Raw genomic sequence first — 58,053 nt, forward strand, 5'->3', positions numbered from 1 at the left:
TCTAAATGGCCACCATGGTCACCACCCATCTTCAGGAGTTTGCCCCCTCACATATATTAATGTGCCACAAACAGGACTTTAATATCACCAACCATTCCCATTTTATTACGGTGTATCCATATAAATGGCCCACCCTGTAGATCAAGTGTCACAGCCTGGGTCAGTGGAAGGACAGATCAGGAGGCCACACATGATATATTTTTTTTTCAAAAGTTAAACATAGTAAAGCTAAAATAACCATAAAGATCGATGAATTCAGTAGTGTATGTAGTGTCTGACTCTCTCCAGGCTCCCCAAATGAGGAAGCACCGAGAGACCTCACAGTGTCACACAAGCTAGTCAGTAATTTATAAGTAATTTATTCATCAGCACCTGCGATGATCAAATAATGTTTGTGATGCTGAAAAGTAGCATTCTGCATAATGTGCATGTGTACTTACTCAGTACAGCTGATGCATTATTAAGCTATTTAAGCAGGGTTACTGTATAACTTTTTACTGAGTAAAAGACTTCATTTTAATGTTTTTCCCAATTTAAAATGAAATTATGCAAAGATAAACTCCTGTGTAGCAGTGAGCTGTAAAAGTCATCCCCCCAACGAAAAGGGAAAAGAAGGGGTAAAGGGAAAAAAGGAAAAAGAGGGAAAAAGGGAAATCAGGTTCTGCCATCAGTTATTTTCCACCACTTGGAGGAACCTGTGTATGTGTACAAAGCGAGAGAGGGAGAGCGAGCGAGAGCGGGTGGGCGGGCTCTGGCGCAGCTCCATCCCACCTCGAAAATACCAACCAGGTGCTGCAGCTTCTTCCTCCTCTGCTGCCCGCTGGCCTCCCACATGCTTGTGGACGTGAGTCGCTTCAACGCTGCTTTGACGGAAGCCTGCGGCAGTGAGCAGCTGCTATGTGCTTCCACTGATTGACACACCGCCGTGGTGGATTCCGCTCGGACGGACGGACAATAGGCAGCCCGGTGCAGCAGCAGCTTCTCGTTCTTAGCCGGGGAGCTTTTCCAGCATTCCTGTCCGGGAATTCTGAACTCACCGCGGCTCCAGATGGCCGGACACGGCTGGGAAGACTGGTTCGAGAGGGAAGAATTTATCGGACAAATCAGCGATATCCGAGTGCAGAACCTGCAAGGTAGGAACATCTCCGCTACTGTAGTTTGAGTCCACAGAACAGTGCGGATGGCCTGGCCACGCATGCACCAGCAGAGTGCACAGTGCCCAGGAACTCAGTTGCGTAGAAGATCGTTTTATTCTGATGTGGGGAACTTTTCTTTTGTTGTATTTGGCTGCTTTCACTTGCAGCACGAAGGTTCCAAACTTTCCAAACGGAGCTCACAAACGCTTTGTTCCACACTGTGCGCCCAGGAGCCTCACAGACTCAGTGACCCGGTGATCTGCTGTGTGGAGGCTTTTATTTACTGAAGTGCACTTTCAGTGTACTCGACGTATGCGGTCCCTGATAGGTATACTCTTTTCAAGACTAGTACACTAAAGATTATTTTAAAAAGGGAATGATCATAGAGCTGCAGTAATTAGTTATTCTATTGTTGGTCTACTTATTTGAATTATTTGTCTATTATTTGAATCCAACATAGAATCACTGAAGTGGTCACACAGTAACCCCCCCCCCCCCCCCCCTCTCTCTCTCTCTCTCTCTCTCTCTCTCTCTCTCTCTCTCTCTCTCTCTCTCTCTCTCTCTCTGTGTGTGTGTGTGTTCATTTTCTAAAACCATCCAATCCCAGTAGTTGATTAGACCAGGTTCACTTCCAGAGAAAAAATAACTTCCACTAAATCAGAGTGCACTAGTGTGGACACTTGTATGTCATCACTGGGTAAAGTACTGCTGTTGCTGTCTGAATGACTTTTGTATTGGCCTATAATGCTCCTGCAGAAATGTGGGGAGGCATCCGGATATGAACCTGCAGCTCAGGTTGAGGCGTCCTGACTTCCTCAGTATGTATTAGAGCCAGCTTTTCAAGCAAACATCTATGTGTTCTTGTCTAATAAGTTATAACGCTTCTTTAATTGGAGTGTGCTTAAAAGCCAGTATTAAAATGTGAGTTGTCTTAAGATTGTTTTTCATGTCACACATAAAGCAAAAAAAGTAACATAACAGTTTTCATAATTTCCCTAAATACTCCTCAGAGAAAGCAATCTTGTGGTTTTTATTATAAGAAGGGGGGCATGAATGTGTGAGCTAACATGTTGTGGATTGATTCTTACAGACAGCTCTTCTGCATGTGTAGGTGCATTACATTCTATTTTTCACTCCTGTGGGTGTAAGAATGGCTCTCTCTGCCTCTTCTCCAGAAGCAGAGCACATGTGAAAAAGCAAAGCCTGCTGTGGATTTTAAGTAATTTAACACCACTGTTGAACAGTGAAAACATCTTTAGATGTTTAATTCCACTGCAGTCACTGAAAATCTCTTATTTAGCTGCCAATCGACCTGAATAAGAGCCAAACATGTTAAATGAAACCAGGTTATGCAACATGATCAGAAAGGTGTGTTTTGTTATTTTGACACACACATCTATGTTCGGTCATTCTCAACCACCTGCGGCGTTTCCCATTTTGACCTCGGGACTTCCAGACCATACTCTGTATGGATGTTCCTGTACACTATGCCGGCCACTTGGTTAATGTGTTCCATGTATGCCTTGCCTGCTAGCATCTTGCACCCTGCTGTTATGTGCTGGATTGTCTCTGGGGCATCTTTACACAGCCTGCACCTGGGCCTTACCTGGTGTTGTAGACCCCAGCCTCTATTGATCTTGTACTTGGAGCTTGTTCTTGTGCTGCTATGATTAGTGCCTAGGTCTTTCAGTTCAGGTTTGTTCAGCCACTGGTAGGATTTCTGGATATCAGCCACTTCCTCTATCTGCCGGTAGTACATACCGTTCAGGGGCCTGTTCCTCCTCTTCTTTCTCTGGTTTCTGCTGCCTGAGGTATTTACTCAGGTATACTCAGGTTTTTGTAAGGAAAGAAAACAGACACAGAATATTATTGCACAGCATACTAGCAAATCCACCAAGAAATCATGAAAGAAAAAGAAAATGAAGGCACAGGTATGAATCTTACTGGAATGTTGTGAGAGGATTCAAAATGATTTAATCATGTGCATCATGGTTTGGTACAATCTAGACTCAAAGCGACGGAGGGAGTGTAGTCATGTGTCTGGCTCATAAACCCAAGCCCTGCTGTCTCTACGGGAGCATGTGCTCTAATGAGAAGCCCGCACATTCTCAGCCATTCATTCCTATATGGTTTTAAACAAAGCTTTTCCCATGAACATGGACATGTCAATTCCACCTTCTTAAAATGCGCCAGTTTCACGCTTTTGTCCCTCTTCTCTGCACGAAAGCTCGATGAGCAGCTATCACTTTAAAACAATGGCCTGGAGGTTGTTACATAACACAAAATGAGAGGGAGAACGAGAGAGAGCAGCTCTCTGTGCATAACAATATTGAACGTTCCCACACATCCCACACAGCTTTCTGTCCTACCTCACTGGGATGTAGGTTTCTTTCTGAGTACAGTTAACATTGCTGGTTTGCATTCAAGTAACACATTACTAAAGAATTACTTTCTGCTAGTTTATACCATAAACACGGGATGATTCTAAACTTGATTATGATGTGCTGAATCCTTGTGAAAAATTCATTTGCTATGAGTGTGATTTCATTTAAATGTACAGGACTGTCTACAGAGCTGTATTCACATTCCTTTACATTTATCCCACGATGACCAGAGTTTATTTTTCAGGTTGTTTCCACTCATATCATGGGTCAGAACACTTCTAATCTTTGCACAGTTGTCACAGGTGTTCCTTTTTGATAACAGCACGAGTCCCACTATATGTTCTCTATTTGACCCTTTCCTTCAAACACATGCTGAACTATATCCTCATGGCTTTTTCTGTGGTCTGCTTGATGTCAGGAAATTATTTTGGGGGAAAAGTAAGTATCAATCTCTGTCAAAGAAAGTTGGCAAGTCTAAGAAAGCATAAAGGATGAGTTCTCGAAAATGTATTTGATTGCTGTCTCCTGATGCTCTAGACTAGCCTCAGTTACTCCTTCTGAAGTTCTTGAGTAGAGTTTTGGTGACACTTCTCTCAGAGCTGTGGTCATCACTGTTGCTTCTGCACTTTTTCCCTGATAGATTTTTTTCCTTCCAGTCAACTTTACTTAAATATGCTTTGATAAAGCATTCTGTAAACAGCAATGACCTTCTTTTGGCTTTCCTTGTTCATGGAAGGTGCCGATAGTCATCATCTGGACAACTGTCAACTTTGCAGCCTTCCCCATTATTGCCATCATCTGTACTGAGGTAGAGAGAGGTGCACAGTATTTATACAGTTTAAACAGAAATGTACTGGAACTTAATAAACGTGGATAATAATAATAATAATAACAATAATTAATATTAATAAAAATAATGAAGAAAAATAAAGAATAGTGGTTTTGTGATTTTCACGAGAGATAGATATAATCTATTAATATAAGATATAATCACAAAAGTTAAACAAAGATATATTACATAAGAAATGTTGGTATATTGCTATTCATGTGTAATGAATATTAAACGTACATCAGAACTCAATTTTTTTTAATTAAATGGTGGAAAAAACGAATATTGAACAATACTCAGATTTCTAAATGCATCATTGTATTTCTTATTGAGGCGTACCATTTTAATGTGTCCCAAGACATTATAGACCAGGGGTGAGAACTCCAGGCCTCGAGGGCAGGTGTCCTGCAGGTTTTAGATATCACCGTGAGTCCACACACCTGAATCACATGATTAGTTCATTAGCAGGCCTCTGGAGAACTTCAAGACATGTTGAGGAGGTCATTTAGCCATTTGAATCAGCTGTGTTGGATCAAGGACACATCTAAAACCTGCAGGACACCGGCCCTCGAGGCCTGGAGTTCCCCACCCCCCCTATAGACCCTCATATTGTCTGTGTACTCAGGTCCATGGGATCCTGTACTGATCCTCGTTGTTTTCAAGAGAACTGACTGGTCAGTAGGCTGTGATTTTTATACACGAAATGATTATACCCAAGCATAGCCTACAAGCGTAAGCAGATTGGGTGTGCAATAAAAGATATTATAATGTACCACAGTCGGAAAGCAACCCTGTTCATAACACTGAGAGTTAAACATGAAATTACCATGATAACCACCAATGTTGATTCATAGTACAGGCCTGTGATCTGTGCATTACTATTTACAGTCAGACTAGAACTGCATATAAATTTAAATGTTTTCTTTTGTCTGATAGTGTTTGACTTTGGACAGTTTAAACGTTTGTCTTTTGCTCTGCAGGAAACCAAAACCTGGTTTACCTCAAAGTCACATAATACTACTCAGACTACTAACAGCAACCAGAGAGCTTCCAGTACCGGCAGCTTTTCCTTCAGTGAGTCTGCATGCTCAGAATCAATTTAACATGGTTACACACTTTTAAAATCTAATCTGGGTTTGCACATGCTTTGGTAACCCTGAAAAAAACAAACAAACAAACAACAACAACAACCAAGCAAACGTGGGGTTCACCCACGCCAGACGTGCTGCTGCGCAGCCCTCCAAGATCCTGACTGTGCGTCACTGGAAGTGGACGAAGTGTGCGACTGCTGATGTTTATTGCTTGACAAGTGGGTCAGAATGCAGCAGGAAGCAATAACAGAGTTCACTGGGAACAGGAGAACTGTGGAAAAAAACAACAACAACAAAAACTTCAGAGATCAAAAAATAAAGCATCAAAAGCACAGTCAGTAACTGCAGTGACTCTTTTCATTGTTTTTAACACTTCAGCTCTTTGTATGTTAGAACCTTGCTCTCTTCCGTGGTCGGCTCAGGGACCAACAACAACACAAGCAGAGCGGCCCAGACACCAGTTGTAGCACATACTTTGTGCATTGCCTCTATGTGAGAACAGAGCTCACTGCAGGCAGACGGACAGGGACACACTCTCACTGCTCGACCATAAGACCGGCTCGAGTCTCCATACACTCACTGCTTGAGGATCCTGGAGGTGAACAAAGGTCTCGTCTTTTGAGTTCATTCTTGTTTGCATTTCCTGCGGGCAAGGCATGTATAGACTTCAGATTTCGCCTTGATACAGTAAAAAAGCTTTCACTGCACAAACACTCTCTAGCCTGAAACTTATAGAGTAATAGACTCCTCCTTTGTGTGTGCACATTGGACACACAGCATAACAACCAGTCAACTTTAAAGCTTGTGCTGTATTCACATACAAGCTTCTCCCTGAGCCAACAATGGGAAAATCTTTGTAATTAACAAAGTGCACATCATTTCATTACACTGCTCTAACACTTGTGTATACAGCCTTGCATCCATTTTGTAAATGTACTATTTTATGTACTACATTCCACAAACACATAAGAATCTCCAGAAAAATAGGCCTGCTGACTGAAATATACATTTGAAAACATCCAAAGGGCAATTCAGTTAAGTTCAACTCAAAGACACACAGTGAAACAGAACAGAGAGCAGCAAAAGACAGAAGATTAGCTGTAGTTCAGGAGGCTGAGCAGGGCATCTACTGAGTGAAAGGTTGGTGGTTCAATCCCTAACTGCTTCAGTCTATAATCTAATATATAACCTTGGGCAAGTTGCTCTCCGATACATTCATCTGAGTGTGAGCGTTAAAGTATTTCAATATAGAAACAAAGGGCTCGTATGAATGGGTCAATTATGTCATGCTGTATAAAGTGCTTGGAGGCTCAGGTAAAGTAGAACAGTGCTATATAAGAACCAGTCGATTTACCATTGACTTTACACTGAGCTGAAATGAAATCCTAGCACATAAGTCAGGAAATGAAATTTGATCATTGTGCTTTTGCCCAAGAAAGTCTATAAATGGATTTTTGGATATTTATTACAGGTCAATAGAGTTCAAGTTCGAGTAATCCTCTCTGTTGTGTTGAACAGAATCTTTTAAAGATTATTAAAGAGCACTGGCTTGGTAAAGCGAAAGTGGAAAGGTGCAGGGATCTTTTGCTCTAAAAGGCAAAACAGGATGCAAATCTGTGAGGTTGCATAACTTTGAAGAAAAAATCTTTCCTGCTTTCATGAAAACTCCACGGTGGTTGTATATCATTCATGTTAAGAAGGTTTCTTCAATTCAGAGGATAGCAAAGTATCACAGTATATCTTTACACATTACCAAGAGCTGTGCGTGGCTGGACAGTTGGCTGCAATAAGAACAGACAGATCAGAATATTGTGACTTTATCAGATTTCTCAGAGCTACTGCACTGTAATCCTGATTGTGTGTTTGTTGTAAAGATTCTTGTTTCATTTGCCCCTTTCCTCACGCTCCCTCGCCTCACCAGGACCACTTTGCTTCCTCTTTTACTTTCTCACCACTGATTGGCTCTGGAGTTTGTTCCTTAATGGAACTCACCTGGCACACATTATATAAAGACTGCACTCACTACCAGCTCACTCTTTTCACTCCCACATGGGGCAGCAGCTGAGAGTTAGCAGTCCATGTGGGTGTCCCCTTAAGTTAAGCTATCACTGATAATAACGAAATAAACCGAGATATACTGCAACAGATTGATGGCTGTTTCATTTTGCGTTCTGACCAGAGGACACGATGATGATGATAATTTCAACCTTCCTATGAACCTCGTAATTAACAGTATTGCGATGGCGGGTGGGCAGAGTGAAGCAATTTCTCTCCTCCTTAAAATATTGATCTCAGATGAGCTCAAGTCTCAGTGACCTTGACTTTAAGATCAAGGTCAGAGGTCAAGTGTTTTGACAATCTTGTGAATGCGATAATTTATTTTTTGGGGGGACCATTTTTACCATGATGAACTACTCCATAACAATTTTAGGAACTTTCAGAAGAAGACTTGGACTACTCAAAGTAAAATAATCAAACCAAATCTGTTGCATCCCTAGTAAATACTACTGAACAGTTTTGATCTGTAACTGTAGCAGACTTTAACCAGAAACAAAATTATTCTTCACTCTAAAAGATAGCAAATTGTGATATCCCTTTACATTTACTGTAGACTGGAAAGCATTAGGTTTTAATTTGTCCAAACAGACAAGCTTTTTCAGTGGAATCTCCTTTTGCCCAGCTGTGAATTATAACAAAAATTCATCTTGCCCAGTCTTACTTTAACTTACTCCTGTTAATGGCTGTGTTTAACATAGTAATTACACAATGAATGACCACTGAAAGTCTGGAAGAAGCTCCTTTTCAACATTTATTCCCACTTCCTTGTCTAAAAATAAAGTGCTGGGTAATGTAAGCCTGGTTTTGCTCAGTTTTCATCTGCAGTCTGTGATTGGCCTGGAAAAGCTGGTTTTATGACATGCACATGATTCCCTGGAGCCTGACAAATGGCCTGGTACGGACACATGCACTGAAGTAGAGCTGCCTCCAAAGAAATGGTGATGAGCCATGTGCCTCATTGTTACTAAGAGATTATGCTCTCAGGTTGACTTGCCGCCCCCGGGGGTGTTCACTGAAGAGGTTTAAGTGCAACAGAAAAACATCCACCCAACCACTGAGCAGGGATCGCTTTTCAATTCTCCACATATTCAACCTGAGGTCCATCTCTTGATGCTTCACTCGTTTCTTTAAGCATCCTTCATTTCGAAGCTATTGCCTCAGTTTTTGATCAAAACTAGTGTTCGAGCTTTGTTGAAGTAGTGGCTGGTTTGTATAATTTGCTGGAATTTAGATGATGTTTAAAACAGGGTGACATGAGCCAGTTTATACTGTGTTCAGCTCTTATATCAGTTCAGAATCACCCTCTGATTTCGTATGATGGCCCAAGGGTTCGGTAGCGTGGTCACCCCATGATCGGAAGGTCGGGGGTTCAAATCCACTGAACGGCTACCCTGAGGTACCCCTGAGCAAGGTACCGTCCCTACACACTGCTCCCCGGGGCCTGATTTGCGTCCGCCCACTGCTTCACAGAGTGAATGGGTTAAATGCAGAGAGTAATTTCCCCACAGGGATCAATAAAGTGTACATTGTTGTTGTTGTTATTTAATCACAAGCTGTTGTTTTGAAGCAGAGTTGCACACTTCTCTGCAGCTTCTATCCTCCTGTTATCCCCCCAAAACCCCATCCCCTTAGAGGCTGTGTCAGCTCCCAAACAGACAAAAAACAAACTAAAAGTTAGTTTTTTGTCTGTTTGGGAGCTATGTTTAAGTCAACAAATGACTTAAACATAAGAAATCACAAAGAAAGAACAATATAGTATCCATATCTTCACAAAAGACTAAAACATTGAAATGTGGATTATTAAACATTAAGTCCCTGTTAGTACACGAATCAGTAACTGATCAACAAATCGATTAACCCGGCCTTAGAGAAACTGGGTTACAGCAGGATGATTACTGGTTGTTGTTGTTATTATTAACAACTTTTATTTGTAATCATCTATCGTCCACATGGGCCTAACCCAGAGTTTGTCTGATTTCTCAGACAGAAATTTCTTCTTATCCATGCCGTCACTCTGAGAACGCTTTTCAGCTTGCTCTAATTTTCAGTATTAGTTCACAGATGTTGGTGTCATTGGCAGCAAACTGTATGATGTTCTGCTTTCACTTCACCTGAAATGTTCATTCAGCCTCCTGTGTCTGATCTTCTGATACAAAGACACTTGGCCCATTCGACCATAGCTGGTTGTGTATCAGGGCCTTTGCTGTTTGCCTTCTTGTGGGAAGGTCAGCTGGATTAACCTTCCCCAGGATGTGTGACCATGAAGATAAATTGGTAAGCATCTGGACGTCGGTCACTCTGTTTGTGACAAATGATTTCCACCTTTGTGCAGAACTGCAAATCCATTGTGAAGTGATCTTATTTTATCTGGCTTTCCTCAGTCTTCAATGAGATGATCAAGTTGTTTCCCAGTCTTGATCCAGTCAGGGCTTCCCATGAGCTCCGGACGCAGCATTGTTATTTATTTTTTTTATTTATTTTTTGGATGGATTTAGATGCGACTAAGCTCATTGTTGTTTCTCCTTCTTGTTTTTTAGCTTGCAGATATGCCACAGCACTGTATGCTTTCTCACTCCCTTCACAGAACACATGTAGTTCCAATTCATAATTATTTTGCTGCATGCTGGTTTGGTACCACCTTGGTTTGGTGAGCTGATGTATGAATAAGTGAGTTCTGAACACCACTGTTTCCATTCTCGGGCCAGATCTGGTGGCAATTCTTCATCCCAGGAGAGCCCCCTCTCCCACTTCCATTTCTTGAAATGCACATGATGCTAATGGTAAAGTCATAAGTGCGTGTTGAGGAATGCAGAACACTTCCTTTAGTTCCTTTCCTCTCTGTTAAAAACCTGACTAGTGCCTTAAGGTCAAAGGTAAAATCGTTAGTCTCTGGCCTCCACACTGATTCAAGTACTTTAAGTGGTTTTCCATTTGTCTCAAGTGCCAACATGTAGTTTGCGGAGCTCTCCTCATCCATTTGCAGAGCTTCATACCTGCAGCAGCCAGTTTTGTTTGGCAGTTGTTGTTCTATGATGTGCTTCTTCAACCGTGCGTGTACTTGAAATGAATTCATCCACACAGAGTGACTCCCTTATTGTATTCACAACTTGTGGTTTGTATGTTTCATATTGCTTTAGGTGTCTTTGAATCCTAGCCACAAGCACAAATGGGCTTGGTGTAACCCCAAACACCAGTCTCGTCATCCTCAGAATGCACAGGTGTTCATTCCTTTTACTGTCGGTGTACCTGAGAGTCACAAGAACCTGCCAGAAAGGCAACTTTATGTTTCTACATCTAATAGGAACAATGAGCAGATCTGGATTCAAGTTTGGCTCTGTAAGTAAGCAACCATTCAGCAATGGACAGCTGTCTTCATGGGACGACACATCGAGGACCACTCTTAATTTGGTGGTTGCTTCTGAGCACTACATGGTGAGGCATATAGTATCTTACAGTATCTGTGCTGATGTTATCTTGTCTCGCATCTTCTGCTATGTTCTGCTCTAAATAGTTCTGCACCAAATCTGCTGAACAATTTCTGTTCACCAGGAATGGCCAAGGACACTTGTGGGGTCTCCACAGCTTTTATTACAATTTTCTGCCTAGGATGCCAGATATTTTGTAGCAAGACCTTTACTGTGATTCATTTTGATCTTGTGGGAACAAAGGAGCCAAACATGTGCATACATTCTGAATTTGTATTTTGTTTGTTCCATTTCCCTTCCATGCTCGTCATCTGCCACTCTTGCAGCTTCGGCTGTGCCACAACGTGAATCTTGTTTGCTCATTTCTCCTGGGTTTCAGCATCAAAAAATGATGTAGCAAATTCTCTTAGCCAAGCAAATGGACAGGACGTCAGCTATAGAGACAAATGTCTTCATATGAGTCTTCAACATGGCGTACAACACAAGCACAAAATATAATGGCTTCTTGATATTCTTAATCTGGATTACCAAGCATTTAGGCCCATGGCTAGTGTTAATTTAAAGTCATGATCAGAAGTTTAATAAATAAACAGGACAAAGACTGAGCTGTTTGGCCACAATGTGAAGAGGGTTAAAGGTGAGGCTTTAACACCTAAAAACACTGCACCAGCAGTCAAGCACGGTGATGGTTGTGCAGTGTTTTAGACTGTATGGCTCAAAGCACAAAGTGGATGGAATCATGAAGGAGGACAACTTTACGCCTTGATGATGTCAGTTATGATATGGGCTTCTGCTCCGCGGCTGCTGAGTGAGCCCTCATCTGGGACTCTCCTCAGCTCTTTCCGGGACAGTGGCGCGGCTGCCCCTCTGTTGGTCTTCCTTGGTCTCTTGTGTTCTGGGGGCCTCTGGATGTCTGGAGTTTTGATCTCCTCCACACCTGCTTCACGCCCTGGAGGACGGGGCTGTGGCCCCCCACACCCTCTAGCAGATTATTACATGAAGGAACCTTTTAAAAAAACAAAAAACAAGCGCGTCCATGCTCACAGGTGTACACACGGGTGATCACACCCACAAACTACACCCTTTTTGGCTCCTACCTCAAAGCACACTGTGTTCTGTTGATCTTATGTGCTGCACAATAATGTTTAATATTTAGTATTTACTGTCATATTCCCATATATCATTGTGATGTTGTTTATTCTATTACTCTTGTTCTCTTCTGCTTGCTTTCTTTTTTCTTTCTCAGCAGGTGATCCAGGTGATTGATATATGCATTTTTTTTTCTCTGCCCGTTCTGTTGGTTTTTGTCTTTTGCCCTTCTCCCCCGTCCCTCTTCCCAGCTGTTTCTCTTTCCCTCTTTCTTTCTCCCCTTCTTTCCCCCAGTCAAGTCTGTCCCGTATTCAGTAAGTGAAAATAAAATAAACAATAAAAGGTGAATCAAATGGACCATTACGGCAAGGCTGGGATGGTCAGTTTGGTAAAGTAAATCCGTTGGGCATCTTTCTTTGCCTTTAGACAACAATTCTGAGGGCAAAAGAGCCAAACGGGACAGGCCAAAAAAAAAAAAAAAAAGTTATGATATGGGCCTCCAGTATTATGTGGTGATGTTGTTGATGAACATAAAATTCTCAAGTCTTATAGAAATGTTGAAATAAAAAATAAAATCTGACAAAATAGTTGTAACACATTTTAATATCAGTGAGTAGCTTAAAAAGTAAAAAGTTTGTGGCAAACACGTGTGATTTGATGTTGATTTGTAAACCAATCCTCACTGTCAGTTTTATCCTCTCATCCTATGACACGAGAGATAAGCTTAGTCAGTCGTGTCAGCAGCGTTTGTTGTTCTCTGAAACATTTTTAAACATTAACCTAATAAATGGCTTCCTTGAGGATTTATTGATGCTTGCAGAGGAACAGGTGCAACTCGTGCACCAACATCAGTGACCACATAAAAAATAGTCTGGGGCTATTTCTTTGTTTGACTAGCGTGCCACGTCAGAAAGGGGGGGTGTGAGCATATTGGCTTACTGGTGAGTGTGAAAGACATGAGCAAAGAGATTAATAACTGATTAACAATCATGGACACTAGTGGTGCTGGCTAGCATACAGGGCTGTGTTGAGTCTGCATCATTGTAATCCTTTTTCCCTCCATCCACAAAAAAGGAGGGGTTGTTCCGTTGGCCAAGTTATGTGGACCAGATGTTACAGATCTTACAATTCAGTTTTATTTAGACAGCGCCAAATCACAACCACAGTCACCTCAAGGCGCTTTACTTGGCAATGTAAAGACCCCACAATAATAAAAGTATGGACATGGATTACCAATCCGTTTGAGCACAGCAGAGTGTGTGCTCTAATTGTTTAGATGGCTACCTTACTACGAGAACAGACTGAAAGCACTCTCCACACCGCTGTGAGTTGACCTCTGTATAGGGAGATAAAACAAAACACTCTGTTCAGATCAGTATCCAGATTGTTTTTCTGTGTGTTTACTGTGAGACAGTCACAGTTACCTGAATTCAAAGGTGAGACCTTTGCACTGTGAAGGGCGTGCTTTCAGGTAGGGTTGGGTGATAAAACGATTAAAAGAATTACTGTGAAATAACTTTTCCTGGACAGACAAGAAGGGTACCGCGCTGAACAAATCATGGGGTTGGAACAGAGTTAGAGCCATGCCAGTTTAGGCAGATTATGAGAAGCACATGTGCTAAAGTTCAATATACAGGGTGGGCCATTTATATGGAAACACTGTAATAACATGGGAATGGTTGGTGATATTAAAGTCCTGTTTGTGGCACATTAGTATATGTGAGGGGGCAAACTCCTGAAGATGGGTGGTGACCATGGTGGCCATTTAGAAGTCGGCCATCTTGGATACAACTTTTGTTTTTTCAATAGGAAGAGGGCCATGTGACACATCACACTTATTGGTAATGTCACAAGAAAAACAATGGTGTGCTTGGTTTCAACGTAACTTTGTGTATGTGTGTACGTACACATACGTACACACATACGTAAGTGTGTACGTGTGTGCACGTAGGTGTGTACGTGTGTGCACGTAAGTGTGTACGTGTGTGCACGTAAGTGTGCACGTGTGTGTGTGTGTGTGTGTGTGTGTATATATACAATATATAAAAAAATAGCTTTACTTTGTTGTCTGGGTCAACTTTTCTTGCAAGAGACAGAGAGAGGCGTTGAAAGACTGCTCCAACGGAACTTGTTGTTGAATTGAATTGTTTTCGGAGGAAAACACGAACACTGTGTACAGTCGAGTCTTAATAGCTTACTTACAGCTGGGCTCGTCAGGCACTCTTCTTGGCTGCAGTGGTTATTATTATATTTACATGCTTCCAGCTCCCGTTTTTGCTCGATGACAGCTCGTACTTTTCCACTCTCCTTTTTCTCCCTCCTCTTGCTCACACACACATAACGTGTATGGCAGTCCATTCTCCCTGCAGCACGGACTACACTGCCCATGATGCTACATTCTTTAGAGCTATGCCTGTAGCATTCTGCCTGTTAGCTTAGCACAACAACAACAACAAAAAGGCGCTCTCTCACCCAGGAAACACACAGTCGCAGAGAGAGAGAGAGAGAGCGCGTTGCCCTGTATCCATGGCAACCGTAAGCTGCCGCCTGGCACAACAGAACATCACAGCTGTCAAACAAAAACCAAACAGTCCTGACCCGCCACAATATGAAACAGGAAAATACCGCAGTGTAATCCATTTATTTCAACAAAGTAACTGTATTCTAAACACCACCTTTTTAAACGGTAACTGTAACGGAATACAGTTACTCATATTTTGTATTTTAAATACGTAACGGCGGTACATGTATTCCGTTACTCCCCAACACTGGATACAAATAATATCAGGCTGATCCTGCCATGATTTGTTCCCCCGGTTCAAATCACGGACAAACAGTATCCCACAGTTGTTTGTTTTTAAACCCATTTTGTACAGAGAGGCATTTTTTGAAAAATGTATTGATAGCAATGTTGAATATTATTACACAGGAAAAAAACATCTACATGTAAAATAATCACACCGTGACGCCTCTGCCTTTGTAAATGGAGGGACAGTAACTGCGTGTGTGTATGTAAGCGTGTAAAACCTGCAGATAGAGACAAAATACTGTTAATCTGACTATCTGCCATTCTGCAATTCATCTCATATAAACAATAACGTGGCGCACAGCGTGGCGTGAAAAAAGGCACATACCTTTGACGTTGCGTGACCAACTCTGTATTCCTCATCCACACGTGAACGCAAAAAAGAAGTTTTTAAAAACCTCAGTTTTCGGTGTGGACGAAACAGCTGCGCTTTCAAAAATACCCGTGTAGGTGCTGATGTAGCCTAAAAGAGTTAGTAGTTTATTTTATTACTACCTGTAATTTATTGCAGATTACTTGTATTTGCTTAATTGTTTACTAAATGTTTGAGGTGTGAAATAAACCACAATGGAGCAAAATATGGGCGTGTGTGTGGTTGGAGGATGTGTTTGTGCGCGCGCGGGGGGGTGCGAGCGAACATTTTTCTTGTAAATCAAAGGGGGTCCTAGCAAAAAATGTTTGAGAACCACTGGGTTATGGCGTTATTTTTGTGCCACTATTCTGAGCGCACGTAAAAAACATTTTGCAGGTGCAAGTGTTGCATGTTGAGGAGAAATTTATTTTGAGCGAAGAAAAGCTAAATTTGAGTGAACAAAATTCAATGCTGCGTGCAAAAACTGTATTTCAGTGTTTGCTATTACACACACACACACACACACACACACACACACACACACACACACACACACACACACACACACACACACACACACAACAGCAGCCCCTCTCGCTCAGTGTTTGCATTTGCGCTTTATTGAGACATCACATATTTACAAGAGTGCTGTAACGTTTTCGGAGATTTGATTAAAACAATTTAATGGGTTAAATGTCGACGGGGAAAGAGTGGACCAAAGCGTGGGGAAACAGCTTCTTTGAACTCTGCTGTTATGTAATGTCTCTGGATGATGCAGCACTGCAGTCTAAAGGGATGCTCCTGTCATAGCTGCTCAATAAATATTTCAGTGAAATTGCTCTACTGCTATTTTGGTATTCTGTTACCTTGAGTCACAAACCAGCATTAACGCTGCAAGTGTAATACTGATAATAATTAGGTCCCCAAACACAAAACAATCACAATCACTAAAAGAAAGGACTTTCTCTGGGAATTTGCAGTATTTCATCTCTTGAGTCGGCATTCAGAGTGACACCAGTGAATGTGTAGGTGGATCCAAGATATGTGCAGTGATTCATTTTCAGTGTTATCAGAGTGTAAGAAGTTGTCTTTGTGGCTCAAACTAGCAGAAGTCAAAGCTAACCCTTCCCTTTGAAATTACCATCTTTTAAAGACGTTTAATTAAAAACAACATGTCAGGTAATGCTGTATAAGAACCAGTCCATTTTTTACTACAAAGCCAGTTCAACCTATCTGGGATATCTTTCTGTTATCTGGATTCACTTGCCCTAACATTGTTGATCAGCGTCAGCAGTAACATGAAGCTGGTTATCAACTCTTAAGTTAACCCCGAGTTTCCCCTGCATGTTCATATGAAAGGGGTAACAGCAGCTGACCAAACACGAAGGGGTGTTTCATGGATCGCATGACTCTTCCTTCAAAGAAAACAATCCCTCCAGAGATGTTATCAAATGGTGATAAGCTCTAAAAAGCATAAATGTAAACCAGTAAACTGCAACACTGTTGATAAAAGGACAAAAGATCAGTGCTGCACAGAGCAATAAAATAAAGATTTTAATTCCAGTTAATTATTTTATCACTGTGTTCTCAGTGCTGCTGTTTATTTCCAAAGCGGCGACTGCACATTTAGAGCTGTGAAGACTATTTAAACATTAAAGCTTACTGTCTCACAGCCTGATGAAGAAGACGTGGAAATCGCTGCAGTTTGTCGCAGATCACAGTGATAACACTGCGACTGTTTGCTCGGGTGTTCTTGACGTGTGTTCTGTGTTCTAGTAGCTGCAATCCCAGCAGAAGAATACATTTGATAGCAGATTAGAATGAAGTGTAAAAGAACTTTTTAACATTTTAATTTTGATACACGGACATTCCTGTGACAAAGCGACACACAGTTTTAAGTATGGCTTAACAACCTGTACATATAACATGTATCCCCAGCAGAAAATCTCTTAAAACATGCTGTAAATAAAAGAATCAGTGAAAATGTTTCCAGTAGATTTGGAGCCAAAAGTGAACACCTAACCACTTACTAATTAATTATAATTGCTAACTTTCTGAGTGCTCTTCCTCCACCTCTGTGTACCCAGTAATATCATTAAAGCTGTAAATACATCCTTCATACTGCCCATAATTTAAAAACAAAAAAATTTGCACAGCAAACAAATGAGAGCAGCCAGCCAGAGAAGGCTTGGCTTAGATAAATGTAACTTGAGCACAGATGAAAGGTGGTTGTTGGGTAACTGAGCATAAATCCCAATTTTTGGATAACTCTGATTTGTTTGGTCTCAAAATTCTCACAAATGTCAGCGACACATTTTAAACAATACAAAATGTGTTTTAGACATGTGAGAGGGTAAATAATGCTGCTGCTATGGAGTTCAGAAGTGAAATCATCAAATAAATTTGAAGCCTTACGTATACAAGGCAGGATTTAAAAAACCGTGGGTGGTAACAGTCATCTTAAAGTTAGTCATATTTTGCTCAGTCTGTTCTCTCAATGCCTCAAGCACAATCTGAGATACATGGAGTTACTTGCAACATGTGAAATAGCAGCTTCATGAATGTTGATGGTGATGCAGTTACATCCCCATCCCCGGTGTCTTTCTTCTAGCTAATGTTTTGTGCCATTAGCTTTGTTGGTGAGAATATATACTACCTGCTCCAGTGCTAACCAGTTAACTGTAGCTTACGTCTTTGTGTTGTTGTGTGCTGTTCAAGTAAATCTGTTGCAATGAATGAGTGAGAGGATCCAGGCAAAAGACAGTGAACACAAGTGAATCTAACAGGGTGAAAGAAAGAGGCACAAAAACTATACTAAGACTAAAACAAAGCAAGAACTGAAAGTACAGAATACTGATGAATATAAGAACATGATACAACAGACCTGCAGAACCAAGGACACATGAAAACCACGTAAAGGTAAACATGAGCTCCGAACTTCAAAAAAACTCATGACCAAAAAATAAAAAAAATCAGTTTGTAGGCATTTTCTAAAAGAGGATGACAGATGTGCGACAACCAGAACAACAATTTCCAGTACTGAGTTTGTTTGCTTTCTTCTGAAATGATTGGTAATCTACCCTCACATTTGAATAAAATGATGATCATATATCTATTGTAGTACAGTCAAAGCTTATCCATTAATCACCAAGTTATGAAATCTGACATAACTTTTGAAAGAAGCCCATTCATTATGTGTTATGAAAGTAATGTCAGCAGCTGAAATCGTTTTTCCAGGGGTCCGTTCTTCGTACCTCGCTAAGTAGGTTAGCTGGATTTGATTGTTGACGATTTCGCGTGATCTTGGATCGTTCGGTTCCCCGAAGCTCATCCGGGACTTGCTGCCATAGCAACAGAGCCGTAAGCGTAAACCTGCTCGGGAGCAGGTTCACTTTATGTAAACAGGATTAGATCGCGGCCACGCAGGTATGTCTGCTTCATTTATACGAAAGCAACAGCGATATTCCACCACTGTTTCACCATAAATAAATATTATCAATGTAACTAAAGATAATGCAGCACTTGATCCTTTTATTGATTTCATACAGATACATACAGGTCATTTCCTAAAAAAGGGAAATGTACTATTAACATTCTATTACATGTATGTGATTATTACAGATGTAATTCATATTTCAGAGTAGTAATTGGAAATTACTTCGTGTAATCAAGATGGGAGACCACGGCTATAAAAGCGAAGGTGGATTTGGGAAGTCTGTCGCAGTCATATCCTGTCCGTTTACGCGAGCAGCCCATTGCGGAAGGTGCAAGATTGATAAGGAGAGTCCTCAGAATCCATATTGCGGGACAGCGACAGTGTGCTCATAGAGAGATATCGATATTCCCGTGAGGGTATTATTTACTTAACCAACTTGTTGACGAGGGGGTGCAGGACCACCACCTGTCTTTTTGTGCTCTGCCCTTTTCTTGGTTGCTGTTATGAACAAACAAACAGAGTATTCCAGGGTCTCTTTCCAAGAGACGAAAAGCAATATAAGTGATAAATATTACCATTCTGTAGAATATTCTTATATTTCCCTTTTACTTGTTCCCATGTTCTAGTGGGTCCTGTTGTGGCTCTAATGTGTAAGGGGATATAATATAACATAATATAATGTAATATAATATTGGATAATATAGTGTAATATAATAAATTTACCCTACCGCCTACTGGTGTTGGCCAGAGGGGCCGATGGCGCGATATGGCAGCCTGGCTTCTGTCAGTCTGCCCCAGGGCAGCTGTGGCTACAACCGTAGCTGCCTCCACCAGTGTGTGAATGTGAGAGTGACTGAATAGTGGCATTGTAAAGCGCTTTGGGTGCCTTGGAAAGCGCTATATCAATCCACTCCATTATTATTGTTATTATTAAATTACTTACGAGTTTAATTTGTCAGCAACTTTCTGCCAGCCCTCGCTCCTTGCTTTTGCAGCCTTTGCAGTGTTCCCTTGCGTTCTGATTAAACTCTGAAACTCCCGAAATCCCTCACTCAAGAGTTCTTGCTCTGCTGCCGAAAAATACCGAGCGCTCTCCTTCGACATTTTCGCCGACCAATCAGAGGGTTGCCGATCAATGTTTCTACTATCGATGCGTAGCCCCTTTTACGACACCCAGTGATCTCACATTACTTCATCCAGCTGTACTGATCGTCAACAGCAGGTGTGTTCGGGGAACCGGATTAGCGAGCTCACGGTTAGCGCGATGGTTTGGTCTTGGATGTGTCATTTGATCTTGGATGTAGTAAGCGACGTACGAAGAACGGGCCCCAGGTGTAATATCTGACACACTGCTCTGGTCCCTGTTAGGAAATGAATGCTGAACTGTGGCAAGTGGCTGATGTTTTAATGAAACATTAAGTCAGTGTCTTGCATACCTAACAGTGTATCCTTTTTAGAAGTGGGAAGTAAGTAATTCTTTTTTAATAGGAACTTAGTGAAGCTCAATTAAAAATAGTCAACAAGAGTGGCATCAGTGTTTGAGGATATGACTGCTGAAAGCAGAGAGACCCATAAAAAGGCTTAGCATCACAAGATGAAATAGAATTGGTACTGAAACTATTTCATCATTGTGGGAATAGTTAGGACCTAACTAGAAGTATGTACTTTGAACCCTTGATCATCGAGTACGGTGGGATTCAGTCTGTAGCACTGGCTACTCTATAATTGTTTTAGAGCATACTCTTCAGTTCATCTGGCTCATCTTTCCTCAGGCTTTTTCCCGTCATGCTTTTTCGGTTTTCTCACCTAACGCCACCCCCTTCTTCTGTCTGCTGTGACAAAAGCCTCAGCTACACCCCCTAAATACCAAAACTGGCACTCTCTGAGAACAGTGAGGTAAATCCTCTGCTGGAAGGCATTCCCTTTGAGGAAACACTGCTGAGGTTCACTTTACTGGACACATTGACAAGATGTATCAGCATTCTACATGTTACTCCTCTGATACAGAGGTGCAGCTGATATTGATTTTTGCTTTAAGGTGACCTGTCATCAAACTGCACTGTGATGATGATGATGATGAAACATTCAGCATTACTGCAACTGTATAAGCTCTCGTTACCCTTGTCTGCAGCGTTTGCTTCAGTACCTGACCCATTCTGAACATGGAAATAAATAACAGCTGACTTTGCTGCCATGGCAACCCCTCCGGTCCGCTCTCTAGTTGTTTCCCTCCATACATCCACTCTCTATGTTGCAACTTCTGCCTCTCTAGTATTGGTAAAGGATATTAACAGGAAAAAATAATAATTGTAATTCATCTGACCAACTAGAGTTTCCGCTAGTTGGTCATTAGCTCAGCGGTCCACCTGGCCTGAGGTGAACCAGACAAATATTACTGGTGTATCTGTATTCTGTATATCATTGGTGTATTTGTAGTTTATTAGTGGACAGATAACAGAGTTTACAGGCATGACTACTGGAAGTAGTCAGAGAGCACATGTGACACACTGACTGATAATAGGACCAAATCCGCTGCCAAGCAGGGGAGTTTACATGTTCTCCCGTTGTGGGTTCTTTGCAGATCCTCCAGCTTCTTCACACACTCCAAAGCCATCCTTGTTAGGCTTGTTGGTGATTCTGAATTTGCCATAGGTTTTATTGTGAGTGTGAATGGTTGCCTGTCTCTGTGTTGGTTGTGCGATAAAGTGGCAACCTGTCCAGGGTGTACCCCGCTTCTCATATCGTGACAGCTGGGATGGGCTCCAACCCTAATTAAATTGTTCTTTTTATGAGACAATAACGTTTGGAGCATACTCTCTAAATACTACTTTCCATGCATTGTGACTGAACAACATTATGTCACAATGCAATGCATTGTTTTGAATAGTAACCGCAGTAGACCTACGTGTGCTGTCTTCTTTGATAAAGTAACTCTCAAATCCTTTTTTCTTGTTTTTCTGTGTTACAGTTGAAAGGGAACTGGTTCAGAAGAGGACCTTCACCCGTTGGATAAACCTCCACCTAGAAAAGGTTTGTGCAGAGCATCAGGATGTTATCACTGCAGAACATTCACAGGACTAGAAACATAAATCATGCTCAGTTACTGCAGTTGCTACTCTTTAATCTAACTGCGGTTAAGCAGAGAAACCCGCTCATACACATGGTAGGACACACAAGATGGATATAAATGGGGACAGCCACTCTGAATTATGTATGTGGTTGTGTGAAACTGCCTGTGTGTGACATTAAACTTTCATTTGGTTTTCTACTGTTGATCCAATCTACTGTTAATCTATTCCCCAGACATACTCTGTTTCTAGAGACTGATTATGATTCTGTGGAGTCTGTGCTTTTCTACTCTGGAGCTTCTGTTTTGCTTTTGTTGGCAGTTCTAATCAGGGGTGAGTCAGAGTTAGCTGTGAGTTGGAGTGTCTGATCAAGGCTTTTGTTTTGCCTCACACAATGAGCCTCTCTTCTCTTATTCACTCTTTGGCCATGTGTCAAATTTCTGACCCACTAATTGACAATCATGCGTTTGTCTGCTGTCAACTTGGAAAGTTGATTCCCCCACCCTCTGACCCCTCCACCACACAACATGCAAACCATGTTCAGATTGGTTCACAAATCCCTGAGTTGTTTTTTAATTGTTATGACAACAGAGCTAAGTGTTGGCTCATGCAGACTGATTTTAACGATAAGCCTGTGCTTGCACTTGCTGCCGTTGGCCTACGTACCATGTCTTTAAGCAGGTAACAATTAAACCAAGACTTCAAAACCCATCATTTGACCCAGCTGTCTTAGCTAATTATAGGCCAATCTCCAACCTTCCTTTCATCTCAAAAAAGAGTAGTTGTCAAACAGCTAACAGATCATCCGCAGAGGAATGGCTTATTAGAAATTTTGAGAAAATAACTCGAAATTTCGAGAAATATAACTCAAAATTTCGAGTTACTTTTCTCAAAATTTCGAGTTAGCTCTGCCAATCAAAAATATACGTGAATGAGGTCGCTTTCTTGTTACCCGGAAGCATATGGCGCAGAGGAACGCGCACTCAAAAACGGATCCCAACAAATTGGCGCTTTCGCGAGTACGTTTACTGATAGTAACACCATGTGATTCAGCTAATAACACAGGGATTTCATCATTTGTGAAGCCAGGCTGAAAACACGCAGCAATCTGTGCATTCACGACTGGATGTAATAACGGTAGCTTAGCTGTAGCATTTGTAGCTGAGGGCTTCAGCTTCCGGGTAACAAGGAAATGACGTCATTCACGTAGATTACTGATTGGCAGCGCTAACTCAAAATTTCGAGTTGCTTTTCTCAAAGTTTTGAGTTAATAAATCGAAATTTCGAGTTACTTTCTCGAAATTTCGACATATTAACTTGAAATTTCGAGAAAATAACTTGAAATTTCGAGAAAATAACTCGAAATTTCGAGAAAATAACTCGAAATTTTGAGTTATGGATCTTTTTTTTTTTTTTTTTTTTTTTTTTATTAGTGGGGGAAACGGGCTTCCATACAAAGGGGTGGGATTAAATAAGTGTTTACTTCTTCCTACTCCCTTTCAACATGTAAATTAATCAGAACGGTTTTTTTTGTATGTAATTTGTATAGTATTTTTTTTCTTTCTTATTTTATTGTTATTATATTATTATTATATTGTTCACATGTTGAAATAAATTACCAATCAATCAATGTTGAATTGTCTCGCAGCTGCTCTATTCCCATGTTGTTGCAGTATGTTAATGACTAACCTCGTATTGTGGATGGATGATCTCAGTTGTTCTCCTGACTGAAGTTTGGTCTGTTTACGGCATCCTGTCATGCAATTACATTTGTCCCTGACCACCAGAAACCTTCACGTTAACTTTTATCGAGTATCAAGTTAGCGTTCATCCTTCAGCTTCACTGTGCTAATGTTATGCTAACGTAGCTGTTTTACTAGTGATCACGTAGGACATCATTATGTACCAGCTAGTCCAACTTCAGTAACCCTAAAAAAGTCGCTGCTGTTCAGTTTTCTGTTTTCATTTATGTTGGAAGTGATAGCAGAGCTGTACGTTTTAATTTTTTCAGAAATCTCTCAGTCAGAACATGCTATATCATGTTTAGGTGGAAACTAGCGAGCTAACTTCCTGCTAACTTCTAACTCCGTTGAATTTAATAAATTCATGGATGCCTGGATGTTAAACTTAATTGTTACACCTGGTAAAGCAGCAACGCTGATCATTTTATTACAGATGAAAGGATTTAGACAGTTTTTAACTCTTAGTGATGCCGCAGTGTTCGTTTGACATTGGGTCCAAAACTCCATCTGCTTCAGGTCCCAGATTACTCTGCGAGGCTCCTCACTACGGCAGCCATAATGCTCCGACAATCCATCAAGCGGTGCGGTTTCATAGCTTACCAAAGTCGTACTAAAACATTTCTTGACAGATTTGTGCACGCTGTGTACCACATAAAATCGGTTCGAGGTCAGTAAGCACAACCGGAATTCATACAGAAGGCACACTGTCGATTTTTGAGAAAATTAAAGGATTTTAAGTGTGACTTATAGTGTGTAAAATATGTTATACAGAAGAAAAGAATATATCGTGATATATATCGTTACCGCACATGCTTCATATTATACCGTGATATGGATTTTAGGCCATATCACCCAGCCCTAACTCAAAGCATCCGTTTAAAACATTAACATTAATTAAAGTGTACAGCAGTGAACCTTTGATTTTTCACAAAGCTCTTATAGTTTGCTGCACAGCTGATGACAGGAAATGTTACACAGTTTCTACAATCTTTCAATGCCCAACCTTCATCAGCTTGTTGCCAACCGGAGATTTCAGTGATTTAAGACAGTATTAATGTTGTTTTTGCTCTGTGCTGCTCAGCTTGAAGCGTAATGATCTATTACAGTTTAGATCTTGTTAATTCCCATCACAGGTCATGTTAAACTAAACTCTTCAACTTCTTGAAATTGAGCCTTTATGCTAACATTTTCTGTTTACTTTATTAAATATCAGATTTCATTCAGATTTAAATGATGTAGGTGTAATGATGTAAAGTAGGTTTGTACAACCCAATCTACAACAAAATGAGATGTTTTAATAACTGTAAATAAAAAAGAATGCCACATTTCATTTCAAACTTTTGGTCACACGTTCCCCCAAAAATGCCCATATTCTCAGACCACGTGGAAGAACATACCAGAGTCATCCAGATATGCTACATAATTTTTCACACCAGACTGCACAGTGTTCATCAGCCTTTGAAAAGTGGCTGGGACATTTTTTCAACTTAAAAGATTTGGCAGTGTATTATACAAACCCATCTTCCAACATCCGATGACCGATCCGTGCTGGGTTAATGCAGTATACGTGCTGGATGATGGGTTTGTGGTCACCACTCTCTATGTAATGCTCAAGAACTGTGGCTAAGACAGCAGACTCTAGATGTTTTCAAAATTTTGGTATTCTCATTTTTTTAACATGTTGACTTTCCAAAAATGGGACTTTTTGTTCCTGTCAAGTCTTTGAATTGAATAGTCTATGTCATTGACAAAACGGTTTGCAGGACTGAGTCAGTGTGGCTAACAACCAAAGCCAAGACATTAAATTATTCCTTTAGCTGAGAGATCTTCATTCTTAAACTGTTGAGGTGGGGCAATGAAGTTATTGAAGTTCTGGTTTCTATCAGGAGAAACCAGAACTTCATGATATACAAATGCATAAACACAGTCAGGGCTGGAATTCAAAATGTATTATTTATATATACTATTTTTTTGATTAAATATGATGCTGTTTTTATCTGCATTTTACCCAGTGTCTCAACTTTTTGCTTGGATGATTGTCTATGACATTAACAGAAACAAGAATCTGCATCTGTACTGCCAATTATCAGCTTTAGTAATTCCTAAAAAGGAAAACAATTGATCATGATCATTTCTGTAAATGGTAATAGACTCTTTTCCTTTCTCCATGTCTATTGTTAAAGAAAGCCCTCTTTTCTCCTCATTCTTGTTTGTCCATCCACAGTGTGACCCACCCATAGAGGTCCATGACCTCTTTCAGGACATCCGGGATGGGCGCATCCTCATGGCCCTGCTGGAGGAACTCTCTGGCTGTAAACTGGTCAGCCTGTAACACTGACTTTTAAGTGCTAGATTGGTTTTGCACTACTTGCTTTGCCAAGTGTTGTTGCTGTTTTATAGGATACTTAATTGTACTTTTTCCCAGCTTCATGGGTTCAGGAAGTCCTCCCATCGTATTTTCCGACTGAATAACATCGCCAAGGTCCTGTCTTTTCTTGAGGAGAGAAATGTGAGTATGACAGTTAAGCAGTGGTTAAATTGCTGGATGAAATGCAGAACTGTGAGGACATACACGCTCTGTCAACAGGTAAAGCTGGTCAGTATCGATGCAGTTGACATTGCAGATGGAAATTCCTCCATCATCTTGGGACTCATTTGGAACATCATTCTCTTCTTTCAGGTAATTGCATTTTTTGTCTTGAAGCTTCTTCATCAAAATCCTCTCTCACTTCTCTAAGAAGAGGATGCTAGTACAAAACGGTGTATTTTTCATAAGCTTTGCACTTCCTTTCTCTAAAAGGGAAAGAAAGCTCTTCTCCTCTATTCTAGAGTCAGATCTAGGCGAGGTTAGCTATTGGCTAAACTATACCTTTTTCTTTTGTTAACTTCCAATGCAAATCTTTGTTTAACACAAACTGTAATATAAGATTTGTGTAGCTTAAAATTTGGCATTTTATAGCAAAGCCAACAATGTATTGACAGCAGAAGTTATTTTTTGCTTTGGCATCAGTGCTTTGACAAAGAAACTTTTGCTCATCACTGTTAAGTAGATGGGCCTCAAAGCGTGGTAGCTATGATCACTCAGCTAATCAGCTGCTATCAGGGGTGAAGAGGCAAATGTTACCCATCTTGTCAAATGTTCAGTCACAGCTGTTTTCTTATTCTGAGTAACTCTGACAGTGTAAACTGAACTAAAGGTGAAAAGCTCCACAGATTCTCCACTAAACGAATTCTCAGTTTTATTCTTTCACAATCTGTTTAAGGGTAACAATTTCATCCAATGGTTACTATAGTAACCATGATGTAATGAGTCAATAGATATGAGGACTTTATCTGTTTAATGCCTAAATGTTGAAATGAGTAGTAAAGTAGCTCAGCTAACTCAGCTCTTCCACCACCCAGATTAAGGAACTGACTGGGAACATCAGGAGCCAGTTCCCCTCCTCTTCCAGCCTTTCATCCATTCCCACCAGCTCTGACTCTGACACATCCTACAGCAGCACGCCATTGGACGACAGGCAGTCAGCATCCACAGCCGTGCGAGAACAGAGCAGGGCCATTAAGAAGTTACTGCAGTGGGTACAGAAGCGAACACGCAAGTGAGTTGGAGCTGCCGTTTCCATTATATGGAAATATGTTACATGCATTATACAATTACATAGTTTGTGTCCTTTTTGGAAAAGCAGTAATTCTTTGTATCTGTTTGTGTTTGATCCAGTTAGTTCTTTGTGGTCCCTCTATATTCTGCTTTTCTCTTGCCTTTTTACCCTCACTGCCCAACTGGTTGAGGCAGATGGTTACCCCTCTAGAGCCTGGTCCTGCCGAAGGTGTTGTCCTGTGAAAAGGACGCCCTTCCCTCCCATTGTCACCAAGTGCTTACTCATCGGGCATCGTCTGATGTTTGGGGTTCCCTCTTTGGTTATGCAGGTTTTTTCGCTTTCAATGGAAAGTGCCATGAGATGATCAATGTAGTGTTTGTTTTTGTTTGTTTGGGGTTTTTTTGGTGGTGTTCCTGGACTGGCCCTTTCCACAGACTATTTCTTATTTTTGTTACAGGTATGGTGTAGCAGTGCAGGACTTTAGTAAAAGCTGGATCAGTGGTCTGGCTTTCCTGGCTGTTATTAAGTCCATTGACTCCAGCTTGGTAGACATGAGGAAAGCCCTACTGAGAAGTTCCAGAGAAAATCTAGAGGATGCCTTCAGAATCGCCCACTACAGCCTGGGTATACCGCGCCTTCTGGAACCTGAAGGTAACAAGACAACAGCTACTTTTACTTAACAGCCTAATCACTACTCTAGTGACTGAAACTGTAATTCATCTATTTTACAGATGACGTGATAAAAGAGAGCTCAAGAACAGTGACAATAGTAGTTGAGTGTATCTCATCAGCATATTTTTGTAATGTGTGAGTAATTTCTTGAGATTAAAATGCAACAGTAAGAAAACCTTCGTTAAGAGTCAGAATCTAGTCAGAATCAGCTTTTCTGAGGATAGCCGACTGCTTTTGTGTATCAGAATGAATAGCCTTCAGAGATGCTGCTTTTAAGGGGGCGAAGTTTTACATTCTACTTTGTAAGGAATGCAGCAGTGACCTTTTATATTTGTGAGAAGAAAATGACCCAGTGGTTATATGATAACGTAAACTCCCATTAACAGGAAGAAAATACATTTTACTCAGCACCAGAGAACAAATGGACCATAAATATAAAAATACATGCACTGTGTATACGACACATTGCTTAACTGTAACTTCCTGTAGTCTTTTGTGTTTCCCATGCTACACCACCACATATGCTCCCATCTGTCCTCCATAGGCAGACTGCTGCCACTAGAAACTTTTATCTGAAGTGTTTGCAAACAGTGTTACACACAGTATTCTATAAATATGTTTTACATTAGCTCGGCTGATAACGTAATTCTTGATTTAGCAGACACTGAGATTCAGATGGATTATTTGCTAACAAAGAATGAGAAATCCTTTTTGTTGTACACGTGATAGACTGAAGGATTTGACGGGGAATATCGACCATCATTTGAAAAAATCAAAGCTGTTAAATTTAGCGTAGTGTCATTTATTTTTACCACATATAAAAAATGCTGTTACACTACACAGTAGCCCTTTGAGACAGTCTTCACTGAGTTAATAAAGTAATGGTAGTTCCTTTTTACACAGAGCTGCAGTGCCTATGCTGTATTTGTCCTGGTCTAGTATGCAAGAGACAGTAAAAACCAGACAGCCTGTAGATTTCCCCATTATTATGAGTGGAAATATAGAACCTTTCAAGGTAATCCTCTCGTGCATCTCTGGGCTGTCTTCAATTGGCTGCTTTGTTTTTAAGATCAGTCCGTGGAAGTTCCATTGTATTTGTACTTGTAATGAATGCTTTGGTGCTCCTGTAAAGCAGTCATTCGATGCTCCTGGTCTCAGTCTCTTGCCTGGCACACAACTGTCAGAGTTAGTAAGATCACATTCTTCCAGTGAAAACTGCTGGAAACCTAACTTTCATCCCCAGTGACGAGGTAGAGATTTTGCCACAGACAGGAAACTGGTCAGAGTCTCCTAAGACCCTCCAAACAGAGCAGCTGCACTGGAAGCTGTGTAGGCATGCCCAAGGAGATTATGTTGAACAGGAGCCTTACCTAATTTAAGTTGGACACGGCTTTTTGATTTTCATAAGCCTGTTCCTGGATTGTCTTTTGGGCACATCTTGGACATAGGATCATACCATAATAACAATAATAATAATAAAAAGGCATGTTTACATTTAGTTACTTTCTTTCACTCTTGTTCTCTCTCAATTTTGCTTTATTTGCTCAGATGTGTCTATCAATGCACCAGATGAGCAGTCTATCATTACATATGTGTCTCAGTTCCTGGAGCACTTCCCTGGTATCGAAGAGGTATGAAAGATCCCTTACCTAGACAAAATCAGTGAATTGGAATTGAATTGTATTTTGACTAAGCAGTCATTTGAAAACTGATATTTCCCTGTTCCCGTCTCAGCCAGAGGAGCCCTGCCAGTTAATTGAACGAAGTGTCTCTATGGGCCGACTCAACTTCAGTGACTCTGACCACATGAGTAAAGGTACTCACCGAAGCAGAATAAGGGAGAGGTCCTATATGTTTCAGAAGGACTGTGCCCAACCCCCACCCAAAATCTTAATTTCCTCTGTATCGGAAGACAGAAGCATGATGCCACCTTCCTTCAGGGTTACGGCAACTCGATCGTGGTCCAGCGATGACATTTTGACAGATTCGCCCCACACAGATGACCCCATAAAACCGGTGGAAGAAATCTTAACCAACAATGATGACCCACAGCTGTCTTATACTCACTCGCCCACCGGCTCATCAGTACCCGAGTCTGTAAACACAGAGTCAGTAATGGATGACTCTGCAATCAGCTCACCGGACTCTTGGGTGGAGAGTGAGCTTGCCGTGGCAGGGGAGAAGGATGGTGAGAGCCAAAGTTGCTTGTGTGATATTGGAACAGCTTGGGATGTGTACCGTGCGACTCCTGTGGAAGTAACTGCTATTGATGAAGGATTTATCCCATCCATAGAAGAAAGAGCCGCTGATGAGCAGTCACTGAGTGAGTGTTGTGTTGATGAAGGGATTTACTCTTTGAGCTCACTGGAGAGCATGCAGGACAGATTCCAGGGGCATGCTAAGAAAAGGGAAGTGCGAGTAGCTGAAGTGGAAGATTCAAAACTTGAAAGAAGCAACAAGGACTTGGAAACGGAGCAGGTACCTGAGCAGATCAATACTGAGGTTATAACACAGCTAGAGTCTGAGTCCCTAAAAGAGAAGGAGCAAGAATCTTCAGCTGAAGTGAGCGACTTTGGTGCTGAAGATATCCTTGAACCTCAAATACTGAGCTCCAACACATCCAGCGACTATTGTGAAGAATCTGTGAAAGAGAATATTATAGAAGACGGTACTCACAGAGATGAGAAATGTGTGAAGAAATCTGTGGATGCACAGAACCACAAAGGAGAAACTAACAGTCAAAGTGAATTTCTGCAAGACATAAATGTCTCTGAGGAGGTTGAATTGGAAACTGAATGTCATAAAACAGACTGCTGTGGTTCTTTAGAGAACAAAAAAGAACCAGAAATGTTAAAGGGCAGGAATGAAGTACTTGTAGAAACACAAGATGAAGCAAGTGAAGGACTTTTAAAAGACAGCCAAGACTCTCAGGACACAAATAATTCTGTACAAATTACTAAAGCTTTAGACAACACCTCTTCTACCAACACAGAGGAAGTATTAACAACAAGTCAGGATCCAAGCATAGGCATGAATATTCCTTCCATCTCTATTGTCAGTGTGCCAGAAGAACAGGATGAACACGGTACTGATGATGAAAATCTCAGCCAGCCATTGGTGTTTGTAAGCGAGGTGACCGACATGTGTGTCAACAGTACTGCAAACCCAGGTGAAAAAAGCTCTACCTCCAATAAAGACGATGAAATTATTGCTGAGGGTCTGTTTGAAAATGCTAAAGCCACATCTTCAGGAGAATTAATGGATCCAGAAAATCAGCATTTAATTGATATAAATGAACACAATCTATCATCAAATGAATACGTGCAAGGTCAGATTGAAATAAGTGAAGATGGTGATAAATGCAAGCCTCCTCTTGATGATTCTCAGGGAGAAACTAACTTTTCTACAGAGGCTGAAACTCATATAGTGGATATTGAGCATGCTGTAAATTCCACTGATCCACCTGATGGACATGAGAGCAAACTAGCTGACACCTTTTGTAGCAGCGACATAGCCAACACACAGCTTAGTACACTGGATCCATTCAACACCGAACCAAGTGATGAGATAGGGACGTTGCGCTCTGAACCAGCTACCCTGTCCAGAAACATGGACGTTTTGTTTTACACGGACTTTGATCGAGGTTCTCCAACAGAGGATCTGGTTGGTGACCCTGTTGAGCCCATGGATCTGTTCTACCCTGACAAAGAAGAGCTCATGTTTACAGACCAACCTGACACTGAAGCACAAACCTGGCCCTCTGTTTTGAGTGTCTCTGCTCTGCAGCCAGCACCACCTTCAGACATTTTACCAGATGACCAACAATTCGATCCGCTGGGTGAAGACTTCAGGGAAGTGGACTTGATAGAGGAGCACGATGAGGTAAATGTGAACCTGTTTCACTTTCTTGGGGCTTAAAGGTCAGTAACACTGTTGCGTTGCGAGTTTTCAGGAGCATTTCTGTTGTCATTTTGTCTTTTCTCTTGCTATTGCTCTTAAGGTATGTACCGCTACACAACTCGTCATTGTCTCTAGCCTTCAAAATGTGAAACACATGAGTTCTGCTGACTTTATATTGACCATGTCTCATATTTCGATAGTGGAAAAGTTATTTCGCTGTATTTAGCATTTTATCACCTAGCCCTGCCTTCAGCTTGTTTGGCAAGTTTCTCAGAGACATTACTGATACATTAAGTGGTTGATGATTTTCACACAATGAGCAGGACAGAAGCAATGATATGTTGAAGTGTGACGTTTTTTTCTGTACTTTTTATTCTGTTAAAATATCTCTTTTTATCCTATTAGGTGATCACAAAGACCACCCAAGAGACAAAGAATGTATTTGGATCCCAGCAGCACTGCTTGTTGCCTGGAGTGAAGCTATGTAAGCCCTTAGGAGATGCTGATGTTCTAGCAGACAGGAGGGATCCCAGTGAGGCTGAGCAACAGAAGCCAGTCTCTGCCAGGGAAAACACAGAGCCTGTGAGGTAGGCTTTCTATTCTTAGTGTACACTGAGAAGCACACTTTACCCAGGGGGAAAGCAATGTTGTGGCAAATGATGGGATTCTTCTGACCCAGCCTTTCAGTTAGACATTTCTATAAATGTCCTGAAAAGTGGAGGCTGTAGGAAATTAAAGGAAGGCAGTATGAGACAGACAAGACTGTGACTTGAGAATTAAAGACATTAAAGTGAAACACTTTCTTCTGTGCTTTCTAGCTAACATTCACACACATTTATCAGAGTATGAATGTGTTGGGGTTAGTATCTTGCCCAAGGATATTTGGCCTGCAGACTAGGGGGTGCCAGGAATTGAACCACCAACTTTACCTATCAGCAGATGACCTGCTCTACCTCCTGAGCTACAGCCACAGCTGGACCAATCTCACTTTTTAAAAATACATAGCAGAAAATAAAGGGAATAAATAAAGGATCTTTTTTAATGTTTAAAGCCTTTTTATATTCTTCAGTTCTGCCTGACCCTTAAGTATTAGTAGAATCAGAGCTTGGTCCTGTCTGGTTCTTTGTTTTGTTTTAGTGTTTTCACTGTAAACCTGAAGTTTCTTGAGCCAGAATGTTGGAGCAGCTTAGTGTTGCTTTCATGCCAGTACTTATTCTGTGATTCCAGAGGCTTGAAAAAGTAATTGTTTTTGTTATTTCCTGGCTTTACTGTCTCCTGTTGAGAATGAAAGTGATAGATTTTTGTTTCGTCAGGAGCAGTGGAGGTTCCAGCAGACAAGGTGAAAGCCATATCCCACCAGTTCTCCGTCACAGAAAGGGGGCTCATTGCCCCGAGTCAGTGGTGAGTTTGATGCTCCTTTCCCTCCCACAGAGATGTTAAAACAATGAGTACCACTGTATATTGAGAGTGCGACTGGCATTTTCACAGGACAGTCGGAGAGCTGTAACTACAAAAGCTGACCGTGATGACTTTGATTTTTGGTAAGAGCATTTCCTTCCCTGATTTACAGTCAGGTCCATAAATATTAGGACATCGACACGATTCTAACGTTTTTGGCTCCATACACCACCACAATGGATTCCAAATGAAACGAACAAGATGTGCTTTAACTGCAGACTGTCAGCTTTTATTTGAGGGTGTTTACATCCAAATCAGGGGAACGGTGTTGGAATTACAACAGTTTGCATATGTGCTTTCCACTTGTTAAGGGACCAAAAGTAATGGGATAGAATAAGAACCATAAATCAAACTTTAATTTTTTAATACTTGGTTGCAGTCAGTCACAGCCTGAAGTCTGGAACACACAGACATCACCAGATGCTGGGTTTCATCCCTGCTGATGCTCTGCCAGGCCTCTACTGCAACTGTCTTCAGTTCCTGCTTGTTCTTGGGGCATTTTCCCTTCAGTTTTGTCTTTAGCAAATGAAATGCATGCTCAATCCGATTCAGGTCAGGTGATTGACTTGGCCATTGCAAAACAGTCCACTTCTTTCCCTTCAAAAACTCTTTGGTTGCTTTTGCAGTTTGCTTTGGGTCGTTGTCCATCTGCAATGTGAAGCACCGTCCAATGAGTTCTGAAGCATTTGTCTGAATATGAGCAGAAAATATTGCCCGAAACACTTCAGAATTCATCGTGCTGCTTTTGTCAGCAGTCACATCATCAGTAAATACAAGAGAACCAGTTCCACTGGCAGCCATACATGCCCACGCCATGACACTTCCACCACCATGCTTCACTGATGAGGTGGTATGCTTAGGATCATGAGCAGTTCCTTTCCGTCTCCATACTCTTCTCTTCCCATCACTCTGGTACAAGTTGATCTTGGTTTCATCTGTCCATAGGATGTTGTTCCAGAACTGTGACGGCTTTTTTAGATGTCATTTGACAAACTCTAATCTGGCCTTCCTGTTTTTGGGGCTCACCAAAGGTTTTACATCTTGTGGTGAACCCTCTGTATTCACACTGGTGGAGTCTTCTCTTGATTGTTGACTCTGACACACATACACCTACCTCCTGGAGAGTGTTCTTGATCTGACCAACTGTTGTGAGGGGTGTTTTCTTCACCAGGGAAAGGATTCTTTGATCATCCACCACAGTTGTTTTCCGTGGTCTTCCGGGTCTTTTGGTGTTTCTGAGCTCACCGGTGCGTTCCTTCTTTTTGAGACGCCTGATGTTTTTGCTATCTCTCTGATGGGTTTGTTTTGTTTTTTTCAGCCTAATGATGGCTTGCTTCACTGATAGTGACACCTCTTTGGATCTCATCTTGGCAGTTGACAGCAACAGGTTCCAAATGCAAACAGCACACTTGAAATGAACTCTGGACCTTTTATCTGCTCATTGTAATTGGGGTAATGAGGGAATAACACACACCTGGCCATCTAACAGCTGAAAAGCCAATTGTCCCATTACTTTTGGTCCCTTGAGAAGTGGGAGGCACATTTTCAAATGTAAATACCCTCAAATAAAAGCTGACAATCTGCAGTTAAAGCACATCTTGTTCGTTTCATTTGGAATCCATCGTGGTGGTGTATAGAGCCAAAAATGTTAGAATTGTGTCGATGTCCCAATATTTATGGACCTGACTGGAGTTGTTTGTAACACTCAAGCCTTTAACTGTGATGTAGGTTTACCGTGTTGCCAAGTTTGTAACAGTAGCTGCTGAATTGAAGTAACTTCAAATTATGTTTTTGTGAGCAAACAGCACTCGAGTTAGATTTATACGTGGCACAGGAAGGACGGACGTCTTCATTTCTCTGAAGCTTACAGATTAGCAGGAGAACCTACGTTTGGATGTACCTGTGAAGACTACACAGACTTCCTTTGAATGAAATCACAACGTAGCTGGTCCATGCAACTTGTTTTTGTAGTAAATATAACAAAAAATTACAACATGGTAAATGCTGAAATCTGTTGCTGTCAGAAAAATGTGATTTGTTACTGGACATGACTTTTGTAACACAGCAGACATCTTGTTGTAACAGACAGGAAGGCACATTCAAATTTCCGTTCCATCTGTGTGAGCTAATTCCAGCACGGCTGTAGTGTGCAGTCTGGTTCAGCATCATAGCTTTGCCTCAAATGTGGGTTTCTTCTATGTTAAATTGTCTGCAATGAAAACAGCTGCTTGAGTTAATATAGCGAGAATGTGCTGCAATACTGAAAATGTTATGAAGAGCACAAGTGTGTGAACTAGCCGAAGAGTGCAGCTCAACCACCAATTAAATCAAATGAGCTCAAACACTGTGCAAAGAGAAAGTAAAGTTGCACTTGTCTCTGTGTGTGTAGGTGGAGGGAGAACTGGGAGCTACGTGTGCTGCTGCTGCTATGGTTACTGCTCTACTGTTTCTGGGTGTTGCCTCAGATCGACCTGAAGACACTGCCCGACATGCTGCTGAACCGCTGAACGCATACACACGCGCACAAGCACAGCTTCTGAGCTATGAGGAAAAATAAAAAACTTTAGGTTTTTTAACATGCACATGCTCATACAGCCAACTGCCACCTTTTTATGAATCTACATTAAGTGAAGATATTTAAAACCTGTATAATTTAAAACTACAAGAGCTTGTTTTCTGTGTTTTGGTTTTTAGCTTCTAGTGTGGCTTAAGCAGTTTATGTGAGAGTGTAAAGGTCACTTGGGGAGGAAAAACATTGCAGTCTTTTTAGAAAAAGATCACACTTATATGAAAATGAAGTTAAAAATTTAAAGATCAAAATTTTACTGGTTTAAAATAAACAAACCAGATTCTGAAAAGGTTGGGACACTGTGTAAAATGTAAGAAAAACCTAAACAGAATTCTGTAATCAGACAAACCAAAATTTGAAATTAATTTTAAATTAATACATCTGCTAGAAGATTCTGGGGTAGCACTGGCGGTATAGTTTTTATGAGGCCTGCTGTCATCATGCACCCAACTGATTTTTAGATGAGGCTGGAATCCTAATTTGATTTGATATCTAAATTTAATTATTCACTTCTAACCTAAGAACAACAAAATGTAGGTGTAAAAAGTGAAGATAAAAATGTCAGATCTGAATCCATGATCTGTTTTGGATAAGTAGACTCTGACATGGTTTGCTGATCTGTTGCAGAGCCTATCATCTCAGCGATTAAGGTTCCGGGTTGACTCGACACTAATTTAGCTGCTTTTCAGTGTAAAATGTGTCTAGGCTCAGACGCTGAAATTCAGATACCAAAATGTTGTTTGACATAATTCAGAATAATAATGACTTAATCTGAGTCTGTGCACACAATGTAAATGTTCAGAACCTGCAGATAGTCCATGTTTAAGAACAACTCTAAAATATATATAATATAAAATATATAGTTTGAGTGTCAATGTCGTGATATGCTGTGCGGCAGGCAGGACCCTGGAGACAAAAGGATAAACTCAAAAGGATGTTTACTCCTGGATGTCACGGAGACAAAGCTGGGCTCAAGGCAGAAGTGCAAAACTAGGAGACAGCAGAGAAAACACAGAGCGTGGGAGCATGGACAACAAAACATGAACTGAAGAAAACTGAGATGACTGAATGGCAAAATAAGACAGGAAGTCATGAAAACACCTACACTGAGGGAACGGGGAAGGCTAAGAAGAATAAGTATAAACCGAATCACCAAAAGCAGAATGATAATAAAAGATAGACATTAATTGAAGCTTGTTTATTAAATTATAAACAAAAACCCAGAAACTTCAGGACATAATCCAAACATAATTACAAGAACGCTGAAAATATAGATTTTAAAAAAAATTAACTGAGGAAAAAGAACAACAAACTGAAAACACTGACTCCAGGAACCATGACACTTAAAGTCATCTCAGCCCCACCTAGTGTTCACACAAATTACATGCGCTCCAAGATCCAAATGTGACACGTTTTTCGTCAGTGTGACAGCTGACAATATTTCCAGTGTGCAACACACGGTAAATGTTTTCAGGAAATTTGCTGACAGCCTGACAGGATTATTGCCCAGGGTCAAAGACTTAGAAAGATGGTGAGTATAGATCTGACTTTGAGTTTGTTAACCCTGAGATGAGGGAAACTTTATTATCAACTCAGTTTTAGCTAAGCCTGCTTCCCAGAAGCTCAGTGTTCATACAAACTGCCATCAATTTCAAGATGAGCCAATATTTTTCTTAAAATAATTCCTAGTTTAAACCTTTAGTATAGTTTCAGTTTTTTTTAAAATTGTGAATAAAATATGGGTTTGTGAGATTTGCAAATCATTGCTTTCTGTTTTTAAACACATTTTGCACAGGAACCAAAAAAAGCTACATTTCAAAAACACATAGTATCTTTGAGTTTTACATGACTGCAAAAGATCCTGCAACTTTATTCTTGAAATTTTAGTGCACTCATATTAGTCTTAATATTAAAATAAATGTATTAACTTTCACAAAAAAGGGTTATAGATTAAAAGTTTTAATAGAAAAATAAAGGCTTTTTTGTTTTGTACAAATAAGTCCTATTTATAAAGGCTGAAGAAGAAAGCTGCAGTTGTGCAAGTAAAACTGTAACAACATCTATGTAGGTGTATGCTACAATGCATTTTTAAATACATTTATCAGACATTTGTTTTTAAGGCTTTATGCATTTCACATGTCGAATGTATCAAAACATTAGATACTATTTAAAAATCATTAAATTATTACATTAAAACACATCGTCCCCATACATTAATTGCGTTGTTGTAACCTGTCCTGCCTGCCACATCCACAGTTGGTGCATTGTAATGTACATCTCCACAGATGAGTCCATGCAATCAGAAAAACTTGACAGGCATGGAGATGTCCGCATGAACCCATGCACTCACTGTGTGAGAAAAATGTCACTTGAAGCAGATCCTGCTGCGTTAATGTGACCTTTTGTCCACCACTGCTATATAGACCTTGTCACATATTATTAGAAACCTTTATTCAGGTGTCAAGCTCCATAACAGCATCATGCTGTTTTGCATCATAGATGTGATGACCTTAATAAACATTGAAGGTTTTGAGTTACTAATATTTACAGTTAAGTTTTCATTTTAATTTGTAGTTGTAATTTATTTTTTTTCCTAATGAATTCTTCTCTATTGAAATGCCATTGTGTGATGAAAATGAACTTGTAATTTGACAAATTATAAATAATTATAAAAATGAAAGTGTGTTGGTAAAATCAAGCATATTTTCTCTCTCAAAAGGCTTTTTCTTTTCACATTTTCCCATGTAGAGATGCAGCTTTGTTCTTTAAATCCAAACCTCATCGTATGTTAGACAATTATGACTATTACTATTAATAACATCTTTAATCAGAAAATGGCACATTTCTTAAAATATTACATTCATATTTTTATTCAACTGTGGCCTTGATATTTTGTTGCATATGTGCTTACAAATGCACTATTATATTTTTGTGGTTCATCATAACTGTACAGTAGACTTGATTTGTACACAAAAATACATACTATGGATAACTGAATGCAAAATGTAAAGCCATCTAAACCTGATGAAGATTTTATGAAATAATGAGGGTGTTATCAAGAAGTTCTTCAAATCTGGTTCAAGAAGAAGGCGTGCTTGAAGGATATATGAGCTCAATTTAAACCAAAAAGGTTTGTTTTTTTATATATATATATATATATATATATAAAAAACACCCAGCACGCCCCTGCGGGCGGTTTATCCTTCAAGCTCGGGTCCTCTACCAGAGGCCTGGGAGCTTGAGGGTCCTGCGCAGTATCTTAGCTGTTCCCAGGACTGCGCTCTTCTGGACAGAGATCTCCGATGTTATTCCCGGGATCTGCTGGAGCCACTCGCCTAGCTTGGGAGTCACCGCACCTAGTGCTCCGATTACCACGGGGACCACCGTTACCTTCACCCTCCACATCCTCTCGAGCTCTTCTCTGAGCCCTTGGTATTTCTCCAGCTTCTCGTGTTCCTTCTTCCTGATATTGCTGTCATTCGGAACCGCTACATCGATCACTACGGCCGTCTTCTTCTGTTTGTCTACCACCACTATGTCCGGTTGGTTAGCCACCACCATTTTGTCTGTCTGTATCTGGAAGTCCCACAGGATCTTAGCTCGGTCATTCTCCACCACCCTTGGGGGCATCTCCCATTTTGACCTCGGGACTTCTAGGTTATACTCGGCACAGATGTTCCTGTACACTATGCCGGCCACTTGGTTATGGCGTTCCATGTATGCCTTGCCTGCTAGCATCTTGCACCCTGCTGTTATGTGCTGGATTGTCTCTGGGGCATCTTTACACAGCCTGCACCTGGGGTCTTGCCTGGTGTGATAGACCCCAGCCTCTATGGATCTTGTACTCAGAGCTTGTTCTTGTGCTGCCATGATTAGTGCCTCTGTGCTGTCTTTCAGTCCAGCTTTGTCCAGCCACTGGTAGGATTTCTGGATATCAGCCACCTCCTCTATCTGCCGGTGGTACATACCGTGCAGGGGCCTGTCCTTCCATGATGGTTCCTCGTCTCCCTCCTCTTTCTTGGGTTTCTGCTGCCTGAGGTATTCACTGAGCACTCGGTCAGTTGGGGCCATCTTCCCAATGTATTCTTGGATGTTCCTTGTCTCATCCTGGACTGTGGTGCTGACACTCACCAGTCCCCGGCCCCCTTCCTTCCGCTTAGCGTACAGCCTCAGGGTGCTGGACTTGGGGTGAAACCCTCCATGCATGGTCAGGAGCTTTCTTGTCTTTATGTCAGTGGCTTCTATCTCCTCCTTTGGCCAGCCTATTACCCCAGCAGGGTACCTGATCACGGGCAGGGCGTATGTGTTGATGGCCCGGATCTTGTTCTTACCATTCAGCTGACTCCTCAGGACTTGCCTGACCCTCTGCAGGTACTTGGTGGTTGCAGCCTTTCTAGCGGCCTCTTCATGGTTCCCATTTGCCTGCGGGATCCCCAGGTACTTGTAACTGTCCTCTATGTCTGCAATGTTGCCTTCTGGTAGTTCAATCCCCTCAGTTCTGACTACCTTCCCTCTCTTTGTTACCATCCGACTACACTTCTCCAGTCCGAACGACATTCCAATGTCATTGCTGTATAGCCTGGTAGTGTGGATCAGTGAATCGATGTCTCGTTCACTCTTGGCATACAGCTTGATGTCATCCATGTACAGGAGGTGGCTGACAACTGCTCCGTTCCGTAGTCGGTATCCGTAGCCAGTCTTGTTAATGATCTCACTGAGGGGGTTCAGGCCTATGCAGAACAGCAGTGGGGACAGAGCATCTCCTTGGTAGATCCCGCACTTGATGGTAACTTGTGCTATGGGCTTGGAGTTGGCCTCTAGTGTTGTACGCCACATCCCCATTGAGTTCCTGATGAAGGCTCTTAGGGTCCCATTGATCTTGTACAATTCTAGGCATTCCAGTATCCAGCTGTGGGGCATTGAGTCATAGGCCTTCTTGTAATCAATCCAGGCAGTGCACAGGTTGGTCAGTCTGGTCTTGCAGTCTCGGCTGATTGTTCTGTCTACCAGTAGCTGGTGTTTTGCACCTCTGGTATTCTTGCCAATTCCTTTCTGTGTCCCGCTCATGTATTGACCCATGTGCCTGTTCATCTTAGCCGATATGATGCCTGACAGGAGCTTCCATGTAGTACTGAGGCAGGTTATTGGTCGGTAGTTGGAGGGGACCGCTCCCTTCTTGGGGTCCTTGGGGATCAGGACCGTCCGACCTTCGGTTAGCCATTCCGGGTGTCTCTCGTTAACTAGCAGCTGGTTCATTTGTGCTGCCAGACGCTCGTGGAGTGCAGTCAGCTTCTTCAGCCAGTAGGCGTGAACCATGTCGGGCCCTGGTGCTGTCCAACTCTTCATACTGGAGACCCTTTCTTGGATATCTGCCACTGTGATGGTTACTGGACCCTGTTCAGGGAGGTCGCTGTGGTCTGCCCTCAGATCCACTAGCCACTGAGCATTGCCGTTATGGGTTGCATCCTTCTCCCATATGCTCTTCCAGTATTGCTCCGTCTCCAGCCTTGGTGGTGCTGTTCTCTTATTGTTCCCTTGCCACTGAGAGTACACCTTTGCTGGTTCTGTGGAGAACAGCTGGTTTATTCTCCTGCCTTCTATCTCTCTGGTGTACCTCCTCAAGCGGCTGGCCAAGGCTGTGAGTCTTTGCTTGGCAGTTTCCAAGGCCTCAGGTATGGACAGCTTGCTGTATTTCTTAGGCACCTTATTTGTCGCACCTTTCTGCAACTCTGTTAGTTGGCTAACCTCCCTCCGTGCTACTTTGATCTTGCCCTCTAGCCTCCTTCTCCATGGAGGGTACTGCCCCTTGTGGCTGTTCAACTTGTAGCCAAGCATCTCACTGATCACTGCTGCCGTATTGTAGATCAGCTTGTTAGTGTCGGTAATCGTGGTTGTAGGTATTGCCCGTAGTGCTGCATTAACATCATCTAGCAGACCTTCTGAGGGTACTTCACGTAATCTTGGTAACTGGCTACGGGGGATCCAGGTTTCAAGCTTGGCCATGATCCTATTTTTCAGGTCAGTTCCTCTCGCACTCAACGATCCTTCTCCTATCGCACTTGGGGCTATGTACCCAATCTCGGGTGGGGGTGATGATATCTCCCCCCTGACCTGGCGTCCTGACTCCTCCTTGCCGTAGCATTTGTGTTGTACCTCGTCAATCTCTAGCTGTGAGAGCAGTCCCTTCTTTCGAATGTTGGAACACTGAGCTACTAGTTGTTTCGCTGTCATTGTGGATGTTGGGTATCGAAGAATCCATAGGTCCCTCATCCTATTCATGTAGCCCCTTCCGCCGGGGTTACTTGCGTAGTAGCATTCCAACAACGCCCTGTTTTCGTCCCTTGCCCACCGATGCCTTCTTGTTCCAGTAGCCCACTTTTCGTCAGGGTGCCCTGGTTCCTCAACACCTGACGCGGACCTTGTTGATCCGGGCGACGTCCGAGCCGGCATGCCTTCATATTTATCTGTCTCGCTCATGTCTGCGGTAGGCTTGCTTAGCATAGGGGGTCTAGCCTTAGGACCCTTACTGGATACAGACGCCCCAGGCAGGAATCGAACTTGCGATCCTCTGTTCCAAAGGCGTGTAGTTTAACCACTACGCTATCCAGCTGCTATCTATATATCTATATATATATATATATATGGGTGCAACGATACACAAAATTCACGGTTCAGTTCGGTACTTTGGTGTCACGGTTCGATATTTTTTCGATACAAAAAAAAAAATGTTCATGCGTTTTTAATTTGTCATTTATTAAAATTGTAAATATATATTTTAACACAAAAGTACAGTTTTTAAATTTAACCCTAACCCTTGTGCGTGTTGTTTTTTAGCTCGTCATATTGCAGCCACAGAAATTCTTTTGTCCATGAAACCATAAAGCTGCACTTTCTTTTTGCCTTATAGTCTGATTTGTCATAACTTCTCCGTTTTGTGGTAAGCTTTTCTTTGGCTGTCACTTCTTCACCCTGACCTGTCTTATTTGGCTCAGCAGAACTGAAATGCTTTTACACACGGACTCACATAAGCTCAGCGATTCTCTGCGCGATCAACCTCTCACATGTTTAAGCTGCGGGAGATTTCACTTGTCATGTTTGCATAGTAAGCTAACAATTAATAAGACGATGTCAGAGGAATTGGTGCACAAATTATCATCACTCACAGATCAGTGCTGTCGCTCTCTATACACAGTTCGCGCGATTGCAAAGTGAAAGCAAAAAAAAACAAGCGCAAATTCAAACACGATTTCAATATGTCACATATTGACAGTGGCTCACCGATGCCAATGACATAATTACCCAGCTACATTTCTGAAAGAATGCAAAAGCATTGACATATATTTTTCCTTCCTACAATAGCCCGACAGGCAGGGCAGAGATAGCCCCGGGACGTCGGGCTAGCGATTTTGCGAGCCCTGTATCTGATTGAGGAATCACTCATCTTTGGAAAAGAGAGTTTATTACAGAGAAATGTCTCTTTCCAAAATAAAAGCTATACTATCCGCTTCTTCTGGGCTATATTCTCAGCAGCATATTAAACATATCAGGTCTCCATAAGGAGAATCCTGTGCTAACAGCTGTCTAAATGACTCGGCTAAAGTTTGTAGCATGCATGCTTGTTGTTTTTGTCTTTGCACTAGGATGATATCGGTGTAAATGTGCAGTCATATTCGTTGTGTTCCCACTAGTGCTTTCAGGTTAATCTCGTTGAAATAACCTTAACGCCACAACACGGCAAATCTCCGTTAACGAGCTACCCTATACAGAGGGGCTAGACGGCCAACACGTTAACGAGCTAACTGCGCTAACACACTAGCTCCCACCCATGTAATTGAGCATTGCATGGCACATCCAACATACTGTTTTACTTTAGTCCATGACGCGCTTACCTTCAGGGTCATACCTCACATGAAAACCAAAATAATTCCAAACGCCAGATCTGAATGAGGGTGGGGAGGTCCACTTCTGTCTCGCTAGCTTGCCCTGCGCTCTTCCTTCTGACCATGCTGTCTGTGTTGAGTGCTCAGTGAATCTGCGTTCGACTACTCCGCCTAGGCTGCACTCTCGAGCCTAGGCGGAGTAGTCAAATGCAGATTCACTGAGCGCTCAACACAGACAGCATCGTCAGAAGGAAAGTTGATAAAATAAATTACAAATTTTGTATTGTTCTTTTTTTTTCTCCCCTTTGGTTTTCTTTCTCTCCCCCTCTTTCTTTCATTCTTTCCCCCTGTCCTATCCCACAGTCATGTCTGTCCCGTTTGCAACTGAAAATAAAATAAATTCATAATTATAATAAAGGGCAATCAAATGGACCAATATGATGATCCACTTAAAATAAATCCTCTTGGCATCTTTCTTGGCCTCAAGACAACAATTCTGATGGCTATAGATCCAAACGGGACACAAAAAAAAAAAAAAAAAAAAAAAAAATTGAAAAAAAAAAAATTTGGAAAAAAATTGTATTGTTCGATACATATGCGTACCGAACCGAGAGCACTGTATCGAACGGTTCAATATCGATACGAATATCGTTGCACCCCATATCTATATCTATCTATCAGAATGTTTTTGATGGCACTTAGAAAAATTGTAGGACAATATATGTCAAAACTTTGGAATACTGAGCTTCCGTACCAGCACTATGAAGGAAGAATTTTGAGTCTTTTGCACTTTTTAAGAAGGAACACAAACTGCCAAAGATAGTGTTGGAAGTGCAAACAGAAATGACACAACTCACCACAGGCCCAATAACGGAGTCTTGTTTTCAACACACATAAAGTCACATATTTCTTGTGTAGTAAAGCATCACCCCATCTCCATGTTGTATAATATTAGGCAGAATATGAATTCAGTCAATGAGCTCGTCAATAGCTTTAATGCAAAAATGTTAAATGTAATGGATACAATTGCTCCCATTAAGGTGAAGGTTATCTCTGGAAGGAAAAAGTCTCCATGGAGAAACTCCACACTAGTGAAAAATGAAAAAAAGAGAGTGTAGGAAAGCTGAGCGCAGATGGAGAAAAACAAACCTCCCGGTTCATTATGACATCTATAAAGAGAAACTTCACAATTATAATTTACAACTGAGGAGTGCAAGAAGGTCCTACTTCTCTGACATCACTAAAAACAGCCATAATGCTCGGGTCTTATTTTCTACAGTTGACAGGCTAACAAACCCTCCTGTGGCAGCTGAACTTCATTCAACCATGGCCTGCAATGACTTTGCCAAATTCTTCACAGACAAAATCCAAAAAATTAGACAAGCAGTTGGTACATCAACAGCAGATCCAGGATATGTACTGTGTCCACCAAAAAACTGTTTAAACACCATGAAACAGTTTCAACCTATTAACAGCAAAGACCTGGAGGACATCTTAGGTCAACTGAACTCCTCCTCTTGCTGTTTAGATGTCCTGCCAACATGTTTTTTTCAAAAAGGTCTCAAAGACTTTAGAGTCAGACCTGTTACAGATCGTCAACTTTTCTTTATTATCAGGTGTGTTTCCAGAACCACTAAAAACTGCTGTAATCAAACCTATACTGAAAAAGGACAATCTTGACAAGACACAAATGAACAACTACAGGCCGATCTCAAATCTCCCATTTTTAAGTAAGATCATTGAAAAAGCAGTTTCTCAACAGCTCAATTACTTCTTAAAACAGAATAACTGCTACGATGCCTACCAGTCAGGTTTTAGACAGAACCACAGCACTGAAACCGCTCTGACCAAAGTGTTTAATGACATATGTCTGAATACAGACAGTGGAAAAATGTCAGTCCTAGTTTTACTGGATCTCAGTGCAGCATTTGATACAGTTGACCACAACATATTACTCAAACTGTCACGGCGGGTGAGGAGAGCCATGTAGAAAAGGAAAAAGGAGGATCCAAGTGCAGGCAGTCGTGAAGGTGTAAAGGTGGTTTATTGAACATGAAAGTAAACACAAACGGCAAATGGAGCGGGAACTAAACTATACTGGGATCAACTAAACTACAGAGCACAAACCTTAACGAGAACGACCAGAAGAGACTAACGGCGGACTGCAGGGAGAACACGCAGATGAGGCAGGGTGGAATACACAGACGGACCAGCAACTACAATGACGGAGGACATGACTTAAATACACCCAGAGAAACACAGGGGAATTACACACAGGTGGTGGACACAGCTGGGAATGATCAACAAGACATGGCCACCTTAAGAGAACCAACAGATGTTGTGGTGAAGTGTGTTCCCTGCTTAGAATGAGACAGTGAGGATGGTGGCTGAATGAGTGAGTGGGTAGGCTGCTGAACTGGTGGCAACTGAGCTACTGGCCAAACTGAGGGCAGCTGGGCTGCTGACTGAGGTGAAAGTGAGGATGGGACAATATGGCCAGAAAAACCAGTTTCAGAAAGTTTTATTACTTTCCCTGAAGGAACTGACGGAGACAAGAAAGCTTCCCTGATGCTTAAATTCCCTATGTTCGTAGTGCTAGGCTCAGCTACTCCGGGCATGGGAACAACAGCATGAACATAGTCATTAGCACAAAAAGTCTGCTCAACAAAGGTAGACTTAGGAGCAATGGCCATGGGCGAGACAGGGAAATCCTTATTATTTTTAGAGGAGACACAAAAAATAGCTCCAGAAGAAATAGACCTAGTATCTGGGTCAGAAGGAACAGAAAGAGTGTCTGTTTCACCCACCACAGCCGACTGTTTTGTCATCCTGAAGTCCGGCTGTGGGGTGCCGCGCCGGTGACGCGAACGTCGCTTCCTCCCTGCCGACTGATCCGGCGGGCCGGGCAAAACCTCCGGCGGGCCGGGCAAAACCTTCGGCGGCGGGCTGGGTTGGGAAGCGGTAGAGGCTGGAGGGTGGAGGTGAAGTTCGTGGAGAATGAAGTTTTGTACCAGAGGGTGTAGAGAGTCCAATAGCCAGGGATAATCCGTGAGCAGCTGTTGCAGTCTGGCTTCCGGAACGTGGAGGAATGCTTCTCCCTCGTGCTCTAGCCACAGGTTGATTATTTGTGAAGCGGAGTTCGTGATGAGGTCCCGAAGCTCCGTGGGTGGGGTGAATGCCGCTGGATCCATATCTGGCTGGTCCGTACTGTCATGGCGGGTGAGGAGAGCCATGTAGAAAAGGAAAAAGGAGGATCCAAGTGCAGGCAGTCGTGAAGGTGTAAAGGTGGTTTATTGAACATGAAAGTAAACACAAACGGCAAATGGAGCTGGAACTAAACTATACTGGGATCAACTAAACTACAGAGCACAAACCTTAACGAGAACGACCAGAAGAGACTAACGGCGGACTGCAGGGAGAACACGCAGATGAGGCAGGGTGGAATACACAGACGGACCAGCAACTACAATGACGGAGGACATGACTTAAATACACCCAGAGAAACACAGGGGAATTACACACAGGTGGTGGACACAGCTGGGAATGATCAACAAGACGAGACAGAGGTAAAACTGAACACACTCACATGAGACCCAGACCTTCACAATAAAACAGGAAATGAGAACACCACACCAAGACGCAGACCTGACACTGAGAGACAGACAGAATGACACATGGAACCTGAACTAAACTAAACGTGAGATACAACCGAGAACAAATCCTTAAACATGAAACTCAAATAATAAACATCATAATCATCATCATCATCATCATCATCAACACAACAAGAGAACAAGAAAACAATCCCTGATGCAAACTAAAACCAAAACATAATAACCTCAAACATGGAATAACAAAAACATGAAACTCCACATACTGGGTCCAACGGACCCAGACCCGTGACACAAACGACTGGAGAACTGGGCAGGTCTTTCAGGAACTGTACTAAACTGGTTCAAAACATACTTAGAAAACAGGAAATACTTTGTATCAATAGGTAACTTCACATCCGAGCAGACAAGTATCACATGTGGAGTTCCCCAAGGTTCCATCTTGGGACCCCCTCTGTTTAACATTTACATGCTCCCACTGGCACAGATTATAAAGAACAACAAAATAAACTACCACAGCTATGCAGATGACACACAAATATATATCACAATGTCACCAGGAGACCGAGGCCCTGTACAGGCTCTTGGTAAATGCATTGAGGAAATTAATGACTGGTTGTGCCACAATTTTCTCCAACTAAACAAAAACAAAACTGAAGTAATAGTCTTCGGCGCCAAAGAAAAACGATTACAGGTCACCAGAGAACTTCAATCTGTACATCTAAAAACCACAAACCAGGCGAGAAATTTGGGTGTAGTGATGGATGCAGACCTAAACTTAGAAAAACACATTAAGACAATAACAAAATCAGCTTACTATCACCTCAAGAATATTTCAAGGATAAAATATCTGATGTCTCAACAGGACCTGGAAAAACTAGTCCATGCATTCATTTTTAGTAGGCTTGATTACTGTAACAGCATCTTTACAGGTCTACCTAAAAAATCAGTCAGACAACTACAGCTCATTCAGAACTCTGCTGCTCGAGTCCTCACTAAGACCAAAAAAGTGGACCACATCAGTCCAGCTCTGAGGTCTTGACACTGGCTGCCTGTCCGTCAGAGGATAGACTTTAAAGTCCTGATGCTGGCCTATAAAGCTCTGAATGGTTTAGGACCAAAATACATCAGTGACCTCCTGACCCAGTATGAACCTTCCAGATCCCTCAGGTCATCTGGATCCGGTCTTTTATCAGTTCCCAGAGTCAGAACCAGACACGGAGAAGCTGCATTCAGCTTTTATGCTCCTTATATCTGGAACAAACTCCCAGAAAGCCTCAGATCAGCTGAAACACTCAGTTTATTTAAATCCAGGTTGAAGACTCACCTGTTCTCAGCTGCATTTGAATAAAGCACCAAATCCACACTTTTAAACTTAAATTTCAAAACTTACACTAACTACTGATCTTATCTATTTCTGATTTTATCTGTTTTGATTTTATATACTGTTTTGTTTGTTTGTTAAGCTTAAATTTCAAAACTTACATTAACTACTGATTTTATCTACTGTTCTGATTTTATCTGTTTTGATTTTATATACTGTTTTGTTTGTTTGTTTGTTTGTTAAGTGGGTTTAGAGCTCTGGGTAGCTCCCCAGCTGGGTCTAGACTGGGTCTAGAGAGTATTTTAAATTCAGGGAATTTAAAATAGAAAGTAGCTCGTCCACAGAAGGACTGGTAGCTCCCCTTACGATAAGGGTTCAGATCGCGCGAACAGGTGTGAAATGTGTGTGTTTAGTTAGTTTGTTTGTTTGCTTGTTTTAATCAATTTTAAATCATGCTTTTTATTTGTTTTTGTTTCTAATGTCTCTGTAAAGCACTTTGAATCACCTTGTTGTTGAATTGTGCTATACAAATAAATTTGCCTTGCCTTGCCTTGCCTTGCCTTCTCCCGGAGCATCAAAGTGCTTTATACGACATGCCTGCTTCACGGATTCATACAAGCACTCTTTCAATGCAGAAGTGATCTAACATTCATACTCGCATCAACTTGAGGTTAGTATCTTACCCAAGGATATTTGGCATGCAGATGGAGCAGCCAGGAATCGATCACCACCAACCTTCCGATTAGTAGAAGACTTGCTCTACCTTCTGATCTACAGCCACCCCAAACCAGCCATTCATTCCAGCTGAGTGCAAATGTGGTCATCGTCAAATCTAAAAAATTATTTATTTTACATTGGGGCAGAATAATCCTCTGATCTATGCAACGAACCAAAGGGTAGTCAACCCCTAAGGTTGAAGCAAGAAGAGGAGAGGAGCGCAGAGAATCGCCCGTCCTGGAAGATTAGTTGTTTAACTGTAAAGAAGGTAAAAAGCCCTAGTCTGAGCACAAAGGTGGAAGCAGGAAACAACCAGAATGGGGATTGGGGGAGGCTGGAAAATAATGAGAGGTCTGAGAGAATTAGCTTTAATAATAGCCTGTAATTTTTATACTTTGACAAGTGCCCAAACACAGCAGTCATCCCATATATGGCCCACCCGTTAAAGGGGGACAGAGGGTCCAGAGAGGGAAAGAAGCATGATAACTAAGAGAACTGACAAAAATTAAAGATTTCTGGTGTCGCTCCCCTGTCAGCACCTCAAAGAACTGTTTCCGGTCGCTACTCCTGTTCCCAGGGCAGCTGAGGCGCCACTGGTCCTCAGACCCGCGTATGTTTTCTGGGTGGAAACAGAGGGCGTCCAGGCAGTACCTGTGCCAGTCCTGGCTCCCAGGGTCAGGGTAGCCGCGACCCAGCCTTCTCCTGCACCCTTACCTACTCCTCAGGCTCCTGCACCCATGCCGGTTCCTAGGGTGAGGCCAGCCAGGGTACAGCAGAGCTCCGCACCTGTACCAATTTTTCGGGTGGGGATGGCTAGTGTTCGGCAGGCGTCTGCACCTGTTCATGTCTGAGCTACAGGCTCAGCCAGACATGTCCAGCATCCTGCACCCATCTGCAGCTGCCTTGCCACCATCTGGTCCAGCTCCATCTCCAAAGCAAAGCAAAGGGTGGATATTTTGAAGAATCTAAAATATAAAACTTTTTTGAGTAATTTCACACCGCTGATATTTACTGCTCTTGGGAGGTAATTACTGAAATAAGCTAACTGCATCCTTGTAATATATATTAGTGCAATATTAGTAGACCACCCAAAAAATCCCACTAGCATGGGTGTATGTATCAAAATGATGAATAAATTGCAACCAATTGAGTTAATTGACTATTTTATTTCCTCAGAAATAAGAAGTGGCGGAGCATTACTCCATTGCCTTCTGGCTGCACTACACCCCTGTGGTGAGGTGACATCTTTTTTGTAGGGATGCACCGATACCGTTACCGAGTACTTAATAAAAACATGATTTAAATTTACAGGTAACAGCTTTAGTCATATAATTTAACAAAAAAACAAGGGACTAGTTTGGAATTAAGAACATTTATTTAAAATGAAAAGCATGTTGTATCCAACATATTACAGAATAAATAATTATTAAAAAAATGTAAACAGTGACAGCGCAACTCAAGTATTTTTTTCAGTTTGTTATAAACTCTGCCGCTTTGGACAACACAAGGGGCATTAATAAACATCTTTGCTATTTAGTGCACAATATTTGAATAAACTAACAACCACCAACATAGAACTGTGACAGTCAGTGCAACTGAGGTAGGTATTAACATCAAGTCTAAGACGACTCACTTAATGGAGCATATTTAGAAAAAGTGAGTGGCAGGTTTTTTTTTTAAAGAAAAGTAGCTGTTATGGCCCTGTCCATAATCTGTTTTGGTGGCTGTTATTGTCTGTGTCTTTAAGTCTTGGCAGGCCCCGGATTGGATGAGCTGACGGCTGCCGATTGGTCCGCTGATCATGTGGTCGCATTCAAAATCCATCACCAGCAGTTGTCCCGGGGCAGCCACTGACAGCAGCAGCAGACCTGACCCTGGCCTCCAAAACCTGAGACATTTGTGCGACTTTCTGAGTTCTGTATATAGTGTGTACATTAGTTTTCATTGTAAATAGCACTGGAACAGAAGGGGTGAGCTGCCTTATTGTTTTCCTTGCACTGTTTTCTCCTGTTTATTTCAGTTAGGGAGTTAGGTGTAGCGCTTGTCTTTTGTTTGATGTTTGATTTCACATAGGGTTTTAGATAGCACCCCCTCCTGACTTAGCTTGTTTTGTTTGTTATTTTGGCCTTTGTTCACCCCGGAGCTTCATTTTTGCAGTGTAGAAAAATAAACCACCATTCACTAAGAAATTGGTTTTCCCTCTGTGTATGGTTTTGGGGACCAATGCGGGGCAATCTTTTCAAACTTATGTTGCGTTCCTGTACCCCTAGACTGGGGCGTAACAGTAGCTTTTCTGCATTATCAGCAGTCAGCCTGGTTCTGTTTTCATCTATAATGTGTGACACTGAGCTAATAAGCCTGTCACTTTCCACACTGCTCCATGGGGCTGAGAGGTATTTACGGGCCATTTTAGCCAAAATGGGGAACCTGATTTTGTTGACACTCCAGTACTTCAGGGGACTGTCTTCACGAGGGCTTGGGGCCTCTCTGAGGTATGTGTCGAGCTCAATGGCAGCACCTGCTACCAGCGGCTGTGGTGCCTGGGGCTGCTCCTTAGTGATTTCTTCAAATACAGTGTCCAGACTGCTGCTAGTGCTGGCCTGGGCCTTGAGGAACACTTTAGCAGGAGGTTCTGCAGCTCCTGCTTCAGGTGCAGCTTGGCCTCCGGAGGAGTGTTGTTGGGGAAGAAGCAATCTTTATACCTGAACAAAATTAATGTATTAATATGTGGAAAAATAGGACTGATTTTAGTTTCCCCTAAACCACTGTCACAAATGCCAGCCATTTGGCTTTCTGGTAGTAAATGTATTTCATATTATACATATTGCATACTTTTGTATTTGTGTATTTTAGTTACAAAAATATAATATTTCAGATGGAAATTAATCTTACATTTAGTACTGTAGTTTATCATTGAATACCTATAGCACACAGACTTTACCTTGGGTCAAGTATGGTGGAGATGAAGTACAGTGGGTTGGTCTCGACGTCACTGAAGCGCTTCTTGACAGCTGCCAGTAAGGTTGCTTTCATTGTCTTGACACCGTGGTCCTCGTCTGTTTCTCTGTTTAGAAGTCTTACTAGCACAGTCACAGCTGGGACGACATCAGAGGCTAGTGCGTCGTAGCTGCTCACTTTTTTAGTTAGTTCCTCAAAGGGGGCGAGGATGGCAACAGTCTTTTTCATAAGAGCCCATTGGTGAGCGGTGAGATAGGGAGTTCATGTTCAGACACATGCTCTATGAGGGACTGGAGCATGTAATACGTGCTGTTCCAGTGCGTCTGTACATCCTGCTGCAGTCTCTTTATTGGCTGGTTGAGCTGTCCCTGAATGTCCTCGAGGCGGGAGTAGGCTAAGGCGGAATGTTTAAAATGCCCAACTATTTTCCGCCCCACTGCTATAGCATCAGCTATGCTCCTCTGTGCTAATAAGCCCTCGTGAACTTGTGCGCGACTGTCATGAACCAAGCAGCCAGGAACACACAGGCACAAATGTAAACTTCAAAAAATGGGTTTTATTATACCCCCAAAAAGGACAAGATGATTACAAAAATTCAAAATAACAAAAAATAAAGTCTTTAAGAACCAAGTGGGCCCATAAAAGAGGTTAACTTAACAGACCGCTACTCAAAAATCACTTAACAAAAACATAACTCAACAAACTGACCTGCCCAAATGAGAAACAGCTCCAGTTATATAGCAAAGGAATTAACCATTATATACACCAAAGGTGAAAACTAAAGAGATAACAGATAACCATCATTCAAGAAGAACCCCATTCCCCCTGCATGATCACAATAGATGGTCCATTCCACTTTATTGGCTTCTGCATTTAAACCAGCTCCACCCTCAGCCTCCTCTTTCAGCCAAACCAGGAAGGACTGGAGCGGAGGTCAGGTAACTCAGAAAGAGCAGAAATATAATCAATATAACATACCTGTATAAAATAACAAACAATGCAAAGGAAAGTCTATGCCACCATTTGGGCTATAGCTTAGTGCTGTCATGCATTACAGGTAAACTCAAAATATCAAATTAACTTATGATCACAGAAACTTTAGAGCATAACGTAAACATAAGACAAAAGACCAAATGAATATTACCTAAGTATCTCAGTTGTGTGGTTGCATGCATCCATCACAGCGACACACGGCAGACGTGGGAGCCCTGCGTTATTCATGGATTTTATCATGTTTTTGGCATTGTCACCAAGCACAACATGTACTGATGTTTTAGGTATACCCCATGTCTGGAGCATTTCCGCAAACACATGCACTATAGCCTGGCTGGTGTGCGAGCCGCGGAATTGTTTTGCATGTAATATGGCTCGTTGTGGCGTGAAACTCTCGTCTATCCACTGGGAGGTTAGGCTAATTAGTGACACGGGGCTAACACTGCTTGTCCAAATATCTGTGGTGAAACTAAACGCAGAGGAGGCTTCCAGTAGGCTGTGGATATGTTTTTTCACGAGCCACTAAACTCGTGTAGTTTAGGCAGCTCCGTGTTAGTCATGTAGCGGCGGCTTGGACATCATATCTGGGCTCCAGAACATGGAGGAGATGCAGGAATCCGACATTTTCTACCTCCGAGAGTGGCTGGTCACTCAATGCAATGTACTCGATAATTGTCTGTGTTATTTTCACAGCACGTGGATTGTCTCTGGACATTTTCTCTCGTCTTGCAAGAGTTTGCTGCAGCATGGGTTGTGTTGGTTTAGAAGCGTCTGTAAACTCTTTGTACTCATTGCCGTGTTGGGATTTTAGGTGCTTGATTAAATCACTTGTGTTAAATGCGCTACCTTTTGAGCCTCCTCTGGACAATTTTGCTGAGCACAATTTGCAGTCGGCCTTTGTTTTGTCGTCTTCACTCACTTTGAAATAGTTCCACACGGCTGACATGTCTCGCCTCGCCTTCTCCCTGCTGTGAGCTGCAGCCGGGGCCTGGGGGCGGGGACTCTGCGCCTGTGATTAACCCCTTACACGCCGCTCAAACATAGACATTTCTCAGAGCGTGGAATCGGTCCCCGGTATCGGGGGACTTTTAAGGAGTACAAGTACTTTAGAAAATGTGGTATCGAGGCAGATACCAGATACCGGTATCGGTGCATCCCTAATAATTACTCTTACTCTTTTCAGTCGCTATCCACAACAGCCAATTGGTTTACTTGGCTTATTACACCCACAATTTAGTTGCTCTAACGCAGTGGGACAGATGATACACCGCCTCTTTGTCTACAACAGCAAATTGACACTGAGAATTCAAACAACTTGGGAAACAGACGATTTAGATAAGCTCCAATATGCACACTTTGATTTAACAGGTGGTGGTTACCTTTATTTGAAAATGACCCGGGCCTCTGTTCACTTTGCTGGTTGAGCCCCCAGACTGCCCAATCTGTCTTCCTTAGCCTATCGCAATCCCGGATGAGCCCCCAGTTGTTAAATATCAACACTTCACAGAGTTCTTTTGATTCCTCAGAGGCATCCGATGGAAGACAAAACACTGCTCATGTCACGGTTCTGGGTCATTTCGACCCAGCATTTTGAGTTCTTATCTTTTGGTTTGATTTTGTATTATGGGCTATTCTTAATCTCTGGTTGTGTCTTGTTGATTATTATTATTCTTCGTCTGTTTCAGTTAAGGGTCTTGTTCTTGTACGCTCGTGTTTAGTATAGCTTTAGTCCTGTGTTAAGTCTGCGTCTTTGTGAATTGTTTCCTGTTTTACTTTGAAAGTCGGTGTCCTTTGTCAATGTATTGAGTTTTGCTTCCTCCTGGTCTTGTCATTTCTGATTACTCCCAGCTCCTCCTGTGCCTAGTTCCCCTCGTTATCCCTCTGTGTATTTAAGCCCCGTGTTTCTCTTTGTCAGTGTGGCGTCGTCTGTGTTTCGTCCCTCAGGTCATGTCAAGTGTTTTTTCAAGATTCGTTGCAGGTCACGTTCTTAGTGTTTATGTCAAGTCAAGGTTTTCTCATGGTTTTTTTCATGCATCTGCACCGAATCTTGTTCATAGTCCTCATAACCATAGTCTCCCTAGTTCTCATAGTTAGTCATACTGTTCTCCAGTTCAGGTTCTAGTTAAGTTTAATCTCTGTCCCGGCTGTTTTTGTCATGTCATTGTTTCAGCCACAATAAAAGCTCGCTTTTCGTTTGAGATTCAGTTTCATCTCCTCATCTGTGTCTGCACCTGGGTCCACCTCACTCTCTCCACTCGGTCTGCCCCGCAGACTGTGACAGCTCAGTAGACCACTTAACACTTTATTTCGCTTTCACAGTACTTCTAGAAGGGAGATGCGTCCTGCATGACATATTGCTGTGGTTCTCAAAATGGTGATGCGGGCTTAACAGTTTTATTACGGAAGCTCTCTCATTCTAGTCTAAACAACAGTGTCTCAGTAACTTTCCACTAGAAGATGGTCCCCTGTTATCTACTTTTTTCCCAGGCAAGCGTGAGCAAGAGTCTACAGCATTCCACTCCCCAAGGACACATAGTCTAATGCCTTTATTTTTCAGGGCTGTGTCCACTTAATACTATACTATATAACTTTATAACACTTATTAATAAAAGCATAGCATTATTGAGGCACTTCAAATAATTTTATCTCAACAGGACAGACTTTCAGTCTTGAAAGGGGTCCGTTCGGCCACACGAAAAACACTTTTAACATCACTGTCCATGGAAACTACTTAAAAGTTCATAATCAGTTTCAGCCACACAAGACCTAGCCCAAGCATGGAAACATTCTCGAAAAGTCCATAACTTGGTCCCAAGTCAAACACTGAGAAATCTGTTATAGCAGGCTCAGTGACTAGACTAGCAGGTAACTGCTGGGCACCAGCTGTGCTCACCCGAGGTGTTATAAAGCTCTTTAAACTACAAGTCACATTTCAAAATAAATTCATACAGGGCTTTATTCTATATACCTGAATTACTTTGTCTACCTCACACCCATAGTGTCACGGTTTGGCATGGCAGACTGTGGGGGTGTAGGGAAGGAGGACCCAGGCGCAGTGCTCGGTGTGCGAACAGTGCGTTTATTTACAGTGTATGGTGCAAAACAACAAGTCCCCGTGTTTCCCAAGACTCCCGTGTCGTGTCCTCCTTGTGCTCTCTGCTCCGTGTCTGCACTCCCGGTGCTCGCTGCCCTTGGGGCCTCCTATGCTCCTCCTGCGGGAAACAATAGCGGCAGCTGTCAGGACGCTTAATAGCAGGCATGCACTAAACGACTAAACCTAAACTGGGTGACTAACGTGGAGTCTCATGCAATGATCCCACGTCAGTGGGAGCTCCAAGACTCTCCTAAGTAGCTCCCCCGACAAGCCCTGATCAGCAGCAGGTGTGTGGCTTTGGGTGTGGCCAGTACCAACAGGGCCACACCCACCGGGCCTGAAGGCGTCCGCAAATCTGTGTTCACAGAAACACCGGCATCTGTACACACGTGTACACACATACACATACACACACACACACACAGAGTTGTGGCAGCAACACCAAAAATACATATACAATACATATAATATAACATAAGTCCATAGTTGCTCAGAGGACCCTGACACACAGCCAATTTAGAATCACCAATTAATCTAGCATATTTGACCTAGCATGTCTTTGGTATGTGGTAGGAAACACCTGGTCTCCTCCTACAATGTATTCCAAAGAAGCACAGGGAGAACATGAAGAGTTAAGATTAAAAAAAATAAATAAGAGAGTGATATCAAATAAAACCTCTCAATGTGTAGTATATGATAATGACTTTTTTTTTCTAGACTAGAGATGTTGTGTCTGAAATCTGCGACAATGTCTCCTGCATTTATGCTTTAGGAGACTTTGTCTCCTAATGCTCTCATGACCAATGGGACCACTTTTTGTTTTTTTTCACACCCTTCTAGTATGTGTTGAATAGTCTCCGGGGCACCGTTGTACAGTCTGCAACATGGTCCTGTTTCCAAGTTCCAATAGGAGACACTATCAAAGATGGTTAAAAACCAGACAAGGAGCAGAAGACCAAAGCCTAGCAGATAACAACATCAAAAAGGAGGAGGATGAGAACATACAGAAGTACAATGGGGCCAAATGAACACACAAACACATGTATAGAGATTGACAGACCACGTGACTTGCACGCGTTGCATTGTAGGTACCAGTGGCAGCAAAATCAAAACACTGCATCAAGCGCTAGCATTTCCAGCACCGGTAACCATTCATTCTGCAGTTTTAATCCCTACTTGCATTTTATTTGCCCCCAAAACAGTTATGTACAAAACGAAGGAGAAAGCGGCAGGTCTGACACAGACAGACTTGATGAAAAGGCAAAAAAAAAAAAAAGGTACGAGGAAAAAAATCAAAGGAGTGAAAGGGTTAGACCCATACAAGCATAAGAGTGGCCGTTAGCGTGCTGCCCAGCTTTCATCACGCTCATATTTATAATTATATGGTCTTAAGTGTGAGTGCATACACTCATGAAGTGTTTAGTAACTTCAGATCCCTGCAACAAGCCCAGTTCCAGTTTACCGACGGATGGTTACAGGACACTGACATGTTCAGAATAGCCAGATATGTAGGTGGTTTTATTCTAAGTGAAGGGAAACCCCTCAAAAAACGGACAGAGCAGTGGAGTAGCCAAGGCAAAAGAACAATATAAAACTCGATTACGAAAATATAATTTATTTCACAATTTATTTATTTTTTAAAACAGTTAAACACCCCTGGCCAGGGAGAACACACAGTAAAAACATAAAAACAACACAAAAAATCCAGTGGCGTCAGCCACAGCATTAAAATCCACTAAAATCGGAGCGAGGCAAAGAAAACCCAGCGATGTCCCCGGCCGTCCTGTCTCTTCGCTCTGGAGTACTGGAAGACAGAGGGGGCAGCGACAGTCACTGTTCTTTCCAGTGAAAGGGATTTCTTG

General features: G+C 41.9%; 1 protein-coding gene across 3 annotated transcripts; it reads left to right on the forward strand.

The window, feature by feature from the left end:
- Positions 1–746: 746 nt before the first annotated feature.
- Positions 747–38,297, forward strand: clmna (calmin a). Of its 3 annotated transcripts, none has more exons than XM_080871659.1 (13): positions 747–1,133; positions 21,575–21,636; positions 25,641–25,736; positions 25,842–25,925; positions 26,004–26,096; positions 26,819–27,015; positions 27,473–27,666; positions 29,236–29,318; positions 29,422–31,569; positions 31,993–32,174; positions 32,904–32,988; positions 33,076–33,128; positions 35,435–38,297. In XM_080871659.1, exons 1-13 carry the CDS (start codon positions 1,049–1,051, stop codon positions 35,550–35,552), a joined length of 3,480 nt encoding a protein of 1,159 aa, XP_080727785.1. In that variant the 5' UTR covers positions 747–1,048; the 3' UTR covers positions 35,553–38,297. The 3 variants fall into 3 exon arrangements, with proteins under 3 accessions (XP_080727785.1, XP_080727786.1, XP_080727784.1); XM_080871660.1 differs by having other exon boundaries at positions 32,907–32,988; XM_080871658.1 differs by having other exon boundaries at positions 748–1,133; positions 32,901–32,988.
- Positions 38,298–58,053: the final 19,756 nt, after the last annotated feature.

The sequence above is a fragment of the Rhamphochromis sp. 'chilingali' genome (genome assembly GCF_963969265.1).
Source record: "Rhamphochromis sp. 'chilingali' genome assembly, chromosome: 21".
NCBI lineage: Eukaryota > Metazoa > Chordata > Actinopteri > Cichliformes > Cichlidae > Rhamphochromis > Rhamphochromis sp. 'chilingali'.

Coding starts and splice junctions, on each gene's coding strand:
- clmna (XM_080871658.1), top strand. CDS start 1,049: ATGGCCGGACACGGCTGGGAAGACTGGTTCGAGAGGGAAGAATTTATC. Junction 27,667..29,235: donor GCGCCTTCTGGAACCTGAAG/GTAACAAGACAA, acceptor TTATTTGCTCAG/ATGTGTCTATCAATGCACCA. Junction 32,989..33,075: donor CTCATTGCCCCGAGTCAGTG/GTGAGTTTGATG, acceptor GCATTTTCACAG/GACAGTCGGAGAGCTGTAAC.